At 46.1% G+C, this 63,564-nt stretch overlaps 1 protein-coding gene across 3 annotated transcripts; it reads right to left on the bottom strand.

Moving 5' to 3' along the window:
* Nucleotides 1–12,744: 12,744 nt before the first annotated feature.
* On the bottom strand, nt 12,745–62,406 carry Dusp22 (dual specificity phosphatase 22). Of its 3 annotated transcripts, XM_032884642.1 has the most exons (8): nt 62,211–62,347; nt 54,328–54,361; nt 50,870–50,952; nt 27,861–27,910; nt 19,185–19,259; nt 15,963–16,134; nt 15,144–15,216; nt 12,745–13,271 (listed from the first exon to the last, which is right to left on the bottom strand). In XM_032884642.1, exons 1-8 carry the CDS (start codon nt 62,229–62,231, stop codon nt 13,225–13,227), a joined length of 555 nt encoding a protein of 184 aa, XP_032740533.1. In that variant the 5' UTR covers nt 62,232–62,347; the 3' UTR covers nt 12,745–13,224. The 3 variants fall into 3 exon arrangements, with proteins under 3 accessions (XP_032740533.1, XP_032740534.1, XP_032740532.1); XM_032884643.1 differs by lacking the exon at nt 12,745–13,271 and having other exon boundaries at nt 14,487–15,216; nt 62,211–62,406; XM_032884641.1 differs by lacking the exons at nt 12,745–13,271; nt 62,211–62,347 and adding an exon at nt 62,115–62,175 and having other exon boundaries at nt 14,487–15,216.
* Nucleotides 62,407–63,564: the final 1,158 nt, after the last annotated feature.

Below are 63,564 nucleotides of genomic sequence, written 5' to 3'. Positions count from 1 at the left end.
TTTTGTACCATTGATGTGTGTGTGTGTATGTGTGTGTGTGTGTGTGTGTGTGTGTGTGTATGTATATATTTTACATGTGTATACATGATGTGTATATGATATGCACATTTACATATACTTATAATATATAAACACATTCATATTTATATATGTGTGTATCTCTCTCTCTGGTGTGTGTGCATGCACACACATGTGTAGGTGTCCTGAAATTCTTTAACTGGAGTTACAAGCGGGTGGGAGCCACCTTGCATGATTGCTGGAACAAAGCTCAGGTCCTCATCCTCTGCCTTCGTTCAGAGTCGTCTCTTCCGGCAAGAGTTTCTTCCGAGCTGCCCTTCCGGGCTGCCTGTGTTTTCTTGTCGCCACGGAGCCTCACGGGTGGAGATAGAGCTGCCCACTGGAGCAAAGGAGGGGTCAGATGGAGGAGAAGCTGCCCTGGGTAGCCGAAACGCTGCTGTTTACTGGACAAATTCCCAAAGGCCCCTCTCTGCATCAGTCTCCTCTTACGTTAGTGAGCGCCACACAGGGCACTTTGTTGCTAATTCATCCTTGCACAAAACCACAGAGAACTGGGAGATAGAATTCCACCTCTTGGCATCCCAGCCACCCTAGAGAGAAGATTTAAGCAGCCAGCAAGTCCCTGGTCTCAGATAAAAGAAATATTTTAACTCTGGCTGCTATCTTCTTGCTAACACAGGGTTTAATGCTGTGCCAAAGGCTGGGTGATAAGGGTTTTAGTTTTGTTTTCTTAGATCTGTTTGCTTTCCAACTCTACCCCTGTGCAGACGTGATCATTTCTCATTAAGAACAACACAGATCCAAAATCCTGATTGTTCCATGTCACCTTGGGATTTTATCTGTGCCAGCAAGTACTTCCTATTTTTAACATTTCTAAATGTTTTAAGCCGATATATATTAGATATCAACCAGGAGACAAGAATCACCTATCCCCTCCCCCATGTCTCCCTCTGGTGAAAAGTACATACAAGTCAATTATATCTCCGTGGATTCCAGAACTTACTCAAACGGTTAAAAGAGGTCAATTTCACAAGCATCTGTGTTTTGGATATACATCAAAACTGGACAAAACATCAATGCAAGTTGACCTGCAAGTCACTCAATGGGAAGATTAGTACCAAGTCCCTTTATTTTACAGAAGAAGCCCCAAGGACGAGTAGAGTCTCAGGGAAGCAGCCCTAGCCAGTGAAGCTCAGTTGAGAGGCTGTTCTTTGTGTTTCTGCCATCAGCAGCAATCTGGCCTCTGAAACAGGTGCCAGTAGCATCCTCTAGCCTGGGTGGGACAAGCAGACAGACCTCCACATATTACCACATGTTCCCCAAAAAGGGCACAGCCAGCTCCAGCAGAGAGCCAATGGTTGTCTCCTGCCCTGCTCAGTATAAGTTCTTGAGTCCAGTAAAAACCACCACAACAAAAAACAAACAAACAAACAAAAAACTACCACCACCACCACCACCAAAACCCAAAACCAGACTAGTTAAGTAAGGAGGAAAGACTTGCTGCTACAGGCCATAGCAGGATAAATCTGAACTTCCTTGCGCAGGAGACAAGATGCCAGACAGGGAATACTGCACACTGTATGCTGTGTGACTCTGGGCCAATGCAATGTCTTTGAATGGCAACTCTACAGGCACAGAAGGGAGTTGGAGCTGGGCAGAGCTGACAATCGGACTAAGAACTAAGTGCAGAGGGCAGGCCAGCCCCAGTAGGTGATGAACCAGACTCTGAAGACGGCAAGCAGCTTGGTGGATTTACTGCAGTCATTGAATTCACACTTTAGATGGTCGGGTCTTATGGTATTTAAAATCCTCTAAACAGTATTTCTCTTTTAAGTATGCAAAATTGGTGGTTGGCAATGTAGAAAAGGAGGAGCGTGCCAAAACAGGGACATCTCATGGTGAGCTGTTTCCTTTAAACAGAGGTCAGATTCCCAGTGCTCTGTCTGCCCAAAAGACGGTTACGAGAAGCTCACAATATTTTTACTGGTCAGACAGCTGCAGAGTCTGTTAGCACCTGATGCAACCCAACGGGCTGTTTAATTAGCCCTGGCCTATATCTTTCTATGGAAAATAGTGTGTATGCATGGTCACTCATGTTCAACATGGCCAGGAAGGTGGCAAGCCGCCAGCCTGGGTGTGTCTTATAGGCAGTCTGCATTGTTAGAATATGAATTAATTCAAACCCATGATCTAGTGTATCTGGTAAAACATGACGTCTAAAGGGGAAAAATGTTAGAAACCATGCAGAATTCCCCATTCTCCATTCAAACCTCTGCCACAGCAAGACAAAAACAAAAACAAATGCGCTAAACACAGTTTTCTCTTTCTCTGTCCTTTGGTTTAAATGGCACCTGCTGACATTATTCTAAGAAATTCCAGGGACTCCCCTTATAAATGGTATAGCAGCAGTCTTCTCGGAGAACATTAGCTGCTGTCAAGATCACTACAAAAACACTCAGGGTGGGAGAGTGACAGTGTGTGTGTGTGTGTGTGTGTGTGTGTGTGTGTGTGTGTGTGTGTGTGTGTGTGTTTTCCTAGCCTGGTTCTAGACACTGCCCTGACTGAAGATGCAGCCCCATGAGAGAAAACACGAAGTGTTTTTAACACCTTCAGTCCAATCCCTAAACAAATCGAGAAACCGGTCAGAAACTGGGGCTTGGGGAAAATTTTCCCAAGACCTCATTTTGGTAAAGTCTGGGGTTAAAAAAAGGTTACTAGGGCAAATTCATTTCATCCCTTTAGTTGGAAACTGTGGTCAATGAAGAGAAGAGGTAAGTTAGGACGTTCAGACTCCTAACAGTCACAGAGAAAAGACACTTCCTTCTCTTGTGGATTACCCATCTGATGGTACTGAAACTGAGGAAGGCTGGCCCCATTCCCTGGCTCAGTAAACTGAGGTCTACTGCTCTGGGTCTGTTTGAGGAGTGGCTGGAGGTAGCTAGTGAGGCGAAGGGCCTACGTAGTGCCTGGTATCACTTTAGAAAAAGCTGATGAAGTAAACATTTCTGATTAGGCCTGGCGTGGAAATCTGGAGTTGAGGACATGAGTTAACTCGCCGGGTCACTTCAGCTTTCTGGGGAATGCCACAAAGACATCTTTTTGATTTCCAGTGATCAACAGGGGATTCAAATGGTTTAGAAGCAAACGTTTCATAAAACACAGAAACAGGGTTCATGTTCCTGCCTCTCCTGGTCAGCCTTATAACTGTAAGCTGCAGAGGCCATGTTGGAAAGATTTTCACAGTTGTGAAATGCCATATTCCCTCTGTGGATTCCCGCCTTCTGGCCTATGAGTGGACACGTACACGGGGCAGAGGTGTACATGGGTTCCTTTCCTACCCAAGAAGTGATGTCACCTCTGAGGTTGGAAGACATCCACTGTGGTTTTACAATTATTTTCAGTTAGGTTGAAGGCTTTAGTTAGATTGGATAGCTTTAATTTCTTAAAACACAGTCAGGGCATTGTTCTCCCTGGCAGTGGTGTGTGGGCAGTCCAAGCATCCTGTCCCTGGGGTACCTGGCTGACACAAGTCACATTCCAATGGCCCTGTCTGAGTAGTTCTTGAGCCTCAGATCTCACCCACACTACACGTATGACTTAACATTGGTTTCTTCTACTGTTTGTGTTTACTAATTGTAAACCATAGGTATAACTGCGCGGCACTCACAGCCTTGGTGGGAAAAAGGGCCAGTATATGTGGGTGTGCTCCCCAAATGGAAAACAGTTACAAAAGCATACAGAAGTGACTAAATTAAACTAGGTTTCACAGTCTCAAAATGGAATTCTTTTATTCTAGAGAATAAAAATTTATAGATTCACAAAGAAGTTCAAGTCAGAAAACTCCCAGGCTAGTTATTCTCCCCCGACCCCTAAAGTACCCTGGTGAAAGACACTGTGAACAGCTCTGTACCCGGGGGTCACCCTGCTATGTGAACAGGTACTTGAAGGAGCCCGTCTGGTCCTAGCTGTCAGTGTGTTGGCTTTGGGGTGAAGTACAGGTTCTTCAGTGTCTGTTCAGACCCTCTACAGAGCAGAACTCTGGGTGTTCCTAAAGGAAACACTGATTCAAGGAACCCTGGGAACTGCCACAGTGAACTTTGTTAACAGCCACCTTCATAGCAAACAGTAGCAGGTTCTTCTGAGAAGCTCGAGCAGATCGTGAGAAAGGTGTGAGTGGAAGAGTGGGAGGCAGAGGTCCTTCATAAGTGCATGTATCTGAGTGAATGGTGACAAGAATAAAGTCAAAGGTCTGGGTCAAAGGTCCCAGCCGGAAGTGGAGAAGCCAGAGAGTGGGTGTTAAAATGGAGCCGATGGCACCAGGCTTTTTCTCCAAGACCTTCCCAGGAGTACAAAAACAAACAAATTAACAAAACAAAACAAACAAAACTCCAAATAACAACAATAAACAACCCCTAGCCATCCAACCAACCAATCACCAGCCAGCCAGCCAGCCAGCCAACCAGCCAGCCAGCCAGCCAGCCAGCCAGCCAGCCAGCCAACCAACCAACCAACCAACCAACCAGCCAGCCAACCAACCAGCCAGCCAACCAACCAACCAACCAGCAAGCCAACCAACCAGCCAACCAACTAACAAACCAAATAAACAAAAACAGCCCACGGGATCTTGTGCTTCCACCATTGGGACCACCATTAACCTTAACTGACAATAGGTGAAGGGGGCAGGGCATAGAGCCGTGGGGATTCCTTGTCCAATTCTTCTCTCGACCTAGGCCACTCTAAGTCGTGATTAAGACCAAGGCCCTGCCCTCAAGGGGCTGAAGCTTTCGGGAAGGCTGGAGCCCTACCCTACAGGCGTTTGCACAGCAATTCCCAGAGCTGGAGGGAATGTTAATGACCGGGAATCATAAGCCAGTTCCTTCTGTGATGGTCTCAGTAAATTGTATCCACACAGAAGTATTCTAAATATGACTCTGAAATATTCAAGAGAATAGAACACTTTTCAGCCACATCAATAGGAATTCTTTGCAAAAGAGAATGGGCTAAGGGGCCAGCATTCCTTCCTGTGACAGGCAGACTTTGCTGCGTTGGCTCTTTTTACAGAGGGGAAGCCACAGGAGCCTCCACTCAGGGCAACAGCAGCACTCTCACAAGGTCTCCAAAATAACCAAAGTAATATTCAGTTACTCTGAGGATGGCTCAGAAACATGAAAAGGATGAGTGGAAAGACAGAGGCTTTTCATTTTCTCTCTGTAGAAACAACGAAATGGAGCCAGCTGGACAGGTCAGAAGTATTGGAGAGCTCTAATAAAAGTAAATAAAGAAAACAGGGAGGTGGGCATCCCAGGAAATCACTCATCAGCCGGATTCCCACGAAAGGGGGCTTAACAGGAAAGTAACGCACAAGGGCAAGCTTCTCGTTTGTCCTAAAGGAGCCGGTGAACAGAGAGCTGTGGCAGGTACATCTGACATTCTGCTCTCTCAATGATCACAATGAAGGACGGTGAGGGGCGCAGGAGAAATGCCCTTCGGTTGCCTCTCCTCCTGCCTGTGGATCATAGTCGCTTCCTGTTGGGTCCAAAGGCAGTCCAAGGATGCAGAGCTCACCCTTTGCTTGCAGGATCCACACCCAGGATCCATGTGCTTGACCCTGCTTCCACGTTCTCCCCTTTCATGTTCAGCACCAGTTCTAAGGGACCTGGCCTTGTGCTCACATACTGAGCTTAGTGTATGCTCATGTAATAATTCTCTCCAGTCAGACTGATAAAAAGTCTGTCCACTGTGGCTTAGAGAGTGATGGAGACACAGCAGACTGCTGTCTCCCCTACTCAGTAGAGGGGTGGACTCTTGAGGAAGATGCAGCTCACCTCACAGCAAATGGCTTCCCCTGGAGAAGAGCGTCACCTCTCCAAACAGGCTATTAGAAGACACAGGTTGGGAGAGGGGGGCAGCTGAGGATGTTCTAGAATGCTTTCTAAAGCTGAAAGCAGTGACAAGAACAGCTCTGACTGGCATGTTATAGGGCAGACCCGAGCCCTGCTCCCCCCAGATCACTTTTAGCCTAATGGTTGGTTGTCTCTAAAGCTGTTTCTTGGAAGCTCACAGCAATTAAGGCTGTTATCAAACCTTGGCTAATCACACCCAGACCACAGACAGTGAGCTTCCCATTAGCAAACCTGGATCCCTGGGACACCTCTACATGGGACCATATCTTACTGTGGACATCATCTCTGAGCTCCTCCCCTTGGACATCATCTCTGAGCTCCTCCTCTTGGACACAGGGGTGGAAGGAATTCTTGGCAGACTCTGGCTGCTAGAGCAAACAGCTCCTACTTCTTTTGGCTCTGTCTTTGGTAATCATCCCTTCATCTGAGGGGATCTGTCTCCTGCTAGGAGTCTCCAAGTTTCTGCAAGCCATTCCTTACTTTGTAGAAATATTGGAGCATGTGTCACAGAAAGCCTTCTGTTGATGGTCTGAAGATAATTTCCCCAACCCTCTCCCTCCCACAGACCCGCACCCCCCCCACACACACATATACACACATACACACAGGCGGCTGTCTTCCTGCAGGGCCATCCTCTGCAATGGACATTGCTGGTAAGAATCAGCTCCCCCTCCCCCATGATGTTAGCATTTTAAATGGACTAGGAGTTTGGGACACTTCTAGCCAGCAACTATGACTTTACTGTTTTTTGGCTGTGACATTAGAATTCAATTTCATTTGTTAAACGAGGATGTTAGTAAGGCCCTTCTCTCAAGACTGCCATGATGATTTTTCAAAAGAAAAATGTCTCAGCCACTGCCCCGAGGGCACACATTTGATGTTCAGTGACAGCTGGCCATTACACAGTGACTGTCCTGCCATCTGGGGGAGGTGCTTAGAGATGACAGAATTCACAAACACAAATGATACCCAGGAAGGTGGCTCCGGCCACATCATTGTCCCGTAGACAGGGTACTGTCTGGGCCCTCTCTTGTCTTATAAGGAATTTCTGTTGTAGCAGGCTGTGGTAGAATTTCCTCACATGAATGGGTGGCCTGCCCTGGGACTCCCCCAGGTGTTCCAGAGAACTGGATCAAACTGGGCCTCATCCAAGCTGGTGTGTGACTGCCAAGCCTATCTGGTCAAACACCAAGGAACCTCAGACCATCTGCTGAGGAAGCACTTTGCTGTATTACTTGGACCCATGCCTCTCATTCCTGAGGAACGTAGATGACTGGACAAGGCTCTGAATGCACAGAACAGGGCGTTTGGTGGGAGGGAAGTGACTATAAAGCTGTGATGTCATTTCACCACACCATGCCATGCTGTCAGACAGAGCCCAATTTTCAAGCGGTCAACATCCACAGCTGGGCAAAGTTCCCCTCTCCTGACACCTATCTTCCCTCTTCCACCTCAGGATGGCATCACACAAGGCTTGGGGCCCAGGCATATGATAGGTTTCCTCCTAAACTTGAGGTCTGAGGGAAATGTGTACCCTTTGGGCTTGGAGCCATGAAGGACACGCCCTTCCCAAAGCAGAATGTAGAATTTCTCTGATGCACATAGAAAGCTTTCTGATTTTTATTTTCCAACATAGCTTCCAATCGGAGCTCTGGGTTTCCCCAGGGTGCAGCATCTTTATGAGGAAAGCCCGGTCCCTGTTTGTCCCTTAGCAGCTCCTTGGGAGAAGAATTAGGGCTGAGAGCAGGGAAGACCATGAGAGGACTCAGAGGAGAGATAGTGAGCTGTCCTGCTCTGACATGTTCCATGCACACAGAGTTTATGATTGAATGTGTGCTGAGCAGCAAGTCGCAGGCCTTCTACATCTTTTTCTGGTTCCCTGGGCCAGTCAGCGTGGCCAACTGGAACAGTTCCAGAGGGCATTATTCCTCAAAGGGATTACTCCAGAAAGACCCTTCCCCAGGTCCTGACACCATTTTAAATTACAGGCCTTTACACATGGGTCTCTACAAAGAACAATCCATTCCAAACACTTCCTGTAACCCAGCGTCTAAGTCAACAGCCACCACCACATGCAATTAGAATATTGAACTGCCCACACTTTCAGACACCTGCTAAGTAGCCCTTTTGGCGACCAGAGTCTAATACCCGAACTAAAACCTTCAGGAAAATTAACTGTGAGCTACTAACTCTTATGATTGATAGTTTGCATAGAGACCTGGAGCCAAAATAAACCTCAACTTGCAGATGTTCAAGCATGTGCAGGCAAGTCTTCCCCATGATGGAAAGATGCGGGCTCAGTGCTCAGAGTACCGTCAGATGTTTCCTGCAGCCCCTTGAGCCCAAGCTGCCCAGAGAAATGACACTACTTTGTGATACTGGCAGATGTGACATGGACATAATCTCACCCGGTTTCTTGGCATCACAGGTCTCAAGGTCTTGAGCTGTGACAGGGAAACAAGAAAGTGCCCAGCCTTCAGAGCATGAGATGGTGGCCATCTATAACACTGGCTTTGGTTTCGTTCTGCTGCACCTGATGACCAAGGGATGCCACTGGGTGGAAAAAAGGAAAGAAGTTTCCAAGTAAGGAGCAAAGGGCAGTTCTTGTTTCTCCCTTTCTCTAGCAATAAGGGAAGCGGAACCGCCCTTTGCATCTTGGTGATTTCTTGCTAAGTACATATATATACAAGAGTGTTGAAAGCACATTCTTAATAAAATTATTAATAACTCAGGGTCAGGATGGGAGGAGCCATGTGATGTGGGATGGCAAGGGTGTGACTCTCTGTGTGTTCCCTATTTCTATGTCAGAGGCTGGCATGCAAAATGACAGTTGGTAACCAGCTCTGGCTGTGGAATATGGGCTCGTCTGCCTCCCAAGCCACTGCCAGGTGCCAAGGAACGGAGGGCCTCAACATCCAGGTATTTGAGCTTGACACGTCGTAGACATGCATGGCACATGTTACTCCTCTGGAGGCTAAAAATTTCCTTGAAAATAAACAAGAAGTACTGATAAAAACAAATACCTTGAGTGCACACATGTTCTCCTCCAACCCCATCACCTGAGTTCATCTGTGGATAACTGAGAGGTCTCCTGGCAAGACAGAAACAAGCAAGGATCATTCACGGTGCACTAAACTAAACCACAAGCAGGATCTTTTCCTCAGGGAAAAGTGCAAATGCCCAAGTTTAAGGTTAGTACTCTGAAAAGCACAACTTACTGTCGACTCAGCTTGGGTAGAGCATGTGGTGTGAACACGGGTGATCGATCTGCCGGCAACTCATCGAAGATGTCTACCTGGAGCCAGCAGCCTCGCCTAGCAAGGGGAGATGGAGCCCTCAGGAAACACGCAGGTCTTCCCTGTGCACAGTATTGACGGTGTCCACAGCACTCTCGTCAGGGTATACAGCCAGATCAGGCAGGGCAAGGGCTGCCTCTCCCAAGCTCACATTCTGATTCTCCAGGCTTGCTCTACAGCCTTGCCCTACTTTGTCTTCTACTGTCATGATAAATGCCATGACCAAAAGCAACTTGGAGAGGAAAGGGTTTATATCATCTTAAGGCTTGTAGTGTAGTCCACCATCCTAAGAAGTTGGGGCAGGAACTGAAGCAGAGCCAATGGAGGAGTGTTGCTCGCTCACTGGCTTGCTCGCCATGGCTTCCTCAGTTTATTTTCTTATACTACCCAGGACCATGTCCAGGGCATAGTGAGTCAGGCCCTCCCACATCAATCGTTAATCAAGAAAATGCCCCACAGAGTTACAGGATGATCGGATGGAGGAATTTTCTCAAATGAGGTGTTTTCTTCCCAGATGACCTCATCTTGTGTGAAGGGAGCTTAAGGACTACGTTGATCTCCCAGAAGTTGACAATGAGACGGATAATCTGGCCAGGAGGAAGCAAGTGCCTCCCTCTCAACGACGAGGAAATTGGAAACTGACTTGTTCATTAGGCTTCACGAGCCTGGTTGCTGGGACTGAGTCCTAGATGAGTGGACAGGCTCCAGAGCTTTGCAAAGATGTTTGCACACAGCAATGAGCTTCCTTGGAGATCTGCCAGTTTCTTCTTTAGCATTTCCCTTACATCTAACCTTAACATGGCAGAAGCTCACACAACTGTGTAGCATAGACTACTAAAGAACAGGTTTTGGCAATAAGTTCCTAGACAGCAGGCAGGACCCTAACCCTCACTTCCCCAACAGTCACTGAATTCCTGTTCCTCCTAGTTTCTCCAACTCCAGTCTACTCCAGCCCTCTTGTTCTCGTCACCACTAGTAGGACTTGGCCCAGGGAACTACTGTTTCTCACCCAGATGGTGGGGTGGTCACAGCTGTCTCCTTCACGGGCCTCCAATCCATCCTCAACGATACACAGGTGTGAAACAAAATTCTCGGAACATTTTTGTTTAAAATTCTGTAGATGCAGGGACAGAGGGCAGAGAGATGGGAGACTGTAGATTGAGAGCCAAATCATCTCGGGCTTTTTAGTTCCCCAGAAGCCAAGTTATCATCTCCTTATCTGACTTAACATCATCCTATCAGGCAAAACATTGGATTAAGTTAATTTAGCAGATTAATAGCTTCCGCCAAACTCCAAGCTAAGATCTAAAAGCTTAGATACCATCTGAGGCCTATAAGGGAGATCTTCCCACTTTACTGAAACCTGCCCATTTGATGTCTGGGCTAATAGGTCTGGTATATGTTCTAATTTGACTTTCATTTTTTTTAAATATAAAAAACAGCATTCATATCACTGACTTCATGGTGGAGCACATCATGTAGGACATTCTGATTTAGTTCAGAATAAACTATTTCACATTTCATTTGTGTGGGGCAAGAGCTTTTTGTGTTGTGTGCACAGATCACACACCAGCTCATTCCCCACTATCCAGGGAACTCACCTATAGCACTTAGCTCCTTGTAAAGCTCCCGGGATTAAGCCACAGGAGATGAGAACAGGCCAGTGAGAAGCACTGGGCTTAGAAGTAAATGAGTACACATGTACTGGGGTCTCTGTGAGTGACAACTGGCTGTCACTATAGGTAGACTGCTTTTAATCTGACATGAGCAATCCACAATGATTCCAAACCCAACTTTTTTGAGCGCTGGTATTTTCCACAAGTGGAAAATCCCATACCTGATATCTCAAGTGACAAGCAAAAGTCAAAACACAGATGTGCTGACAATAATGTATGAGACAATGACTCCAGGCTCTGTGTACACCATATGCATGTGTGCCTAAGGTTCATCAAGGTTAGATTTATGGAGGCTCCTGTTCCTGGTCCAGTCCCTAGTGTTTCCAGTAAGGGATCCTAGTATGTACCAGTACTGGACTGGCCAGACCAGGCCTTTTCCAGCCTGGTCTGCAGCTCACCACTGCCTATGCAGTGCAGCTTAGTCACTGTGGATGGCTTGGGACTCCCAGTGCCAAGCTCTGCACCTTCAGGCTTCCCCACGTGCAGCCTCAGGCTGGGTTCTCATTCCTTCGCGCCACACGGACTTACATGCCAGGTCTCAAATGAGGCTTCGCTGATTTCAAGATGCCCTCCCTTAACACCCCTGTCTCCTAAAGCTCCCTTCCACACTGCACCAGGGTGGCTGCACTGGTTCTTGCCCACTCCTTTGCTGTCACCACTGCAGCTTACTGTCCTAGGGCTCAGCTGTGATAAAGACAGATGCATCATTTGAATCAAGGAACGAGACGAATCCTTTTTCCCTTTCTGGACACTGACTCTACGTTGTTACAGGCAGGTCTGTGTTTGAAGAGAACCAACTAGAAAACCATTCCACTGGAACACAACCTTACAAGCCCCAGTGCCCACACAGGTGTGCAGTCCCAGGTGCCATCTTCAGCATGGCCTACAAGTACCTGGTTTGGTTGTGAAGACGATGTCCCCAGGCTTCTAGTCTAAAGAGGTCAAGGCTGTACCCAGGGAGCGCCGACCAAAGCACAGCTACTGTTATGGAGGGACTTAAGCAGGGTAGGCACAGGCTCCAGGCTTGAGCCTTCAGTAAGTGAAACATTCCCTAATCTAAGTTTACAAATTGTAGGGGTAGTGAGAAACAGGCAGAGAGGGACATCAGGCTACAAGCAGTATTGGCTCAGAAGGACTGGGTTTGTGCCCAAGGAACCTGTTCTGCTCAGCTTTCTTACCCCTATGTAGGCATGACGGCTCTCCTAGGACTGCCATGTGCCTGGCTTATGTGGCCTCAGTGTCCCCAAAGCTTAAAGCTGGTTTGAGAGATATGCCCAAGCTCTTTGCCTGGCACAACAGGAGCTTCCAGGCACAAGAGGTCAAGGTCAAGTACATTACCTCAAATATTACTTGCCTCATCTGAAGCTCAACTTTACCAGATGTAGACAGAAAAATTTGGTAGCTGGCCTTAAATTGCTCTTCAAGTGAGTTTTGTCTTAGTTCTTCATATTAAGAACTGAAAAATGGATTTGGTATGAGTCTGTGGATTGCCTGGTCAGTGTGCATCCCTGTGGTATACACTAACCCCAGAGAGACCAAATAATCAAAGTGTTCATTCTGCAGGGACAGTGTCACTCTGTGTCTCACTTCTTTTCACCCACAGAGGATCAGTGTTTCTTTTTGGTGCAAGGATGAAAGACACAAGGGAAGGGCATTACTCTGAGCTACACCTCCTGTCCCAACAGCCCCAGGCCAATTTTATCTTTTAGTCATCGTGTGTTACGTACCTTCCTAGTGAGTGCTGTCCTGCCTGGTGGAGAGAAGCATGTCTTCTGAGCGAAGACCAGGCTCAGTGGGCTCCTCCAGAGAAACGCGGGACTGTCGTAGGCCACAAAAGAACACTGCGCTTGATATCAGACTTGGTTAACTTGCCCTTTATTAAGAAATCTGAATAGCGTTTGGTAATTCTACCGTATAGAATAACAACAGTGGGTAAAACACACATCAAGAGACATGTCTGGAGCTGGAGAACTTAACTGGAGGGCAGAGTTCACGCTGCACATTTCCCAGGTGCAGGCTTCCTTCTTGGGTAGCGTCATGAGAAGCAGGTAATATTTGGAAACAGACAGAGCTCTTGAGATTATTGTTTGAGCCTTGGTCAGGTGGAAGGAACAACCACAGCAGTGGAGTTAAGGCAAAGATACTTTCTCTTGCTACAGACGCTCCATAGTTCTTAACATATTCCAACATGATTATACATGCATTCCGTTTAAAATGAAAAATAAACAAGTATACAAATCACCATTGCATTCTTAAAAATAAACTCTACGTCACTTTTCTTTTTGGCAGCACCAGCCTGAGCTTTGTAATATTTCAGAAACTTCAGGTACATTACAGTCTTCTGAGAAAGGCCCAGTACTTCAGAATTCCCGGGGCAGCTGTGGAGAAAGAACATGACTGGCAACAAAAACTAAGACAGTTGAGAACCTACGGAAACATATGTCGCTGTTCACACGGGCACCACATTCAAGCTTCACTCCCTATGCTATTCCTTGGCTTACGGTAATTCAGTTTAGCTAACAATGCCGAGTTATTGGACAATCTTTCCTTTTCTCACTACCTATGCAGGGACTGCACACATGGAGAGTTCAACCTCACTTCCCTGGCCCCAAAAGGCTCCCTGCACACAGGAAGACTGCTGCTTCTTACTCAGAGTCTTCTTACAGTTCAGAGAGACCTGGGTGCAGTGTCTTTAGGGAGAGGGTGAGTGTATTTTTCATTTGCATGGTTCTACATGCTGAAGACATGTGAATTGGCATAAAGAACTGGACCCCGGACTGTGCAGAGCTTCTTGGGGTGCCTGCTGCCACAAACTTCGAGCTAAGGAGCTACCATGGCCAGAATGTGGGGATTGACCCACTAGAAAGCCTTATGGAAGCCAAACTGCAAATATTAAATTGCTCAATGACACAAGTATGCTCTTCTCTTTGGTTTCAAAAACAAAAGCCACATGACAAACATTCTCAACTATGAAGCAGGGTTGATTGGGGTACCAAAGAAACCCCAACCTTAAAGAAGGAAGGAAGAAGGGAAGAAGGATGGAAAGAAGGAAAGAAGGATGGACAGATGGGTGAAGGAAGGAGGGAAGGAAGAAAGGAAGGACGGAAGGAAGGAACCTCATGAGGTAGCTGAGTCAAAGGTCGAGTCCACAGCATACAACAATGAGCTCCGTGAAGGCTTAGGCATTTTAAATCACAAACTGCTATGGTGTTTAATGATTGTTCTTTCTTTCCAGTTCCTCCAGGTACATGCAGACCTGAGATGAGACCCCTGCAACAAGAGGCTGGCCAGAGGTTTGAGTGTGTAAAAGCAGACAGAAGGTGGGCCAGACCTCTGGTATAGGGTTTCTGTGTCTCAGGTCCTCCCTGTCACCATACCGTATCACCATGGAAGTCAAATGATGCTGGACCCACACACAGCAGGCACCAAGTGGAACTCAGGGACATGATGAGTGGAGCGTGACCTGAGCCAGCAGGGAGGCTGAGGTCTGATGTACTTATCAAGTCTAAGACAATGCTCACCAGCCCCTCCCTTATTCCTATACACATAAAACTTTCTGGGATTATGCCACCCTTCCTCTGGGGAGGTCCTCTATACCATCAGGATCTGGAACACCACTGTTTCCAGCTGCTCACACCCTGAGCTCTCACTCACCACAGGAATGGGCTATTACTTGGCGAGTAGCTTTTCAGGGGCCAAGTTCAAATGACTTCCATGAGGATTGAACAATATGCCCATCACAGTTCTAACAGCAGGGGCTTATAACTTTCAGCACCATAAACACTCAGTTCCCACATGCAGAGACACATTTACATGTATACTGGTTCACATTGCATACATTGGTAGGTATATATGCACACTCTTACACACACACACATGCTCTTGCACACATATGAGAAATACACAGTGGCCGGGTAGCATCCCAGGCTGGGCAAGTTCAGGTGAGGAAAAGAGTGGGCCAAGGCGGGAGACTGAAAAGGCCTGAGTGGGGCGGGGTCCTGGGGAGGAGCCCCGAGTGCTCCACCTCGCTGCGACCTCCTCTTGTAGTCCTCAGAGGCGGGAGCCAGCACACCAGGCACACCAGCACACGGTAGGCAACCCAGAAGACCCGCAGCAGGAGACAGACACAGGCTCTCTGTGTTAGGTCTCTGTTGTGTAGTTATTGTAGGCGAGAGGGGGCAGGGCTGAAAAGCTGCTCCACCGCCTGCTGCTAGGCCGGGGCTCCATGCGCCCTTGCTCTTTATATTTACCCAGAATGCTTTTGGCTTCTTCTGCATCCCGCAAGGGGTTCTCTCCATATTCTTCTCTCAGCCATTGCCGATACTGGAGAAGTTGGAGAGAAATCCCAAATGTTACACACATGTGAATCCCCAGTGACTCTCACCTCTTAAGCAATGGTGAAGTTTCCACATAGAAACATGGAATAAAAGGTCACTGGGCATCAACCACAGCTTTGTGGTCGACAGCCAATGGCAAGGAAGAGAAATAGCTGTTCCTTTAACTATCTGATATCTGAGCTCATGACTTGGAAATCTGCTGACTACGCATCTACTTGGCAGACTTGGAACAGTTATGCTCTTGTGCCATCTGCCTGTGATAACCAGGACTGATTGAAAGAATCCACGGAGAGAACAGGAAGAGATAAAGTCTGCAAGTCAGAATCATCTTGTAGAAAGGTGACCTTGTTTCACTCCAGCAAAGAAGATAACACCTGGGTTACCACGGTTAGTACTGAAAAATAACCCCTTCCACTCTCATCTGGTTGATCATAACTTTGAAAGCTCGAAGGTTGAGGTGAATTCAAAACAAAAAAGAAAAATAAGAAAGCAGGCCAAACCAGGAAGATTAACTACACCCACAGAGAGAGACAAGCTGATGTGGGCACCAGGTACTACACAACAGATCTTGCGGCTGCAGTGCAGGAGCCCAAAGGATGCAGGACAACTCTGAGGTGCAGGGAGACCTCGGCCCCAAGGGCTTCTGCGGCCTTGCAGTCCCAAGGACCACAATTCTCTAAGTGCAAGTACAGCCCAGCGTGGTTGCCTGCATCTGAACAGTGCCCCACTCACCTGCCGCACTTCGTGTTTCTCAAACTCCTGCAGCTGCCTTTGGAAGCCCAGGTTGGGGTTGGCACAGGACCTCCCCGCACGAACGGTGTGTAAGGCCTCTTCCCAGCCAAAGTCGGTGACAGTCATGATGTATGCGATCACCAGTGTCACACTCCTGGAGACCCCAGCCAGGCTGCAGGACCGAGACAGCCACATGTTGCCAGGGCAGTTTGGGAACTGCAGATCCATCTCCAGCCATCTAAAGGGCCTCATTTTAAAGAGCCTGTCTGCCTTCAGGGTTTCATGGAGCAGGCAAGGCTTGCTAGGGAACCATTCAGGATCACAGAAGAACTGTCCTCTGGGGCACATGCTGGGGCTCAAGCACTCCAGGACTTTCAGACTCATCTCCACACTTTCCCCGTAGGATGTGGTCTGGACATTTTCTATTTCCTTGGGCAATAATGTAACCGAGGCACAGAGAGGGCTTGGGACTTCCAACCTCTGCACCAATTCCACCCAAAACCTACGAGGTTCAGAAGGCTTCATGGCTTCCTCAGTTACCACAGAGGAAGTCTAATCTGTGCTTTTTAAGGGATATGAAGATCAGGTCTACACTATTCTAATGACAACAATAGTATCGCCCTCTTCAGCACTGGCTTGCCACCACAGCTCTTCATTAGGAACTTGCAAGGGAGTTTTAAACAAATATATCCTCTTAGGCTGAAATTCTTTATATGAATTCACCAGGAGGAGCCTGGAGAGACCCAGGGATTGGGGTTTCAGAACCTTTATCAACCGCCCGCAACTGCACTCCAAGGCACTTTAATCCAAATGGAGGGAGGTTGAAACAACTGCCATTGTAGGGACTATACCACAGTCTTTAAAAACAAAACAGTATAGCAAAAAATAAACTGTATTATTTAATATATATAAGCGTAAATGTATGTAAATCTGCAAAACATCGTTCTTAAAGCTACTGAAATATCTCCTGTCCTTTTCTGCTTTTATAGGTTACTTGCTCATGGCTTTTGAGTATGGCTTTTCTGTCTTTTCTGTCAGGGGCTGTCACCAGCATAGCACCAAGAGAAGCACTTCATACAGCTTGTGCTGCAAGGGTGGGTGCTTTTACTCAGTCAAAAGACTTATACTTTCAGTTAATTAATGTCGCACATCATTGTAGACAGAGGAGAGATGATCAGTCTCCATTCAAACGATGGCAGAGCCCTGGCTCCAGAATGCTGCAAGCTATTATCACTGCCGGTGCGAACACTTGTCTAGAACTCCCAGGCGGAGAGCAGAGCACTGTACAGCACTGCACTTACTACGTGTGCTGGCTTGTCTTTCTTGTCACTGTGTGTGCTGCTGTGCATGTACAGTTGTCCTTTCTGCCCATGGGTCACTGTCCCCAGAGCTCGCTGTGATGTCCACAGTCTCACAGGACGGGCATGGTACTCGGTGCTATCAGACATCCTACTACATTGTCATGCATCTGTGACAGTGTGGTGCACCACAGTCAGATGCCAGCACTACGGCTGCTATTCTACATTGTATGAGAAGGGAGGACAAGGAAAACACGTACATGTTTGGTGCAGAGACACTTTTCCTGGATACTTCCAATTTATGGATGAAATAATGGAGTTGGAACCCATGGATATGGGACACTGACCTTCCATTTATGACAAAAAGTATAGGAGACTACAGGTGGGTCACTGTCAATAAAATGTTTACTTCTAAGTATGCTTGGATCATTTAAAGTAAATGATTGGAATCAAACACACCCAACAAAAGCGGCAAATGGGAAGGAGTTGGTTTGATATTATAGAAATGTACGTCTAAGCGCCCACAGTATATTATAGAAATGTACGTCTAAGCGCCCACAGTATATTATAGAAATGTACGTCTAAGCGCCCACAGTATATTATAGAAATGTACGTCTAAGCGCCCACAGTATATTATAGAAATGTACGTCTAAGCGCCCACAGTATATTATAGAAATGTACGTCTAAGCACCCACAGTATATTATAGAAATGTACGTTTAAGTCCCCACAGTATATTATAGAAATGTACGTCTAAGCGCCCACAGTATATTATAGAAATGTACGTCTAAGCGCCCACAGTATATTATAGAAATGTACGTCTAAGCGCCCACAGTATATTATAGAAATGTACGTCTAAGCGCCCACAGTATATTATAGAAATGTACGTCTAAGCTCCACAGTGTATTATAGAAATGTACGTCTAAGCGCCCACAGTGTATTATAGAAATGAATGTCTAAGCTCCACAGTGTATTATAGAAATGTACATCTAAGTCCCCACAGTATATTATAGAAATGTACGTCTAAGCGCCCACAGTATATTATAGAAATGTACGTCTAAGCCCCACAGTATATTATAGAAATGTACGTCTAAGCGCCCACAGTATATTATAGAAATGTACGTCTAAGCCCCACAGTATATTATAGAAATGTACGTCTAAGCGCCCACAGTATATTATAGAAATGTACGTCTAAGCGCCCACAGTATATTATAGAAATGTACGTCTAAGCGCCCACAGTATATTATAGAAATGTACGTCTAAGTACCCACAGTATATTATAGAAATGTACGTCTAAGCCCCACAGTATATTATAGAAATGTACGTCTAAGCGCCCACAGTACCCACAGTATATTATAGAAATGTACGTCTAAGTACCCACAGTATATTATAGAAATGTACGTCTAAGTACCCACAGTATATTATAGAAATGTACGTCTAAGCGCCCACAGTTTCTGGCAGAGTGGGTAGGAGGAAGCAGGGCTTTGGAATGACCACGTGGGGTCTGGTATGAGCTTTCCAGGACCAGCTGACACGTGACAGGCTGTCCTAGTGAAATGCCACGCTAGAAATGACAGTCTTTTGTGCCACCAACCTTGACACCATAACAATCTCTAGACATCCTAGCAGTGACTGAAGCAAAGACAAAAGCAAAGCCAGTTCGCTTTCCTCCAGAGAAAGGAGAAGGGGCTCCACGGAGCAGGGCCGCAGTGCAGCATGCGTGTGAGATACTGCTCCAGCATCCTGCCTCCTTGCCTGCCCGCCTGCTCCTCATGACGGCTATAAACTCTAACTCTCTGGAACCCCCAATTAAATGATTTATTTTATACGCTGTGTTGGTCTTGGCATTTTATCAGAGCATTAGATAGAAAGACATCAACTAGAAATCAAACTTATGACAATATATTAAGCAAGAGTCATACATACCAATGTACAAGACAGCCCTCACCCTGGAGTCGGCACTCATGAATGAATTTAATACTTTCTTTGAAATGTCTTGTCCTATGCAGGAAAAAAAAGTAACAAGTAACATTTACTACTTAACATCTGTTAGACGGAAACAACTGCTGCCATTTCCTAAGATGTCTTTGAGTCTGCCGGTGTAGAGCCAGGCCGTGCTGGGGCCAGTGCTGTCTCAGCTTTTCCACGCTCACAGGCACGCTGAGGCTTAGGTTCCCATCAGAGTGCTATCTTCAAGCCATCCCTGAGTCACATGGCTACTGCTGACGGGCACAAGAACTGGAGTTCTTCCTTAGCCTGCTCTGTTCACCCTGCCTGTCACCCTGGCTGCGAACCCTGTACAGCTGCCGTGGCTCAGATGAGGAAGGTTTCCCTGTTGTGTGGATGGCCAAGCCTGAGAAGCCAGCTTACTTCTGACTGCCCTGATCCTGAGCGCTCCCCGCTCAGTCTCCTCGCTGCTGCACTACATGCCCCTGGAGCTGTGTGGAAAGCAACCTTGAGTTTCAACCCTCTTCTGTGTGGCACTGGAAGCATGGCTTAGAAGGCAAGGATGATGGCTCCCAGAGGAGACGTGACACGGTATCAGTACGCTTTGTGAACTGTGGAGTTTGCGATGACTGTTAATGTCACAGTTCACTACTCTGACCCTTATCCTTCTTTTCTGGGCACTTGTTCGGCACACAACTACTCAGGAGAGCCACTATAGGTTCCCAGGCTATGTGTGTGCTCTGCACCATATGGACAGAGGTCTGCACTGTGGCACGGAGCAAGTGAAGGCTGTGAGGGGTAGGCACAGAACCTTTCCCCAGGTATGTTCTCCCTTCAGATGGCTTCCAAAGCACTGAAACCTCCAGAGCTGCCTACGCGCCCAATGCACTTCTCTACAAGCGCTGAGTACTGGCCATTTGTCAGGGGCTATGATAGGCTGAGGGACAAGTGGGAAGGCATAATTCTCCTTGAAGAAGAAAGAGGCCCCCCCCCCCAAAAAAAGAATCAGAATAGAAGCTCAGTGGGGCAAGAGGTAGGAAGCGTTTTCATTGATGAATGCATGTGCATATACAACATATACATCCATGCCTGCAGCAAGTGTCACCGCAAGTGGAGATTCCAAGTGTACCAACCTAAGGACACCAGACAGCTACAGACATCACTACACAGCACAGCGCAGCACAGCACAGCTCAGAGCAGCTCAGAGCAGCACAGCGCAGCACAGCACAGCAGTTTCTGGTGATTTTTCCAGGAAAAAGACTCCTACATGTGAACACAGGACTCAGAGAACTGAAGCATTGCTTCCAAATGTCCTTGCCAAACCCTCCACCTGGTAGCACTTGTACCCAGGAGACGGGCACATGAACAGGTGGGTGGGGCAAGTGCCGGAGCAGAGGAACGGCTGACGGGAGCATGGCATAGTTGCATGTGTTGGATGCCTGCAGCAGCAGAGCAGAGCCTCTCATGCTACAAGCCAAACCGCCCTCTGCAGTTGGCCAGGATGCCTCTGACCAAGCTCTGACACTAGCTATCCTGGCCAGGACACTTAGTCAGCTGTCGGCAGCAAAGCTCTCCGGCTCTGGGAGAGGAGTTCTGCAAAGCTCAAAGTGCTGCCATCTAGCCGCTAGTCTCCAGCAGACAGCTACAGAGTCTAAACGATGTTTTAGAAGCACAGAACTCCAGGATAAAGTGTTGCAGGATGGGCAGCCACGTTCCCACAGGATACCAGCACCTTGCTGGCAGCCCTGGGAGAACCAGTCACAGCTTCTCGGCAACACCTCTCCCTGAGACACCTTCAAAGAGAAAGTCCACTCACAGCCAATGCCCTCTTCCTCATACCAGCACCCAGGTGAGGGACTAAAGGCCCAACCCACCTCACCTAGGTACAAAGTGTCCTGTGGTGGCTGTGTTTATGTTAACCTGACATAGGCCAGAGTCGTGTTTGGAAGAGGGAACCTCAATTGAGAAAATGTCCTCAGCAGACTGGCCTGTGGGCAATCCTGTACTGCATTTTCTTAATTAATGATTGATGTGGGAGCATCCAGCTCACGGAGGGCAGTGGCACTCCTGGGCAGGTGGTCCTGTGTTAGTCAAAAGCAGGTTAGCAAGCCATGAAGAGCAAGCCAGTAAGCTGCACTCCTCCATGGCCTCTGCATCAGCTCCTGTCCTGACTTTGCAGGATGATGGATTGCAAGCTGTAAGATGACTGAACTCTTTCCTCCCCAAGGTGCTGTTGGGCATGGTATGTTGTTGTTTTTACAATAGACTCCAATCTGCCTCATGGCTGGACTCCAGACCTCAGACGTGACAGACTCTGAGGCCACTTCAGACCAGTCGAACAACACAGGATGGCCAGATGGCACATTCCCTTTTAAACCTAAGTCTGTCCACACTGCAGTTGTCAAGAGAGTGCTGGGGTCCCTCTCCCACTGCAGGGCCTACCTTTTGGTAGGTTTCTTCTGGTTGGGAAATCACTAGTCTATAAGCATGGACAAGGAAAAGAGCACCAGAGCCACAAAAGCGAAGCCAGAAAGCAATGAATGAGAGCACCCAGGTGAAGGAAGACGCCACAGACTGCCTCAGAGCATTGTGCAATGAGCACGGCGGTGCAGAAGCCAGCTGAGCCCCTCAGTGCACACAGGACTCAGCCTTCAGGAAGTCACTGGGTCTGGAGGCTCATTCAGAGCTTGCTGAGAAGTCAGGCCAATTCCGCTACTGAGGCCTCCCTGGGAGCAACTCCTTATATCTGGGCTTCAGAGCTGCATGTCCCAAACTCACACACTATGAAATCAGGCTTCCTATGGACTATGAGGCAGAGCCTGGGTTCAAGAGCCGGCTTTGCTGCACCCGGGTTGAGTAACGCCCAAAGCTGTTCTGAGCCCACAACAGTGTGTAGAAGGGACACTTGTGTGCCTCCCCTCCCTATTCTGAGCCCACAACACTGTGTAGAAGGGATACTTGTGTGCCTCCCCTCCCCCTTAGCCTTTTCATCCTTTGGTTTGCGTGTCTGTGTGAGATAGAGACTAGATCAACAATGACACACAGGATGCTGTTTCTGGCCACCAGTGTGCTGGGGGCAAGGACTGTAGAGCCCCAGGGCAGGCAACTGTCTCAGTCTAAGACACAGTGATGCCTCAGACACAAAAGTCAGGCACAAAGCCAAGCCAGGCAGACATTCCTAGAAATGTCTTTTACAAGAAAGGCCAGGAGGTGGGCTGGCCTGATGCTGCTCTGGTTTAAAACTGGGTGTTGCAGAGAGAGGTATGTGTGGGTTATTTCCAGGGAAAAAAATGACATAGTCCAAGCCCTGGTCACTAAACTCCCTCCTCCACAGTGGGAAATACCCACAGTCTGGGTTCTTTTATTTTCAACTCTAGTCTGAAGCAGAAGCACAGATCTGCAGCCGCATCCCACCACACGGTGTTTACATGAACGCCAGTTCCCTCTTTGTGTTCTTCGCTTGCTTGGCAGTTACCCTTCCTTCCACACAAAGGCATGTGTGATGGGCCTGCCTGCCTCAGGAGCGTGCTCACAGGCCCACCATGCTCACCCGGCAGTGCACAGATGTGATCATATGAGCTGCTGCTATCAGCCCTCAGAGAGCACCTCAGTGGTGGTGGGCAGCTCTGGTGGCGAGATTGTCCTCTTGCTTTTCAGTGACTAGTAGGTACCTCAACCACCCATTCTCCATATAAGAGGCTAAGAGTGACCCCATGTTCTTGCTGATCTTCTGAGAGTTCAATAAAGGATGGTGGATGGAGAGTGTAAGTCATACCACATGACACTATGACACTCTCATGTGGAGACTTCTTGCTCTAACAGTCATGGTCTTAGATGCTGATCCCTAGTGTGATGTGACAGAGTCATTAGGTTAGGGCTTTGCTTGTTACAGTAGGAACCCAATGACCTGGCCACTTGGAATGGTGGTGTGTCTTCAGAGCCAGTGGTATCAGACAAGGTTGCGCTGATAGCAAATGACACAGAAATACAAGATGTTTTCCTCTCTGACTGCATCCAAGTGCATATAGAGAAAATCCCAGCAAAGGCAATCAGCAATGGTCCTTTTTAAAACAAATGGGCTGAGTGTTCTGTGTTGGGAGAGCCCTCTTAGGACTGAATTGGCCCAGATATTCCAGGCTCCCCTGCCTGTCTCACAGCTAGAGTTCTGAAAGCAACCGCAGCATCAATCACATACAATCTACACGCTAACAATGACTCCCCAACGTTAGGCCTCAGGAACTGTCACCATTAGAAAAGAACTGGAGGGGGTTCTTGTGTTACCATACTTTTTATTGTGCTAGGTACATTCATTTAAAAAGATAGCTTAAAAAAAAGAAAACAAAAGCCCTTTAACGTGGCATCATTTCACAGAAGAATAATTTAACTCAAGAGTAACGAGGGCAGCCTGAGATGAGGGGGCTCTCGCTTGAGTGGAATGACTGCTGTTATAAAAAACACCCATCCCAGAGTTCTCATTTATCCTACAACCAGGAGAGCAACACTGAGGGATGCAAAGACTTCAAGAACCATCTGAAGCACAGTCACAGTGGTGACAAAGCTCACGTACCTCTGATCTTGAAAAACTGCTCACCAATAAAAGAAGTAGAAAAAAGACAATGAAAGGAAAGCGGAAGACAGACACCACCAGCTCTACTAAGACAACACCGGCAAACAACAGGGCGGTCAGACCAGGGTGCTCAGTGTACTGCTGACACTCGACTCTCCACAAGACCTCCAAAAACAGAGACCTGCTTGCCTCTGAAACCACAGACCACCACAGATACCGCCATTACAATGCAATGCTACAGACCCCAGAGCCTGAGCCAGCTCCCTCAGAATTCAGAGAACAGAAAGAAAACTTATCCACTACGTGCTGCTTGGCTACAAACACCAACTTACTATGTAATAAAAGCAAAAACCAAATGCAAGTGAATATGTATCTAAACATCTACTTTCAAAACACTAGCATTCCTTACTTGAAAAGAGAGAAAACACAGTCTTATTCTATAGATACTAAAGACTTGACAGAATTACCAATTCCATGCATCATCTCCGATGAGATGGGCAGATTATTAACTGTGAAGGCTAAAGTGACCTGCTTCAGAGAACCCACAGAGAAAACAAATGCAAGTTGGCTCCATGTACTAAGCTCCAGCACGGGCTACCCGACACACTTAACACACACTCTAGCGTATCTCTTATTACGACAACATCATGCAAAACACACCACACTAGGGTTGTGAGGTTATCGGGAGACGGAGAACTTGAACTTTTCTATTTCCTGACTTGGGCAGGCTGGGTGGCTGGGGGAACTGAGCTAAAATTCTGTGCTTGTGTTATCTCAAACCAGCTTTCTACATTTCAAGTTCATAGAAGATCAGATGGGGGAAGATTCTCTAGGATTAAGGCCAAGACAGAAAACCAACTTTTCTGCAGTTCAGAGCAACACACTATCAGGTGACTGAAGTGTCAAAGGTCACACACCTCTTAATAAGCATAATCAGCTGATATACCTGCTGGTTCAAGGCTTTGCCGAGAAAGAAATATTCAGTGTTTATCTTACCACATGGCAGTAAGCATTCTACCACTGAGTTATGTTCCTAGTCTACGATTTATGAAATAAAGCGCTTCACCCAAACTTAGAAATCATCTTAAAAGTTACTATCTATGTTGAAACAGTAAACAGCACAGATTTCTAGGAGCTGTTTGTCACTGAAGAGAGGGAACGGGGCATCAGGAGCTCAGTGTGGTCGGACGAGAGGTCGCCTGTTGATAAGCATCAGGGTCACTGAGAGCAAGTGTAACAAGCTATTGTCTTTTCTCTTGCCTTAGTTACCCGGAGCATTAAGAATTTATCTTGGAGTTGGAGTGATGGCTTGGTCCCAGCAGCTGGAGCACTGGCAGATCTTCTAGAGGACCTCGGTTCAGTTCCTGGTGTACACATGCCAGCTAAAACTGGCTTTAACTCTAGTTCCAGGGGACTCAAAGCCAATCTTTGTGGGCTTGCATGTTTGTGGTACACATATACAGGCAAAAACCCCATATATGTAAAAGTAAACAAACCTTGTCTTTAGAAGATCTAGGTTAAAAATAAATACATTTACATAAAAAGGAACACTGATCTCCCGACCACCTGCATTAGTTGACACAGAAAGTGAAGGGTCACTGAGAATTCCTAGTGTGCTGTGAGTAGTGAATGCAGGAGACCCTAAATAAGTCATATCAGACAGAGGCAAGCATTTGATTAGATCATGGAGTCACATTCACTGTTATAGTCTGAATGCCCCTTCCCCCAATTTGTTTATTGGGACCTTAACTCCTAAATCTGACAGTACTGGGAAACAGGGCCTGGTATGACATGTCTGGTCATGGAGGTAGTGTCTCCATGGCCATCTCAAGCACTTGGCTTTCCTTCCATGCAGTATTATGAAACAGTAATGAGTCTCTCAACAGATATGGCAGCCTAATCTTGGGCATCAAGCGTCCTGAACTGTGGGATAAAACTTATTTCCTTTCTGTATTAATCACACAGTCTCAAATATTCTATTATAGAAAGAGAAAGTGATGAAGACACTCAGCCATCTTCACTGGCAACAGATAAATAAATCAAACCTAAGCTGTCACCAGAACGTCTCAAGAATCGTTCCTATAACTCTGAAGACACTACCATATAGAGTAGAAATAGATTTATACTTTGAAAGTGCCTAGAGCTCACAGAAATATGCTCATATAGATCTAGCTGTGCCATTCCAAATCCTAAAAATGGGCATTTTCAGATGAGAATTGAATGTAACTAGTTAAAACCTGAAACAGTAGACGAGACTGGGATTTTCTGACACTTGGTTGTTCATTGGTCAAATGCAGGACTGTCAGTACTCATATGTGATCACTGTTATGGAACACGAAGGTAGCACTTAGCTCTTAGGGCAGTCTTATAGCAGGTCAAAGACCTTGTGTCCTGACTGCACATCCCCAGGACACATTCCAGCTTGATTCCTGACAGTCAGGTACTGACATTCAATAGCATGGTTGAATCTTGGTTGTAGATGCGAGCAAAGCAATCATTCCAAAAATAGTCACCAAAACAAGGGTAGAAGATTGCTGTGGTCTTCGGAGAAAGGCAGCGCCTCACTTCCTTCCGCAGGGACCATGCCCTTCCAACCACTTCTGTTTCTTGACACGACTAGTAACCAAGGAAGTTCTCCAATGTTGCTGCTTCTCCTTCCAGATGAGGCTACTACTTTGTTTTCCTAGTAAAATTTCCTCTGCCCCTTTCTCAGTCTTAAAGTCTCCTCTCTGTGAAAGACCAAGAGTCAGGGTAGAGACAGATCCTGGCCTGGGCAGAACATGTCTGTACCAACTTTCCCCTTGGTCAGTGCTTTCCTGGTCTAACTCTATACCCTCTGTCCCCTGTCTGGCTATCCACTGACTGACAGACCACTGACTGACAGACTTACCCCACCCCTCCAGCAACAAGTCTATAAAGTCACAGCCTAATCCAGGACCTCCCTGCTCTCTGGCAGCAGAGACTTAAGGATGGCTGACATTCCAGTATCTTTTGGAGAAGCTGAGCAGTTGGGTCAGAAAACACGTCTACAGTCTGCCTTACTGACAGAAAATCTGTATCACAGTACACAGTAGAGGGAGGGGTGAACCCTGTGGTCTTCCAGACACAAAAACAACATTTGAATCTGGAGTGCCTCTGACTGAGGAAACACATGGATCCAGGAGGGCTGCTGTGCTGGTCCCCAGTATCCAGGCCAAGACAGCCAGAAAATCCGAGGCCAGGTTTTAAGAAGTGTGGGATTCACAAAGAGATGGAACTCTTAGCATCTCAGCCTGCAAGGCTCAAATGCAGGTCTGGGAAAAATATCACCTATCCATGCTGGGCCTAACTGAGACCAATGGTGCTTGTTATAACTGGGTCTTCAATGCTCCCTCCCACCCTATCAAGACTCATTGTGGACACTGAGCTTTTTAGGTGAGCTGCAATTGTGAATCCATCTTAACTTGTTAAAATGACAAAGAAGACCCAGTGAGACAGGTTGGTGGATAAAGGTGCTTTCTGCACAAGCCTGAACCTGAAACAGATCCTTGGAACCCAGAGTGAAGAATAGAACTGACTCCTGTAAGTTGTCCTTTGATCCCCAAGTATATATATCATGACACACATGCCCACACATTCATGCATATATGATCTTCAAGTACTCCCACTTCTTTGTTAAGACAGTCTGTCATTAGTCTAGGATTTTACTATGCAGACCAGAAAACTCTCCTATGAGTTTCCAGAGATCCTCCAACACCTCTCATTTTTGTAGGCTCTGGGGATCTGAACTCAGGTCCTCTGGCTTGCAAGAAAGGCACTTTATTGACCAAACCCTCTCCCTAGACTTAAAGACCCTTCCTATGGACATCCCAGCCTCCACGAGTCACAGCAGGACTGGAAATCCATAGTTTGACATTGGCTTCTCTAGCTTTGATTTCTGTAGACCCTCTTCCCCCACTCAGGATAGCAGCTCTCCTCAGGCTCTCACAGTGCTTCCTTATTTGCCTTGAGAGGCTTGTATCTGCTTTTCATTTAGCTCAAGAATGGCTGGGACACACACTGTACTTGTTTTTAACTTTGCCAAAAAAATACAGGAAAAAAAAACTTACAGGTTTTGAGACGGTGAGTCTGCTGCTGGAATACACAGGTATTTAACTCCCTGTAGAAAGACAAAAAATATATACATAAATAAAGCTAAGGAAGATCATACACAGTGGAAGTAAAGTATTAAAAGGAACCATTTATTCAGGTCCAAAAACAAAAAAAAGTTGAAGTTTTTTTTTTTTTTTTTAATTTGTCTTTTGTTGTGTAGGAGCTGAGGAAAAGCTCTGACTCGGGTCCCTGATTCTTTTCCATAGGTTCGTCAATCTTCATGCTTTGGTTTGCAAGGAGCATATATAAAAAATTTAGATAAAATTTGAAGGATCCAAAAGAAAGAAAGAAAGAAAAAAAGAAAGAAAGGAGGGAGGGAGGGAGGGAGGGAGGGAGGGAAGGAAAACAAACCCAAACAACAACAAGAAGAAACAGAGCTGGGCACTTCAGTGTCAGGCTTCACAACTGTCACCTTGGCACTTGCTTATATTATACTTTCTACGTTCCTTTTGGATCCTGAATATCCCAAAAGGAGACAGTGCTGGTCAACACCTTCAAAGAGACTTGAAAATGGAGATGTTATGCCATAGCTTTCTATGCCATTTCAGTGTTAAAGAATTATAGTTCTGAGGCTGTTGAAGCCTGGAAACAATGTTGCTTGCTCTGCAGAACAGTAAAAATCCGAGTGATTAAGTAATGTATTTCTTTATTTCCCTCTAATTTGAGGAAAAAATTCTTTACCCAAGGTAATAATTCAAAATTATGCCGAACTTAAGTTTTATAGAAAGAAACAAAGCTGGTTTACTTCTGTACAGAAAAGACAGACAATGTAGTTCTAAAATCCTCAGTGTCAGTCAACAAAGGGCCCAGAAATCTCAACGACCTTGGCAGTGGACTATGGTAAAGGACAGATGAGTCACTCATAAGTCTCCTCCTGGATTTGCCAACTGTCACAGAATTTTGTCACCACATCTTGGACAGCCAGAGAGAAGAACTAACTAGTGTGAGAGGCCAGCTTGATCACCAATAGTGATGCAGATATAGCCAAGTCCCTTGGGAAAGGAAGTTACGAAGCCACCTGCTTTTAGGTTTACTTGTCTTTCTGTAATTTTTACTGCTGATCTCGTCACTCTGGAAGGTCATTGGAGCTACAGCTGGACAGCTACAATACGGGCACCATGCCTATCGGCCCCGATGCTTGGGTGCAGGCTCAGGACCAGGCCTTCTATTTCTGGTAAGCTTACAGAAGGCAAACTGTGACCTAGCGGTATAGAAGAAGGCCGAACACAGTAGACTGCTGTGTAATGAGAACTGTGAGCTGGTTCTGGGACTTCAGCATGGGTCCCATTTCTCCAGCTTTCCGAGCCTCTACCTCTTAATCTCCTTTCTGCTGAAATTGACCTGTTGTTAGCAAACAACCACCTGAACAGTATAATCCCATCCCTTCCCGTCTGCCATTATGGTGGGAGAGGGGTTTCATGCGGAAAACCCCTCAAAAATAAAAACCAACTTCCCCTCATTCCTGTTTACCTTTCCAAGCTTTGAAAAAGCTATTCGCTCATAACTTGAAAGAGAACCATTACACACAGTGGTTATTGCAGTTTCTGCATCTGCGAGAAGATGCTTTTTACCTCTGTTTATCCCAACAGGATCATCTCACCCAAGAGCAAATGGACTGTGCCAGCAGGGAAGGGAAAGGAAGCCGTGGGCTCTCTCTTGTATGGCTTGGACTTGCCAGTCCCACTGTCCCCTTCTCCCCTGGTCTTCGTGTTTCCTGGGCCCAGGAGCTGTGTTACGCTGAGAACACTGACCAGTTATTTTAAACATTTAAAGCCCTTCCAAACCTGGTAGCATATTACAGTTTAATTTGAAGGGTAAGGCACTAGAAAAGAAAGCACTCCTGCCCCAAACCGTCCCTTCCCTCCTCTCTTCCACTCCGATCCACGTGCACGTTGTCTAACACACACACCCACTGCTTTTTCCAGTTGTCAGGAGGGCCTCGTTCTTTCCTTGGCTCCTGAGTGAGAGCTGGTGTTAGCTGGTCAGGCCCAGGAGCTTGTGAAATCCTTCCCCTCCCACATACTTCCTCCATCTTCATGGCAGGCCACACTTCCAAAGGGGCAGGATCCTCCAGTGTGCTACTGCCATCTCAGCCTGGCAAGCCCCAGCAGGCAGAAGGCTACGGACTCCTCTAGGACAGCACAGAAATGCCTATCTCTCCCTCGTGCTGATGGACGGCTGTTAGCAGAATCTAAAGTCAGCCCAGTCTATATACTGGGAAGATACATCCAAAGAGAGAAAGGAAGAGAATGGACAGGTTAGGCTGCAGCATTGTGCCTGTGCATACGCCTTAGCCTGTTAGCAGGGGAGGTGGGAACCACTGTTTCCTTTAGGCTGTGCCAGCCAGGGCCACAGTTACTTGTGCTACCTGATGCACAGAAGCAACGGAGCTTGGGCCCAGAAAGTAGAATCTGCCCAGTGTGCAGGAGTCTACCAGCCACAGGAAACAGGTGGAAGCCACAGGATAAGGACGTAAACTGTGGCCATTCCAGGTCTCTTGCCCCTGCAGTGGAGAAGGGCATGCGGCTCCTTCAGCTTCCTACTCCTGCAACTTGTAAAGATGAATGTGTGCCTCTCAGTTACATTTGGGTACCCTGTGCTGTTAAATCCAAACAGAGAAAAAGACAAGACAGTGTAGCATCAACGATCATTTACCACAAGAACACTTAACTCCCTGGAATGGTGCCTGGCCCCTGGTTGGCACTCTGGCAAAGTCCTAGTGCTGCGGGCAGGTGCTAATCAACTCCATAGAGGTCACAGCATGAGAAGGGTCTGGTGTGTGCGTGCGTGTGCATGCGTGTGTGTTCGTGTGCGCCCACATGCGCCTGTATGCGCGTGTGTCTGTTAAGGACCACTGGGAAAGGAAGACAGCTGGTGTTTGGGCCATGCAAAGGGCATGCTGTCTATAATGCTCTAGTGACACTCGAACAGAACATAAACCACTTCACTGTGACCTACAATAAGAAATATGCAAATCAAGTCATTGAAGGAGTCAAAACTGTCAAAAAGGCTTAGCTGCTCACCCCCAAAAGCATCTATTTATCATGACTTAGTCATTAACAAAGCACAGATATCTTTGAGGCTACGGAAGGCAGAACTGCAGCTACCTAAAAAAGGCGTCAGATGCCTGCACATGTGTACAGCTTTTAACAGTTAGTTACTAATTCAGAAAGCAGCTCTGAGCCCCCTGTGCCACCAGAAAGCTGGGCTGACTTAAAATCACCCTGTTCTAATGAGTGAAATGGACATTTCCTATCTGTGAGCTATACAGGGGATTGCTCTCTGGAGAGCTTTGCAGAGTGACGAATGAAGGGGGTGGGGGGTATGTTTAGTACATTGTGTAAAAGATAGCAAGAAAGAAGGTTAAAATAAAGAACTTAGAAAAAAAAATCCAACAATCTGAAAATCTACTAAAAATACAATGTTTCCAGTAGTATATATAGTGTTTGCTATATATTTTCTGCCTCGTGTTCTCTATATTTTGAAACATGTAAAAATAAAATTTGTTTTAGTCCTCCTTGAGATAAAATTCTTACAAAATAAAGAATAAATATGAGTACTTTCTATGATGTCTCAGAACAGCAGGCTGGTGTGAACCCAGTTAACATTTATGGAGTTATTAACTATCAAGTCACAACTTTTCAAACTGCAGAATAGTTTCATGCTGCACTGAAGCAGGAAAGCTAGATCAGTTAGTGATTCCTCCAGGGCTTTGAAAGAGTTTGTATGGGACACTTCTTTGTCCTCTGTGGCTTCCTGAGGAGCCAAAATAACCAGGAAACAGCAGCAACACGGATGAGCTTGGCACCAGAGTCAAGAAACAAGGGTATGTGTAAACACTCTGCCCGCAGTGAGGACTGACATGCTGACATTCACCACTCCAAGAGCCACATGGTCCACACGCTAGAAAACACAAGACAGAAGTAAAGGAAGTTACAAGGGATCGCCTGCCCTGAGAAGCTTCCTGCTGAAATTCTTGTGTTTAGGTTTTGAAATTACGTCAATAGCCATCACTGGGTCACAAAGAAAGTTAGAAAGAAATTACATATCACTGAGGAAGAAGAAAGTTCAGAAAGCTTACCAAAGGCTTGATCTGAACAAACCAGAACTGTCGTAGTCTCAAAAGTTCCACCATTTTTCAGTTTTCTGTTTCAGCAAGTATAATAACCACTAACAGGTAGGGTTTTGCCTTTCTTTGGACTGAAACTAAAGATTACACTTCAAACGATATGCACATACCTGAAAAGCAGAGCCAAGCTTCTGATCACAAAACCAGGAAAGAGGCCAAACTCTTGCTTGTTTCAAGTGTAATTTCTAAAGCTACTCCCACCCCCAGACATAGTAAGAGTCTTCTGAGAGTCCAGGTGACCTGCTGTGCAAAAGACCCAGCTGTGCACAACCATTCTTCCTCACAAGGAAGCAAGGGTGAAGCATGTACAAACAGAACTCTTTACAGCCACATGGCTGGACCCTGGGGGCCTTACGGCCTGTACACACAATCCTCCCTACACATAGGAGCTAAAGCTGCTCTCCTCATACAAGTGGCCTAGTGGAGTAGATATCAGAACCTGGGCAGGCTCAGGGAGGTAGGGATTGGAGGTTAGCGATGGCCAGGAGGATGCTGTCAGAGACAACTATTCCAGAATGCGGCCAGGACACACAGGGGACAACAGCAGAGGATGGAGGTTGTGAGCATTGCTCTGATCCAATCATCACACACGGTATGATGCCTGTGGGAAATAAGTACAAAACCAGCCATCTTAAAAAAAAAAAAAAAGAACTCAACTGCATCCTTGTAGAAATACTAAAAGCAAACAGAAGAGCGTAAATTCTGGAAGTGAGTGGAAATCCACACGATGGGAATGCTATTTTAGCTGCCGGAGAAGATGTCGCTATTAGAGTTGAGCACTAGAGACGGATGGGTGAACCAGGGCCTTCCTCCTACAAACAGGGTATCTTTTCTTTGACAAACAAGCCCATTCAGATTTCCAGGAGGCCTGCTAAGCAGGTCTCTCCAGTTCTAATGACACAAGGACAGACTACGATTGTACCAAGAGCACTAAGTTTCACAGTCCCTAACTACACTCCCAGAAAGAAAAATTACAATTAAAAGCCAAATTAAAATTTGGACTGGCCTCATTTGCTCAGAACCTAGACCATGACTTCATGCACCTCTACAAAACTCCAAAGTCACAGCCCTGGCACAGTCCTTGGGAGGCAGAAGCAGAGTTCAAGTCCATTTTCAGCTACATAGCCAGTATGAGGCTAGCCTGAGCTACATGAGACCTGCCTCAAAACAGAAACAATCAAAACTCCAAAATCACACAGTGAAAGCATGTTTCATTGGTGACGACGACTCACAGCACTGAGGAAGCAAAGACATCAGTAAGTGACCTGGGACCCAACCTGGTTTGGGCTATGCACACTCTCACCCAGTGGTCAGACACTAGGCAGCCTAGATCCTTTTCCTGTACGCACTATGCACACATAGCCTCTCTGAACAAAGCACCTAGCAACATTAGATCCCTGCCTGCACTGGGCTACATGTGCACCCCTCTCTAAAAAAAAATAGGGTACATTTCTTTACCCCTAATAAATCAAATGTAGATTTTCTATTCTAATCCCAATGTATCTAATATGAAAAATAGACAAACTGTTGCAGTTTGAACTGGTTTTGGGTACATTCACGGTAAAGCAAAACTGTATGCTCAAGTAATCTTTCAGGGAAAATCCCTTACTTACTATCCTGTGCCTATGCATAATTGGGCATGCATATAATTAAAGTCAGATGCATTGTGGGAACATGCACAGTAGGAAAATGATTAGATAATCTATCACTCAAAATAGAGAGCGACTCAAACGACACCCATCAGTAACCAAAGTTTTTCTCCTCTTGGGTCCATCAAAGGAAGCACAGCACAATAAATGGAGCCTAGATTCTTTCTTTACCCATGTGGCCTTCTCGCAATGTATTCTGATCTTTTCTACTGTTTGCTCTGAATAATTTCCTTGCTACTTGGCAAATCTCTGTCAGCACTCACCTTCAGTTCTCTGGATTAGAAGCCAAAAGCCTAAAAAACACTCAACACGCACGCATACTGACCACTAACTAGTACTCATTCTATTATGGTAAGGTAAATATACACAATGTAAATCTACTATCTTAAATTCATCCCCCCACCCCCTTTCTTTGGTAGAACTAGGGACTGAGCCAAGCCCTGCACAAGTTAGACAAATGCTCCAGTACCACACCATTATTCCAAGCCCTCCTTTCATTTTCTATGTTGGCACATGGTCCTACTAAGTTGCCAAGATTGGCCTTGAACTTGTACCTCTGCCTCAGCCTCCTTAGTAGCTGTAGTTACAGGCCTGTGCCACCAGGTTTGTTTGTTTGTTTGTTTGTTTGTTTGTTTGTTTCAATCAGAGACTCTCTGTGCTACCCAGGCTGATCCTGAACTTCTGAATCCCCATCTGGCCTTTTAAATACCCATAACTATATAGATAGCCACTATACCAGGCACCATACTGGCCTTGCCTAAGTGAACACTTCCATGACTGTAAATCATCACCATCATCCATATCTGGAACTTACTCTTCTTCCCAAATCAGATTCTGTACCCACTACACACTAACTCCCTCATTCCCTATTCATTACCCCTGGAGATAACCATTCTCATCTCTGTCTCTGTAGACACTAGTATTTCTGCACCTCATATAAACCTAAAGGAAGTAAACTTTGAAAAGCTAGATTCTTAGAGGTCACAGGCCCAAGGGATGACAACTGTTGACTTGAAAGTTCCTTGAGATTTCCATTCCAGACGAGACTATGTCAGTCTCCTTCATGAGGGCCTTCTTTGCACGGGTGTCTATCCCAGAGTTGCTGGAGCCTGGTATGTCTATCATGTGTATGCAAGCTCAGCTCAGTGCCTGGTCCAGGAGTTTGGATCGAAGTCTTTCTTCAATCTAAGACTTTACATACAGCCTAGAACAGTTGAAAAAACTACATTGTATTAAAGGGAAAAGTGTGAGTCAAGGTTAATCCCCAAGAGTAATAATCTAGAAACAGTCTAAGCACCATATGACTGGGAGTTGGAATTTGTTATAGAAAATAAAGAATAGGTGAGGTCTAGATTCTTATGAGGTTCTTGGTCATTTCCTTTTAATGTTTCTGGTATGGCAAGAACGTCAATGTCAGTGCCAATTACTAAAGAAGACCACAGCTGAGAATAAATCACAGCGATAATACGTGCCTTCGGTCTAGATGCTGAGCTGAGCAGGCACTCTCTGAAAGCACCCATGTGCCACTGATTTTCCTGCGCGCTAAATTTAGGCAAACACTACAAATAACAACTTCCAAGAACACTGTGGTCCTTCACGAGGTTTGGGGCGGGTGGGGGAGTGGGACGGTCAGAGTGGAGAGGTAAGATTTAGCCCGAGGTTTGATTTTGTGAGCCAAGATGCAAATCCAAGCCTCTACACCTGCTGCTGCTTTCAGTTTAGTCAAAAAAGACAAACGTTTGACTCGTCCGAGTGACAGAAGAGGATTCTGATGTTTATTTTTGTTCAAGGTTTCAAAGAAAGACCAAAGCGGCCTCAGAACAAGGGGTTTCCTCTGGCCCACATGGGATAGGTTATAGGAAGGCAATGGGGGAGATCGGGGCTGCTCTGCCTCCTGTCTCTTCTGGATTTGGTTCAGTGTGAGGGTTAGCTGATGTGCTAACTGCGACTCATAAATCTGAGGCCAGTTTAACATTGCTCAAAACCTGGGCATTCTGCAGTCTGCCTTCGTCAGAGTAGTGCCATCTAAGCAGTCAAGGAAACGGCTGTGAATGAAAGTGCTGCTTAGAGACCAATAGGAGAACAGCATTAAGGAAATTTACATTCATTCTGTAAAAGATACATTTTATCTGACCATGTGTGCGCCTAAAACATATTCACTAGTGCCCCTGCATCTGAAAAGTAAAGAAGACCCAACTTCAGGTCCTGTAGTGTGTTCCACACCCTCCTATGGAAATCTGCCCTGTACTCTGAGTGGCCTGCTCAGGACCACTGGCCTGCCTATGAGTCAGTCCCTGCAGGTCTCGTCCTTCCCTGGACTCCTCCCCTGAGCTCTTGCTTTATGGTCTGTGATTCCTTCTCTGTAGGCTCCTCCCAACAGCCGTTCCTCAGCAGAACTTCAACACAGTGCAGCAGCTCTTTTCAAAGCTTCTCTTGACAACTTGGCTCACAAAGACTCTGTGTTCTGAGTTCCTCCCAGCCCCCAGAATGCAGGTGCCTTAGCCAGCATGCAAGCTTGGACTGCTTGATCCCAGACTCTTACAGTGATCACTGTGTTCCCAGTCTCTCAGCTCTGGCTCCTTAAAAATCAGCAGCAAATGTGTTTAAAGAAAAGGATGCTTCAAAAAGTAGATGCATCTTCTAAAATTCAAACCTGTATATCCTAAAGGCACAGCCCATAAGCTGGCCATGACACGTGGAGCTGGCTCTAGTCACGGTTCCCTGCAGGGACACTAGTGCCACATCTCAGAAGGCTTGAACCTCAACTTCCACTGCCTGTTGTTCCTGATCTTGACAGGACATGTGGTGATCGTGTTCATGAAGAATGAAAAATTTAGGCAGCCATTATGATGAGACTTCGTGGATCTAGAATGTCTCTGACATTTTTATGAAACAAAATCTCATACAAACTTCCGGTTTCTCCTGCTCTTATAATCCTCCCATTCTCTTTCTGCTATGGTCCCTGAACTTTAGGTATGCTGTAGAAATATCAGTTAGGGTTAGGTACCGTATGGTCACTTAATTTCTACATGTTTATGGGCTGTGGTTCTCTGTAAGGGTCACCATCCATTGCAATGGCTGCCCAGAGAAGACATGAACATGGATGACTCCACAGAAATGACAACATGGAAGGCTGGGGTATCAACTCCAGACAAAGAACTACAGATAACTAGGAATGCTAAGAGCAGGACAAATAGGTTCTTCCAGGGAAAAGCCCACTAACTGGTCATCCAATGCTGAAATCTTCTATATACAAGTAATGTTATATACACTGAACAGGTTACAATGTATATATTAAAGAATACACACACACACACACACACACACACACACACACAATCTCACAACAATTCATGGTTTCTTTTTTTAATTGTGAGACTTAATTTTTTTTTTAATTGGTGAGAGATCTTCTCTGGGTCAAACTTAGGGCATGTTTGGGAAGGAGGTAAATATTGACTCAGAACTGAGTATTGATCTTAAGGGCTAGCTAAGTCCTTGAAGTAGGGTTCAGGCCCCCAGCAGCAGAGGCTCAAGTGTTTTAGCTATGTGAGCAAAGCAAGGAGCTCCGAGAGTAGCAAGAGTTCTGGAGTTGGGCAGTTAGGGAGAAGTAAGGCAAGGGTGGCATTTTGCCATTTCTCTTCCACACAAGGAGCAGCATCCTTCTGCAATGTGGTCAACTGTGAATGCTGCAATGGTTGCCATGGTACTGCCTGAGGTTTACAACATGGCAGGTGCAGCTGGAAGGGTGTTTTCCTCTCTCAGCTTAGGCACCAGTGTCCTGGGGCCTCCCTTTGATGGGGAGGGCTTTACCACACCCCTCCCCCTTCCACTGTGAACATTTTGATGGCTATTTTTATTTCCACAGCTGTTTGCTCTAGCACCGGACACAGATGGAGGCCCCAGGGCAGAAAGCACTGTGGCCACCAAGGAGACAGAGGATCACCAGGATCTCAGAATGGCCAGGAAGAGCCACACAGTTATGATCTCGTTGTTCATTATGGAAGCAGGAAGAACGGTTGTTCTTCAGAAGAGGCAGGAAACCTCAGTTTCACGGGAACAACAAAGCAAGAGATGTTTAGGCTATGCTAGTTAGCCATGGACGTTTGCTCTGGAGGGTAGAACACCACATGCAGTGGAAGCTCATCATCCCCAGTGACCGCCTTTCCCTGTGACCATGGAGCTGGCTCCTCAGAAGAGAAGCTCTAACTTAGGACAATTAGGTTGCATTTGTCAGCTCATACCAGCAATTTCTCACGAGTGAAGTCTCAACGCCTGGGCGTGGTTCTGTCCATCCAAGCTGCCTCATCCCAGAATTACCAAATGACAAGGAGATGGCTGGTTCTTACCTACAGCCCCGGCTCCTCTCATTTTAACAGCAAGAAAATTGGGGAAAGAAAAAAAAAATCCAAGCTAAACCTGATGGTGTAATCCGAATTACAATCCTGCAAGGCTGAGGCAGGATAGCAAGTTCCAGGCCTGACTGGGCTAGAATGCATTCAAAAGCAGCGTGAACTATTTAATGAGACCCTGCCTCAAAACAGTTGGAAAAGGGGTTGGAGATGGAATTTAGTGGGAGAGCGCTTGCAGAAACCCCTGGATCAAATCCTTAGTAAGAGGGAGTGGGGGAGAGGAATGAAGGGAAGGAAGGAGAGAAAGGAAAGAGAAAGAAAAGAGAGGGTCTTAAGATACTGGGAACAATGAACTCAGTACTGCATTATGAAACTCCTAGTTTGGCTTGTTGTAATTTTCATCCTGCACTGTTTTCTTTCCCATCAAAAGGGTCAAGATGTGGCCAATGATTCACCCGCTCTGTGATCAAAGGTGGAAATTGAAATCTGCTGTGGTTGTGGCAACAGCTGAAAGGAGACAAGTGATATGTCAATGCATGTCCAGGGGTGGATGCCATCCTCCCGACACACGCGTGTCTCCAGAACATCTCAGGGAGCTGGGTTGCAGGGAGGGAAGCATGTTCTAAACGCATTCTGGGCACAGCCTGTTTGTCTGCACGAAAGAGCCAGCTATGCACTTGCTTCACACTCAACCCTAAATAGGATTGCATCACTTCCCTTGCAGGTGTGGACAGGCACTGATCCACCTGTGTCACTACCTAGCAATGCATTATTAAGAGCACCCGAAAACAGCAGATTTGTTTAAGCTAATCTTAAATAACCCTGGATGCATTTAAAGAATCATTTTTCCTATGGTGAAAACGAAGAATGGTGTTCATAGCATGCTTGAGCCCTGACTTAGCTCTTTACCACTGAGCGCTTTTCGCTGGCCATTCGAACTTCTGACTAGACTCTGAGGCCTCTTCCTAAAGAGCCTGCAACACAGGGCCCCCTGGGATAGACACAGTACCTGTTCCTCACAGTGCTCAGGGTGCCTGTGTCTGCCAGTCACTGCCCTGTCCCAACCAGAGCCAGAGACACACTTTCCCTCTGTAGATTCTCTCTGGTTACTCCCACCAAACTAAGCCAAATTACCCTTTAAACACCTTAAAAGTCATTACATGCCCACTAAATCCTGTCCCATTTGCTTTATAGGTAACATAACTCCCTCTCTTGTGGTTGCCTATAACAGCCAGGCAGGTAAGGGTCTCCAAAGGTGAGGGTCCATCACCAAGGAACGTAGGATGCTTGCCTGAGGTAAAACAAAATGTAAACATGCACATGGTCAAAGCTCAGAGCACCCTGTGCCTCTGCAGAGAACCCCAAGGACTGCAGCCAGAAGCCTGGAGGTAAACTAGAATGTACAAGGGATTAGCAGGAACAACACATATACAGCTATGTCACAATGCGGGGTTGGTGACTGATGACCTCTCCCACTATGCTGCAAACAACGTAGTATAACAAACACAACTCCCTGGTCACCCTATCTTCCCACTTTCTTGTTTGGCTTTATTCAGACCCAATGAAGTGGTCACACATTTTACAGAGAAGATGCTCAAGTATTTTTGTCCAACCTATACTCTATCTGGAGCACTGAGTGAACCTGCACTTCTAACAAACTCTGGAATATGGCAGGGACATCTCACCCAGATCTCTGGGGTATGCATAGCCAACAACTGTGTCTGCACCATGAAGCTTGCCCCACCCCACAACTAAACACTAGATTAGTCCTTCCCACTCTACCCAAGAAATGGCTATTTTTAAAGTAGTTTCTGAGGTGCCTGGAAGTTAATGGTTGTTACATCTTTTTGATGGCTTATTCCCTCCGTCACTAAAGTAGCTGACCTCTTTGTTTTTGGGCATGTTTGTCTATTAAGACTACTGCTGTCCCTCCTTCCTTTGGCTCATTTTGCTTCAGAATCTTTCCCCCATTCTTTCAACATTGCTGAATTTCAATCATTTTGTGTGACAGTCCCAGATCCAATCTGATCTTTTATTTCTAGAAAACAAATATCCCTCCTTTAGCTCCAGGTCAAACCCTTATTTCTAACTAGGAATAAGGGCAAGAGCTTCTAAGATGTGTATCTCCTCCCTCCATCTATCCCTGCACTGATAACTGCTGGAGAAGCAGTCTGACTGCGTCACTTGATTAGTGAGCAAACCTTGGGTGAATCTAATTCCCACCGGATGATTCAGTCTGACAAAAAAACCGATCCTCCTCGCTGAGGCTGCCTTTCCAGCCTGGCCACTCATCTCCTCTGCTGAGCCTTTCATACAGGCTGGACACACCCTGCTGCACTCCTATGTCACCACATGTGTTGTTCTTTACTAGGAATCACACACAACTGTCCTCACCCACCAGCTAGCAAGCTCCCATTGTCTTGGAGAACCAAACAGAATTCTCATCCTTTGGTTCAATGGCTGCCATATCCTCCTGGGTGTCTTGGGGACCCTTATACCTGATACATATTTGCCACTCTGCAACACTGTGAGTATTTATGTGCCTATATCATGTGGAACCCCTTCTTACTTCTCTTTGTATCATCCAGTAATCCAAGGTAGGCTAGGGAGCAGGAGCATTCCAGGAAGTCTAATGAGGAGGGACAAGGTGTTTGTGGAAAGCCTGGCTCTGCTACCAGGAGGCACACATCGAGCCCTTCTTACTGGAGGTTTAAGAAATAGCATATTTCCTCCAGAGTGAGTCTGGTATGAAAGGCTCCAGCCTTCCTCCTGCCCCATGCAGCCTTGTCACGCATGTGCTCCATTTGCACATAGGATGCTGGCAGAGAGGCAGCAAGCAGATAGAGCCAAGCTCTTCTGCACTTGGCTGCCCCACACAAGGAACTCTGACAGCTGAGTCAAGAAAAGCAATTACTAGACAGTTTTCGATCCCTACAGTAATTATTTCTATTTGAGTCATATCTATTTAAGTCTGGGGTTGGCTTCAAACAAATTTGCTTTAACACACAAGAGGTACTGCAATCCGAAGCAGAGTAGGTACTACTGATTTTCAGATGACATCTAGACATTTTCCTAGAGAAGCGAGACCCAGCTAAAGTTGCAAGAAACAACCATCAACTAGAAACTAACCCCAGGGCAAATAGTTGCTTATCTGTAAAGGCACTGGGCTTCACTACCACTGGGTAGTTTGGTGCTTGTGCAATGCTGGTAAAAACAAAATCAGCCAGGTTGGAGGAGACAGGAACCAGTGCCCAGTGCTTCAAGCTGCAGCACTAGGTGAATCTGTGAATCCTGAAAGAAGGGCATAAACACGTTCCTATGCCCACTCATAGAAACAGACTGTTTTGATGTTGAAAACAAAGCCTCTATTACTACAGACATGTCCTGGGCTAGTTTCTGCCTTGAAGATTAAGGCAACTTGAAGTGGATGATGTTCTTTCTTTGTATTTGCTGACCACAGACCACAAAAGATGCTTGATGCCACATATCACACATGAATCCATGGCACATGGTGATAACACACACACACACACACACACACACACACACATACACACACACACACACACACACACACACACACACACACATACACACAGAGAATATTTTGACTGACTATGCACATGCAATCTACCTATTGTTATTACAGGCACTAAGAATAGGACTCACCAACCTCTCTTTCCCATCACAGAGATACTCGTGTTGCACTGGTTCTCAACCGATAGGTTCTCAACTTCCTTGAGGGTCAAACAACCCTTCCACAGGGGTCGCCTAAGACTACCTGCCTATCAGATGTTTACATTATGATTCACAACAGTAGCAAAGTTACAGCTATGAAGAAGAAACAATTTTATGGTTAGGGTATGAGAAACGACATAAAGGGTCACAGTATCAGGGAAGTTGAGAACCACGGCTCTTACTGGAACAAGTAAATTACAGATTAAAAGAACATAAAGAAAACAAGACTCTTCCATTCCTAGGAGTCTGTTATGATCCTTCCAGACTCTATTTGTAATATGTAATAGAAATATAATCATGATTTTACATTTTATATAGATCATATTATAGGTATCTTCTATGATTTGTTTCTGTTTCTTATTGAGCTCCTTTCTTTAAATACACAGGCACCCCCTCTTTGGGGACTGCTTCAAGTACTTTTGCGTATGTATGAACTGAGACTGGTTCCACTGCTGTGCCATTACTAACACCGTGGTCCATGAACGCCAGTGTACCCCAAATCTGCACATCTCTGTGTTTGAAATGGCTTGGGGGGGGGTCTATTCTCCTTGTGCTAGAAGAAATGTGGCTTACAGTTTCCACAACTTGGGTACACCTGCACGCTCACATACACTCTGCCTGTTGGGTCTCTGTGTCCAAGGCACAGGGGAACACAGTGGCATCAGAGAAGACAGGCAGAGGAGAAGGCGGCACCCAAGTGTACGCCTGGGGGGCTACCCCTTCCTACACCACGACAGCAAATTCTGCCCTGAATGTAACCTCAGTTTCTATGACTAAACTCCATGAAGTCCAAGGGGCCATCTCCTTCAACCCCACATGCATGCCTCAAGTATGACAAAGCTTCTGTTGACTGTTATGAAGTTGTGTGATCTTTTTAATGGGTCCGATCTCCCATTGCCAACCAAAGGCACCTGACAGACCATTTAGAGTTCAATGAGAAAGTCATTGACCCTTCTGAGGGGATTATAGGTTAGTAATTCGACAATAGAGGCTTTCGCAGCACCACAAAACTAGACACCATGTATGCCTCACTTCCTGGCAAGTGAGAGGCTGTGGCAGCAGCCCATGCACTGGAAGCTATAACATGCTAATCAGACGCTGGCACCACGGACTCGTCACATGACGCCATTTTTGATACAGCTCTGCTTTCCTACACCAATGAGTCACATGTGACCAAAGATATGCTTTCTCATTTTGGGATGGGATTAAAATGTAAGCAGTTCTTTGTTCTTTGGCAAGCATCTATATCCCTGTGTGCCAGACTGAACTATACTATACCATCAGAACCAAAGAAACGCCACAAAGGAGTGGAGTGCACAGAGGTTGTCATAGACTGACAAAACTCACGTCTCATGACTCCAAGAGCATAGTGCAGACACTACAGAAACGAAAGAAGCCTAAAGCCTCTCTTGCCCTGCGAGCACAGCAGAGGACAGACAGGCTAGACTGCATCAGTACTGGCTACACGCGTGAGTTACTGTCCTGAACCATACCGGGAAGAAGAGGAGCAACAGAAGCATTTCCTTCCTTAAACTTTAAACGCTCCCGGACTCTGGCTCTGGCTTGAAGGAGATGGCCTCTTCATATTTCAAAAGCCAACAAAACTGCTCAAGTGAATTCAGAGGGACACAGAGCAGGAGGACCAAGGTTCCTGCAAGGGTCCTTCTATCAGCCTGAGTCTAGCCCCATGGTCACAGTACAGGACTGTCCGAGCAGATGAGCATCTCATCCTGGTGAGTAAGTCCTTATTAAGGGGTATGGGAATGTAGACAGTGTAGAGACACAAAGATAACAGCCTGTGTCAGAATAAAAGCCATAGTCAAGTAGAGCAATACCACAAAATTAGATACTGGACAAAGGATAGCTCAAAAAGTATCTTTAATGTTAAAGGAAATAAAAGCAGGATTGTTAAGAATGTACAAGGCGTGGTGGCACATGCCTGTAATCCCAGCGCTTGGGAGACTGAGAGGGAATGGGAATGTTAACCAGCCTAGGTTTCACTGTGAGAGCCTATCACATAATGAAGGAATACACAAATGCCTACCTGTGAAGACAAGCTAGTCATTATCTAATCCATATTTACTAAAAGAGTTCAAAATACAAAACCAAAAACAGTCAAAGCAAATTCCAACTCACACAGTCTACCCACTAAATACATAACATACATGCACGTAGATTCCGTTTCTCTGTTGAGTTCATCAATGCGTAATTAGAACCTTTGATGTGAAGAAGCTGTGTGATGGGATGAGGGCACTTTTCAAGCATTTCTATTAATAGTGAAAAGTAGTTGTTTCCTGCAGGTGCTCTGTCAAATACATAGAACGAAAAATGAAACAAACTCTGAAATTTTTACATCAGAAAGACAGGGCTGTTTCTTTTCTCAGGGGAAGAGAGAAACCTTTCCTTGTTCAATATTACTTCCTCAGCACCTACAAGCAATATTGGGTTTCTGATTGGAAAAAAAATCCCCTCTTCTCGATGCCGAAGACACCATGCTCACACTAGTCTGTCAAATGAGGAAACACTTCTTGTGTGTTTGCGTGGGCATGTGCTTGTATATATGCTGGTCTGCATGTATGTGAAAGTCAGAGGACAACCTCAGGTACTGCTCCTCAGGTGATGTTCACCATTTTTTGAGGTCTCTCTTTGGCTTGGAGCTTGCCAACCAGACTAGACGGGCTGGCCAGTGTGCTCTAGGGATGTCCGTCTCCCCAGTACTGGGATCCACCATGCTTGGTTTTAACATCAGTTTGGGGGAATCAAACTCAAGTCCTTTGGCAAGCATTTTATTGACTATAAGCACTTCCTATCCCTGCAACCCGGTAAGGAAACACTTCCTAGTAAACATAAGCATGTCCCAGCCACAGCCAGAGCATAGAATCAGGTGAAGGACTGTTATATCGTGAATACTGTGACCACAGGTCTACAGAGTTTTTACTTGAATTGATATATGTATTGACAGGACATGTATTTCAATGACTGACATCCAGGAGAAAGACCCTTGACTTTGTGATGAGAAGACCTCAGAATGTAACCTGGCCAGGTTTGGAGTCACCAGAATCAGTCATGTCACAAAAGTGTAAGAATAACTCGGACTGCTTGCCAGGCTTGAAGTCTTGAAGAACCAGATCACAGTGAGTGTCTGGACCATGAAAGGAGGTTTCATTCTGGTTGTCTGTGCCAGCTTCCTTCTGGACATAATACTGTAAGCTGATTACATATGAATTCCTAGTCACTGCTTAGGGCCCATTGAGATGCATGCTCAGTGCAAACAACTCCAGATTTATGAATGGAAGACAGAGCTCACTCTTGGGTCTTCCAGTATACTGTTCTATTTGATTTTCTCACATATCTTCTTTCATTAGGCTGTAATGAATGAGAATAGAAATTAACCAGATTATGATCCTGTCTATGCATTAAAGGTTCTACCAAGGCAGATGGGGGTGGTGAGCACACTTTCCATATCTTTAGTGCCTGTCCCTGTCCTGGCACATACTAGGTGCTCAAGGAACAAATATACCATTAGTTCCCAGCCTCCATGTGGAGGGGCTGTCATGGAAAGGAATACAACTTGTATCAAAAATAAAACAAAACAAAGCAGAAATTTTGCTAAGTGAAAAGGATAAAAGAGAGGGTAGTGAATATTGCCAAAGTATATTATAATCAGGCATGGAAATATCATAATGAAATCCATTAGTTTGTATAATTAATACATGTTTAAAAATAAAACTGTGCTGGTACTGAGAACAGGCACACTTCCACAATTGCTAGGGAGAGCTCAATAGGCACACCCTGTCTAATGTAGAAATATCTATAGACACTGACAACAGAAGCATCAGCCACGGCAGCAAAGAACTGAAGACACCGAGCATGCTGGGAAAAAATTCTCTGACCTAGGACGGAAGGACTAGCTTCTCATCAAACTATCTAAAGCAGCCATGGGAACTTTGGACTTTTTATTTTTACAATAATGGAGTCAGGAGAGATCACCTGTAAGAACCCAATTCTGCTGGGATTTGTCAGGTAAAAGGTAGTAGTAGCTGGGCTGGGGGTGTGGCTCAGTGTGAGAGAACCTGCCTAGCTTGTGTGGAGAGAGAGTGGGGGGGAGGGGCAGGCAAGCAGTGGGAATAGAAAGGGGATTATAGTTCTTTAGAATCTCAGAGGGAGTTGGGAGAGTTAGGGTTCCTAGTGAGTGAGGTCCCTAAACTTATGTGTTGCTTTATTTCTGTGTGTGAATTGTGTGTCCATGTTTGTGCATGAATATGTGTGTGCAAGTAGAGCCCAGAGATCAATGTTAGGTGTCTTAATGACTTTTCGTCTTACTTTTTGAGACAGGGTCTCTAGGGGACCTGGAGCTTAATGGTTCAGCTAAACTGGCTGGTCAACAAGCCATCCTCCTGCCTCTACCTCCCCAGTGCTGGGGTTAAACACATGCACTGAGGTAACTGGTATTTTTTAGGAGAATCCAAATTCAAGTCTTCCCGCTTCCAAAGCAAGCACTTTGCTGACCAAACCATCTCTTCGCCCCCTTTTATGATGTTTTTGAGGGTCTTCATTCTGCTGCGAGTCTGACTTGGTTCCTAAATTATTTTAAGGTTACCTCCTCAGAGATGCAGGACAGGGCGGGGGTGGGGGATGTTAGAGCAGCAGTGAAGGCCCCGTTACAGGAAAACAGAACAGAGAACAGAATCTCTGGCCTAGGTAGATCTAACCATCCGACTGGTCCTGGCCAATTCCTTAGCAAAGAAACCACTCCAGGACGGCAGGTTTACTTTAGAGACAAGCAGAAGAACCAGTCCTTTGATGACATACTATTCCTTCCCGGAGTTCCTGTCCATATTACAGGGCCGCAGTTGTACAGTTTTGGGCGTTTTCTGAATTATTCAGAAGTCAAAGTCTCCTTGTCTTTTCACCGTGAGTCAAAGCCTCTTTCCCTGACACTGGGCTTCCTTACTCCTCCTCTAAGGCTGTGGCTGCATGTCTGCCTCGGGTCTCACTTCCACTCCAGTGCACCCACGGCGGTGCAGCCTCCTCCTCCGCTCTACATTCTCCTCCTCTAGGTGATTACTGAGATTTGAAGCTTGCCCGTACTGGGTGATTTTTTTCTTAAACACTAATAGAATTGTTCTTGAATTTCAACAAGCAAGCAAGCCAAGTGTCTTTACTCTGGAAGATCCACGCAGACAGTCTTCTGAAGGACCGCACTTGCAGCTGCAGGCTTTTTCCCCTGGACTGACTGTCTTATTCCAAGTACGAGAGGCCACACGAACCCTGAGTCATCAGAGACACCTGACCAAAGACAGGGGCTCAGCCGCTTTGGAGGCCAGAGATCAGTGGCTTCCAGTCTTTCCCTTCAGGCATGTTGGTCTTAGACACTTCAAGTGTCATTCTGGTAACTTCCTCCAAAATTAACCAAATAATGGTGTGTTATATGTAGTCAAACTAAAATCTAATAAAGCCTAAGGTTCTTATTTAGTTGACAAATAAAATCCGTATTGCATGATGAAGACCAACTAAGCAAGTTTCAACTGACCTGTGTGGTGGATGCAGTTTAGGACATTGTGCTGGTCGGGAATTGTGACAGAAAACAGATTGCTACACCCAGAAAGGATATATGACCAATAAGACTAAAACTACAGAGTCTTCCTTTTACCTATAGCAGACTCTCGCAATCATGAAAGTAAATCAATATGGAGAGGTGCAACCTGCACAAAGGCAGTCTTCTAGGGGGCAGGGTCTGGGTACTGTCTCCTCTTAGCATGGCAGATGCTTGAGTATCCTTTGGTCACTCAGGTAATAGTTACACAAGGCCGGAGCAGACCATATAGCACATCAACAAGCATGCTCACTACATCCTTGTTCAGAGAGACTGAAAATGTGTCTATAGGCAACTTGTAAAGGCTTATCCTCTCAGCCACATCAAGATTTTCTCGGGAGCCTATGACATACTAAATTCCCCAAACTTGTTTTCCCAAAGCATGACATCACATACACATAGCAGCTCATCCTCAGAGAATCCCTCACCAGTTCTTGAGCATGTTCAATGATGTGACCACATGCTCTCACTTGCCCTCTCTTTCATTAAAAGCTGGTCTGAGGACCCTAAAGGCCTTGTTGGCGAGAACCTCAATGCTTTAAAACCCTGAGATTTGCTGACATGACCCAAGACGTGCTCATACCATAGAGCCCCGTATATGACTCCGGGGCAGCCTTGCTTCTAGAAATCCTGCATGAACGTTATTTGAACCCAAATCCCCTCATTTGGGGAAGAGACCACCTTCTTACCCCCTATCCACCACAGAGAAAGGCTTCCCAGATTAAGTGAGGGGAGTTTCATAAATATGTCTGGCTCTGAAGTTCCCAGAAAGTTCCTTCTCCATTCCTTCCCTTCAAGGATCAGAGCCAGCAGAGCACAGTGCTGAGGAGGACCCCACACTGACAACCTCTCTGCCTGCTTTCCAGATTGGCTAGGCCATGGATTGAATTTGGAAGGTGGAACTGAATTTGGGAATTTCAGAGGAGAAGGCTAAACAAAGCGCCCAAACATCTGGAATTCCAGTAACTTAATTACTGTGCACACGACACTCTACAACACTCCCCACACACAGCTGGAGAGGCTGTTAAGCAGCCGTGTAGAACCACACGAATGAACCACCTGTGACATAACGAACGAATGCAGTAAGATGGGCAGTGTTAAACTACGTTCCGCTGTAAACTGCAGTGGAACGTTAGCAGACACGCACGTAACCTTTAGTAAACACGAGCACTTGCTATCAAGTTGAGTAAGGACAGTACCCAGTGGCTACGACAACATCATGAGGACTCTGAAAGCGCAGGCTGGGAATCTGTAGGTGCAGGAGGAGGATGCTGGGGAAAATGTAGGCGCTGTAAGAAGGGGCCTGGTGACCTCCCCTCTTCTCTTCGTAAAGGCATTTGTCCCCATAGACAAGATACACAGCCTAGGATGGACTGTGCTCAGAATGGAGGCCCACAGTCTGCCCTGAGCTCCGGGGGTCACTCACACAGTAGCTTCCTTATACCTGGGTTGCAATCCCACCGGCTTTACTTTCCAGGCCAGCCAGAGTTTCTGTGTGTGACAGAATGGCAGCTGTCCCACTTCTAACACCTCAAGACCTTGTGCATAGCTGGAAGTCAAGGGCTTGAGCAGTGTGCATAGGACAGTGTGCTCCATTAAAATTAGTATACAATGGTAAGGAGGATTTGGTGGGGGAGGGTGGGAAGGACTGCTATGCAATTTATTAAAATAAAGGAAACCTCAAGCCTCATCTTGTGATTTAAGAGGAAGTCAGCCATGACCACTTTGCAGTTGAAAATGTCTATATTTTAAACACAAACTATCATGAACAGATTAAACAATTAATATTGTTTTACTAATTAATTAAAACAGCAATAACTATTTTCAAAGTAACTCTTGGACTAAAAACAAACAAACAAACAAACAAACAAACAAAAGCTGTCATTCCCGTGGAGACTAACACAGCGCCCTAGCAAACACCCATGGAAACTGCAGAAGGAGGTGCGAGCTTCCAGCCGGGAAGACAGCACTGGGGAGAGCTGGGCAGTGGTGACTGTCGGCTGCAGGCTTACAAACTGCTTCTCAGCCTCGCTCTCATCTACGCACTTTAGTTGTTTTGTACTGGCTAAAACCTGAAAGCTCCAAAGCCAAGGAAAATACATACATACATACATACATACATACATACATACATACATACATACAAACATACATACATACATAGGTACATACATACATACTACCTATTCTTGCATGATATGACTTTCATTGAAAACAGCTTGAACCAGGATTCTTTGTTTCAGAACAAGTACCCCTCCCTTCCTAACACCCCACCCTAAAATAGAAAAAAAACGGGTATCACAACCACACAGGCATTGTTTTCTAAAACGAGGTTAACCTGGGCTGTGTCACGGCAGAAACAGAAATAGACTTTGCTCCTGATCAACAGTTCAAACCGTCCATCAGGGTAAAATTGAAGATGTTTTTGGAATTAGTGTACAAGCAGACACACCCTGTTTACCCCCAAACCTAAAACACAACAGCTCTCTACTGATGTTGTCCGTTCAAACCAGGCCTCGGAAAATCACAGGGGTGGCTTGCTTCCTGTCCTTTACTCCTTAAAACAAATGCTATTAGAACTTTTGTGGCAAATATCATCAGGAAATGAGTAGCTTGAATTTGTTAGGATCCTACTACAGCAGAAATGATTTTGAAACAGCAATAGGTTTTATTTATTTAGCTGTGTTTCCCTGTAGTTCTAGAGATGCAATCTTCATGTGTGCTAGATTACCCCACCACCAAGATGCCCTCAGCCTAAATTTTAATTAATTGATTAGTTAGTTAGTTAGTTAGTTAGTTAGTTATTAGCACAGGGTCTCACTCTGTAACCTAAGCCCAGCTGGAATTCACTATGTAGCCCAGGTTAGTCTTGAACTCAAAACCATCTTCTTGCCTGAGTTCTGGAAGTACAGGTATGACCTACCACTGGGCTATAAGTTGTGTTTTAAATATTCTTATTACTCAAAAGGAAATGCAATGCCATTTTATTTGGGGCATCTAGAAAAAAAGAGTCAAGCAAGCAACTCAGCAGGAGAACAATAAGTGCCCTCTCCGTCAGGCCACAGCGTGTCCTCAAGGGGGTCCAGGCACATAACGTGAATGGAAAAGTAATCTGTCCAGTGACGACGGGAATATACTAGTGTCAGAACACGGCTGCCTTCACTAATGTCATGTGCACTTCCACAGAGCATAAACACAACACACACACACACACACACACACACACACACACTCACAGAGACAGACAGACAGACACACAGAGAGACAGACAGACACACACACTCAGAGACACAGACAGACAGATGCGCACACGCACACACACAGATAGATAGACAGACGCACACAGAGAGACAGACACACACACTCATAGAGACAGACAGACACAGAGACAGACAGACAGATGCACACACACAGATACAGACAGACAGACAGACGGACGGACGGGCACACACACACAGAGAGACAGACAGACAGACACACACACACACACATGGTTCTTTCTTACCTCCAGCATGGGCCTGGCAGTGTCGTGCACAGAAAGAATGTGTGTCACCTTGTTCCTGCTCAATTGCTCTGCATCTCTTGCATCTGCTCAAAGATAAGAGATGGACACAGTCTCTGAGTCACCAGTCTCACAGTCTAGGCGGAAAGCAGCACACACTTGCAGATTGTTTTCTTGACTCTTTATAACTGATTGTATCCAGAATAATCTAGACTGGTGAAATAGGATGTTTGCTCTCATGTATTTTGTCTTAAATTTGTTTTTGACTTATATAACTTTTGAACTCAAGTACTGTACTCAGATTAAAAGACATTTTAATTAGGAAAGCTGTTAAAAGAAATATGAGACGTTGAGGTAGAGTACAGTAGTATGTTTTCAGATGAGACACATATGTTAAGCATGTTTATTTTAAAACAGTTACCTCTTACTGGTTACTTAAGTAGACAGTAAAATCCAAGAGCCCATTACTGAAGAAGACAGAGAAGTATAATGGAGAGCCCTTACCCTGAGAGAGGTAAAGCTTGAGACAGGTCTATGGTTTATAATGCTATATCCATATTACAGCAAAATCAAACCAATAAAAATCCAGAACGTTTTCTAGAAATTCCACACAGAATTATCAACTAGCTATTAAATTATCTTCATAGGAAACTATGGCACCAAAATTACATTCCCTTCTAATGTTCCCACCTGTAGGAAAAGACTAATTTTCAGATACTCTGAGTTTAAAACCTTGGCTAATCCACAAAACAGTTCACCAAGAAAGAAGGCCCAGTCTTCTGAGTGCTTGGCCCTGGCCCAACCTTTTCAAAGGGATAAAAAGGAGGAAAAAAAGGAGCAAAAATTAAGTAGTATTCCATGATGATGTTCCTTGAGAATGTCTGATGACATGAGAAAATGCCCAGAGCCTACACCAAATTTAAGTACACTAGAAACTCTGTACAAATATATGTATAGCCAGAAATGCATATGGTGGGATATGCAGTAAACAGGCTTACGGAGATGTGGAATGAGAGAATCTCTACTCTCCATGGGTGCATGTGGGTGTGTGTCTAAGGGTTTATTACACACAACCTCTCTGGGAGGCACATCAGAAAGGCTAGTTCTTCGGTTCCAGGCTAGTCTAGGTCTACAGTCAAATGAGGGCATGTACACTCCCAAAAAGCCCTGGAACAGAGCAAAAGCTAAGGACCAATGTTCTAACTATTCTGCAAGGTCAGGAAAGATCTTTAGATGTAATGTTAGTTTGTTTTTAATTTAAGATTCTCCTCATTGATTCAACCACTGGAGCTTCAAATTCCATCTTGAAAAGTGGCTTTACACTGCACACACAGTGATCCCAACCACCGCCCTGCAGCACGGTAATAAATTAGGGTAACCCAGCTCTGAGTCACATCGTCCTGCAGAATGTAGTGCTGAACACCTTCCAAAGGCTCATGCCTTAACAGCTTGATCCTCAGGCTAGTGCCATTTGGGCCGTGTCCTTGAAGGAGATAAAAGGACACTAGTCTCTTCGTCTCTGTCTTACTTTTCTGCTACCATGAGGTAAACAGAATCTTCTTTCCGGACACTCCCAACATTCTGTGCTGCCAGTTCCAAAGGCAATGGGTCAACTGACTGTGGACTGAAACCTCCTCACCACAAAGTAAAGCGAACCTTTCCTCTTCTCCAGTTGCTTACTCCAGATGTTTGTTATAGGAACAAAAAGATGACCAAGACAAACAGGAGAAAGAACTGTGTAGGGGGCTGGCTAAGTGGCTCATCAGATACAGTCATGGCTTTGAAGGCCTGACAGTTTGAGTTTAATCCCTGGAGCCCTTGCGAAGGGAAGAGAGAGCCAAAGCCTCAACGGTGACCTCCGACCTCCACATTGGCAGCATAGCACGAATGTCCACACATGCCTCCCCCACCCCCTCAAACCTATTAATAAAGAATAAGATTAAAATAAAAGGGGTGATTCAAGAACCCAGTCATCCACCCACACAGTCACATCCACGTAGGATGTCACGATTTCCTCCTTACATGCAGACAAAGCTGAAGATGCCAGAGCCTGACGGAGCAGACTCCTGACACTGTGGTTCTTCAGGGCTCTTCTAGATCCCGAGTCCATCAGAATTTACATTTTAATCATATTCCACCCACCCCTGCTTCGTGCTTCATCTCCCTCGTCTTTACTAAGCCCCCTTCTCCTTGCATCTCACTTCCCTGTGAGAGGATACACTTGTATTCCTGAGTCTGGCTGTTTCACCTAACACGATGATCTACCACCTTGACAAGATCTACATTTTAGTGATCGTTATTTGACCTCATACAAAGTTGCCTCCCTGTATCCAGGAGATCTATATCCAGAGGTTCAACCAATATTAGATCAAAGATATTTGAAAAAATTGCATTTGGACTGAACATATACAAACATTTGTTCTTGTCGCTGTTGCGTAAACAATACATACAACTCTCACACAACGAGCAGCCTGTACTAGGTAATCCTCTAGGTGCAGAGGAGACACGCTGGGGTTCTATGTGGATGCCACATCACTTAAGCAAAGAACTTGATTTTGGTTTTGTGGTTCTGTGGGGGGTCCTGAAGCTAACCCCTAGCAGATATTGAAGGACAATATACTTAATGGACTATTTCTAACTGTTGTTTAATTTTATTGTGCTGTAATACCTTTCAGCCTTTCGATGATGGTCAAGTAAAAGCATGACTCCCATGAGACTCACCCTGGCGAGAGCATACGGACATGCCAGTGGTTTCTAGCACATGTAGAGTTGTGCAACTATGACCACAATTAACTTCAAATGTTTCATTACCCATAAAATGCATTTTGTAACAGCTTACCATTTTAAACTGTGGTTTGGAGATAAAGCTGTAAATCTGTGAATAAAGAGGCCCACTCTACATGTGTGACCCCATGGGCTGCTGGGTCCCTGAAGACAGGGAAGAGCAAGACCTGGCCAGAGTCGGTCGCACCTGCCTGCCCTCTGCTGTACCTCAGTACGTCTGCATGGCTGCACTACTTTGGGGTGACTCTCTCATGAAGCTCAGCTGTCGACTTGAGCATGTATGAAATCCTTCGTCAGACTGGATGGATGACGACAGTGGACATTCAAAATGGAAACCCACAACCACAGCCACTGTGGCAAAGAGCTATGCACACAGCACAAAGTCCTTAAGTTTGAAATCGGATCTTCTGGGGTCCTTCAGAAGGGTATTGCCAGGGTAGTGTCAGACACTCAAATCTAGCGTCACATGTGGGCAACCCACTGAGCTCTGGAGGGCCAGGGGCTCAGATTTTCAATATGGGATGAGGGGAGAGTTCTGGAACTAGATGGTAATGATGGTTACACAACCAAGTGAAGATTCTTTGGGCTCTTGACCCATACGTGGATAGCCAGAACAGTACATTTTGTGATTCATAATGTATTTATCATCATTAAAGGAACGGAGAGTAATAACTCACCTTTGAAGTTGCCAATGTACAGGCCCGGCAGGATCTGGAAGAGAGACACAGGCATGATTGTCACAGGATACCAAGTGGACAGTGCTGCTGCTCGCAAGATGACCCAGCCAAGCCCAGGACCCCTCACCTACCGTACCCAATTTCCAGCACCTCTCTGACCACAGCTACTAAGGGAATTTGCTCAAAAGGTTACACTGTAACCTTTCAAGTCCCTGCACTTAGGAGCAGGATGGCAAGCTGCTCTGGGCACTCGGGGAGAACACCACCCCCTCCCCTGCAACTTCCCTCACTGCCTTGGCAAACATGCCCTCTGATGCTCAAGATCGTTGTCCACAGTGTCCACTGCCAAGGGCCACTAACAGCACCACAGTGTTCTGTGACCCCATTCAGAGACACTGTGGCCGGCCTCCTTCTCTGCTTCACTGCAAAGTCCCCCATCCCCTATGGAGGCCTTCAGCAGAGCTAAGATGCAATGCTTCACAAACACCCCATGGCTTTCAAAGTACCAAGCAAATCTTTGTTGGCCTTTTGCAAACATAACGAAGTCCAATTTCAGAAATGCTCTGGAAACTAAAACAATGTCCAGTGACTTCCCTGCCACAATTTCCAGTTGCACTTTGTCTGCTGGTTCTGCACATACCCAGATGCTGTAACCACAACTGTCCTCCTGTCTCTGCCCCCCTGTACCGTCCCCTCAGTGCTACCCTCTCGAGTTTTATGCCTCTATTTTTATGAAGCAGAGAGAAACAGGCACCAAAGCACTCCTCTTTGAAAACAACAGTGCATGCCCATCTTGCAGGTGGACCAAGCTGGGGTTCTCCAGCAGCATGGTTACCTGGAGCTTTTCTACCTTCATCTCCCATGCCCCAGGGTCTCCTGTCTTTACTAAGATGTGACATCAAAATACTAAAGGGGCATTCAGAACAAGGCTCTTCTGGCTGATTTATATAATCTGGCGATACTGGAAAGAACAAATGATCACAGGTCCATTGCAATCCAACCATATGGAAATGGAGACGTTTACAATCAATGCTGAGAAGGAAGCTATGCTGGCACTTGTTCAAATGGCAAGGGAAGGGCTAGAGAGATGGTTCAGCGGTTATTCCAGAGGACTCGAGTTCAGACTTCAGCACCACGGTGCTCACACTGTCCAACAGGACCAGCCTCCATGGGCACCTGTACTCAGAATCATATACTGGCATGGAGATACGCATGCCTACCCATTATTAAAAATAGTGTTTTAAAGGCAAGGAAGATTCTGTTGAAGACAAGGGAAAGATTAACTCAACTCCTCATAAAAGAGGGACAGAATGAGGGAGTGGTTAGGAAAAAAATCACTAAGAGGAGGCTCACTGGTGGATACAAGGATTGGAGAGTCCATGAACTGGCTTAGCTAGCTCTTGGGTTATACTGTTCTCTGTGGACTCAGAACAAGTCTAGTCAAGAAGAGAATGCATGGATCCCATGCAGGAATGAGGCAGAGGGCAGGCAGTGGAGGTCAGTTAGGAGAGTTGGTCCTGCACTGAGGACACTCCACATTTTCAGGGTTCTAGGTTAAGTGCTATGAAATGCTACCAAGAAATTTAGGATAGGTGTTTAATGTACCTTGGAAATGTCATTGCACAAAAAGAAAGCTAACATCATGTGGGAAATATAGGGTTTCTCTACCACAGCAACTCTGACAATGGGATCGGTAGACATGGGGAGGGCAGGTTTTACATTCTCATCTTCCTCTGGAGTTCTAAAGAGCTCGACTCTTCCTGCATAGGCCGCAAGGGGCCAGATACCACCCCCACGGGACTTTACAGCTCTAGTATGAGCATGTGATCTCAGCATGGACAATAATTCAGAAGCCGCTCAGCATATCCCTGGACAACACAGACAGTGGGCTGGCAGAACACAAGCACTTCGGCCCTGCTATTGCCACCTTGGATTCCCAATGGAAATTCTCTCAACTGACTCCTTGTGGAGTCTGCTCCAGGTAAGGTAACTCTTGAGTTTTGTCCCCCAGCCATCCAGCCATTTGTCCTGTTCTACTAAAGTGGCTCTATTTGGATGTCACAGCTTACAGCTGAGGTCCTTTATGACATTTCAACAGCATAACAAGGGGCAGACTGTGTGGAAAGACAAGTTTCTGTCCCAATCCTACTCCTAGACATTACTAGATCCTCCTAGGAGCCAGTCTTCGCACACAGCTTTCAGCATAGATGTAAGTAGGGTCTGCACCCAGGCACTGAGAACTTCCAAGACTGGCTTTCCTGTATTTTCAGCCTCAGTCCTACCTTTAGAGTGTCCCCCAGCCTCACCTGCACCTCTAACTTGACCACATGGACACAGGCAGGGCTCCTAAGCGCTGGTATCCAGATTTTACATAAAATAGCCATTTTTATCTTATTTTTTTAAAATTCCTTAACTGTAAGATACATTAAGAAGGTCCATCTGTGGTCTGACTGTAGCCAATGAACACAGTCTGTGACCTCTATGTACCACTGCATCAGAGTCTCTCAAGGACGCAGGTACATCGAATGATACATGGTCTGTTATGAAAACGGCATGGTATTCGTAAGCATGTATGTTCAGCCATCAAGAGATGATGATAGTAGCTGGCATACTGTATGTGCTGTGCCAGCAGTTGTGCACTGTCTTGCTTAGAGAATAAAGCCAACAAGGAACGTCATAGGTCCTTGGGATAGAAGCAGCCGTTGCAGGCTTAACTATACAGTACAGGAATGAAACACAGGTGAACGGTGCTTAAGCAATGGATACTACAAAAACACCATGGATCTAGCAAAAGGTAGGCTATGACGACACTAGTGGACTCAGCCATGTCCCTACAGCTGAGTGTACAGGCCCACCAGGTCACCTTCTGGGATGTGGATGAGAATGAAGAAGCTATCTATCTGTCAGTTCAGGGCTGAGGAATTAGTCATGGGATAGCCCAGTCCTGGTAGGTCTTCCCGACAGGGCACAAGACTTACACTTCTTGCTGAAAGCTATGTGAAACTAAGCAGGCCATCAAGAGAGCCTCGGGAAAGAGTCTGGATAAAGAAGCTGTTTACTGACAGTCATGGAGGATGAGGACTTGGCATGCATTTAAAAGCTGCCAGGAAAGGACAGGGCTGTGCAGGTCATCTTCTAAGTTGGTTTTCTAGACAAGACAGAGAGCTACAGTGTCATGGGCTGGGCTAGTAAGCAAATTGCTCCCACCCATTTCTGTAGTTAGATTCTGGCTCTCTTCCATATAGAATTACAAAACAATCAAGGAAGGCTGGTTTCTGACAGATTAAGTAGTACCCGGGAAGGCTTCTCGACTAGTCGGTCAGCTTTGTGATTTAAAGATGACACAGTCTGACTCACCACTTGGCTGCTGCTGTTACTCTTGGTAACCTTTAGGCACAGAGAAAAGGAGAAGGAAGCAAACCAACTGGAATGGCTTTCCAGCAGAAACATGGTTTGTAGAGCAGCCTGCGGGGCAGTGTTCACTGGAAGAGCGAGGCTGAACTACAACAGTTAACCCATTCCTGAGAGGAAAGCGTCAGTCCATTCATGAGAGCACTGCCTCAAGTCTCCAATGCCTCCATGGGACCTACCCCCTCTCTGCACTGATATACTGAGGATTAAGACTCAATGTACCTTTGTGTGGGCACAAACCACGTTCAAACCAAGGCAGAAGATACATAGCCCTTTCCACCATGTGGCATGCTAACAGGGGGACGGTGAGATAGCAATACAAACCAAAGAAGAACTGGCTCTCCGGAAGCCCCTGGTCAGAAAGATGCCTGTCTGTCAGCAGACAACGTAACAAAAGCAGAGCCTTGGAAGGCAGAAGAGCTTTGGGATCATATTAAAGCGCCCAGGGGTTCGTAGCCCCTTTTGATCAATACCCTTCACAGGGACATATTATTCAACTCTAACATCAGCCTCACAAAAGTGCAATCAACTCAAACCCTTTGCTTATGTCTGAATTCAATTCTGCTTTCTGAGGCAGGGGATGTTTGGATTTGCTTTTAAACTTTTCTTAGTACTTCGGGATGCCACAAAATCTGAGATTCCCCACCCAAAAAGATGTGAGAAACTCCTGATCAAGCAGCTGGCATGAAGCAGTATGTGGAGTGTGTGTGGAATTTTGATTCGCCCTAGGTCACGAAGGACTTTCTGGGTTTTAAACCCAAGGACATTTGGAAAAACTTTGGTGGATTCCCTGAAAGGTGAAATATCACAGTTTTCAATATCCTTTGGCCACAAATTTACCTGGTGTGCACTCATCTAAAAGGCTCATCTAAGTGTCCTGTGTATTCTGACATTACTGCCTTAAGCATCTGTCCTGGGGAATATGAAATAAGATTGTAATGCTAAAGGAGAAAAGAGTGGGCACCAAAGCACATGCTGCAACTCCCACTACCTGGGAGTCTAGGGCAGGAGGATCCCAAGTTCAAGGCCAGCCCAAGCCATAAGAGCAATGTCTTGAATCAAAATAAATCAAAAAGGGTTGGAGATGCAGGCCAGTGTAGAGCACCTGCCTACTATAAATGAGGACCTATGTCCAATTTAAAAAAAATTTTTTTAAAAAAAGAAGATTCAGAGGGTATAGGAAAGATAGCATCATTATGGTGCAGTATCCGTCCATCAGCGCTGAACACGGTCACTTTCAAAGTGAGTGCTCCATGACTAGAAAAAATGCCCGGGAGAGAGACTTCGTGTTTCCCTATTTCTCCCCAGTATAGGAACTAGCAGCAGTAGGTATGGAGTAGTACAACTTGAATGAATGGATGGACGATGGAGGGATGGATGGACGGATGGGCAGGCCAACAGACAGACGGATGGATAACAAAGCCAGGTTAGCTGGTGACAATGGAAACAGTGTTTATGGGACAAAAATGTGAGACTTCCAGCTCCTCCCATACTGAAAGAGTAGTTCCCACAGGATTAAAGCCCACTCCTTGATAGCTACTCAGCTCCAGGACAAGTAAGTCTCAGCGGATTCTGAGACAAAAGGTACAGGACCAGAGTAGGCAGCTGGGAACAACCCCTGCCCGGGGCAGGTTGGGAGGGGGGGACGTGCAAGGGCCAGAGATTTGGGGTTGACCCAGTGTAGGAGAACACATAGTGGCATCCACTCAGTAGAGGCCTCTCTAGCTCCCTATGATACACAAAGGCCTCCACAGCAAACAAATGCCATCCCCAGTGTCAAGTGGGCAGTCGCTGAGGACCCTGCTCCCTGCCAGGAGCACGCATCTCCTTCAGATGACTCCTTTCCTCACTCCTTTCCTGTCTCACAGACAAAGTGTGAGACAAGCACAGGCCAGCCACATCCAGGCCTGCCACACCACTGCTCTCAGCAGTGGACGAAACCAAGAGCTCTAATCACACAGCCCGTATACTACAGTTCTACAGTTTGTAAAAATTCACCTTAGCTTTTCCTAAGAATCCGAGGAGTAACTGGGAGAGGCAATGTTCTACACGTCTGAGAGAGAAACAGAGACTGGATTATGTTAACCACTGAAGGTCTTTTAGTTTTCAGCATCTATGAATCCAGGAAGCGAAAATCGGGCTTTTTGATATCCCTGCCCTCTTAGCAACAGAAGGCTTCCCGTGGAAAATCCCGAGGGGAGACAGGCTTCCCACTAAATGCCAGGACAGGCACAGGGAGGAAGAGGCCACCAGACCAGTCAGGACAAAGTTGTGAGCTAAACAATACTGGCAGTGCTGGAGGCCAAGATGTCAGAGCCTGAGGGTCCTCATTTCCAGCCCCCAAATGACACTCTTAAATTCTAAAGTACCACACATTTTGCTTGTATTCTTAGAATTGCAACTCCACCATTAGCCCTTTTTTCTGATTCTGTAAATAATTTTTTTTTCTTTTCCCAACTGGGGAAAAAACCTGAAACCCTGTTCCAGGTTAGACAATAATACATGGAAGACCTCTGGGTAAGGCTCTTGGGTAAGGCTCTTGGTTACCAGCATCCAGTAATTTACCTCGCTACTACCTTGTCTTGTAATTCCGGTGATTCTCTCTGATCTCAGATTAAGATGTCTACTCTACCAGGGCTCTTTTGCCTGGACTGAAGATACACTCCTTTAGGTTGATATCAACTTTCCTCACTCCCTGGAAATTTCCCCACCCCCACCCATCCCATAGGCAGATATGGAGATACAGTAGTCTGGGGTGGGCAGTGCTCATTAGCCAATGGTGGGTTTTTAAGCATTTAAAACGTAGCATATACCTAATGAGCATTTAAGACTCCACGGGAGTTACAGAAATAATTTTACTTATTGATTACGTGTTGAAATATTTTAAATATACTCAGTTTAATAATAATGTCCTCTACATGATTATCATCTGTTCTAACTTTTCAAAGAAAATTTCACTAGAAAAACTTAAATGATATACTGGCTCACATTGCATTTGTACTGAACAGCACTACCCTATATTGAAGAGGTCTGCAATGGATTTCTCGGTCCTTCGTGCTGGCTTCCTCCCTCTGTCCCCAAAAGCACCACGCCTGACAAATATTCAGAGCAGTCAGTAAGGATTGAACCACTGAAGCATCTGAATTTCTCTGTACATATAGTTTTCCATTTCTACACTAGAAATTGTGTCAGTACAAGATAGTTATGATAATAAAATAGGCAAGGAACCTACTATAAAAGGTAAATAGCACAGTGTGTATATGAATACTTCCAGCTTCTCTGAGAAGTGTGAAAAGAACAGCCCTTGGGTAATCAATCATTTTTATACATAAACCTAGGTATACCTAAACCTGTTCATTCAATTATAATATAAAATACCAGAAACCAAGTGCAGTGGAACCAACTAGAAATATCAAAGAAAGCTAAGGCGTAACCAGTGGGAAAGCAAACAGAGCCCCCAGCCTGGGGCAGACATCTTCACTGGTCTAATTTTAAAAGCAGAAAGCTCAGAGTGATGACGGATCCCTGTGCTAATGAGAACATAATACAAGCATGTATGTATCCAAGAGAGTGAGTTTGTTTCAAATTTGAACACTGGCAAAATAAAAAATAAAGTAAAATAAAAAATAAAATCCCTAGTCACCAATGCACAAAGTCACAACACACAAAAACATGGAGACTGTGCAGGGAGCATGAAGGCTTCCATCGAAGGCATGCCGGTTTCCTCCCCTGGTCTTGGATCGCTGCCTCAATACTCATTCCCCATGGGAATAACTAAACCACTGCAGAACCCCTCACCACAAAGCAGAGACAAATGGGAGAAAGGGAGCCGCACCAGTAGATCCCATAAACGTGATGGATAAAGTGAGTGGAGTGTAATGCCGGAAGCTAACCAAACCCAGCACTATTCAAAATACTTGTAGAAGTACTTGGCTTAGTCCTAGGCATCCAAAACCTTAGTAAGAGTCCTCTTGGAACCAGCAAGCTCCTTAACCTTGAGGCAGACACAAATAGAACCCAGACTGTCACCGCCAGACCATCCTCAGTCTGTGGGGTAGGAGGAAGAAACTGGCCCAGAGGGTTTGGGCCACCACAGGGGCAAGGAAAGAGTTTCTAAAAGGCCTTGCGGCCACAACAGCCAGCCAACAGGTTGCCCTACGGAAGCCCGACAACCCAGGGTCAACCAGCTCCCGACACCGAAAGCCTTGTCAGTTCTAGGGTTTCCGTGAACTTCCCCACCAGAGCGGGCTTATCTGTGCACGCGCACACAAATCTGGGGAAAAGAGGAAATTACAGAAGCCGCCCATCTGGTCTGGTTCACCAATGCTGTGGGTGGTAGACGTCAAGGGGCCCGGTCTCAAGGGAGGGAAACAGACCATATCCAGCATGGGTCCCAGCTCTCAAAGGGCACGCAGTGAGGGTCAGGGCTGCGGAAGCTGCAGAAAGAGGGTGCGGCCGGGACCGGACGTTACCTGGCTCATCCCACTCCCCATGGCCGCGCCGGGCTCGCCGCTCCGCGCTCGCGGGAGGAGAGGGCGCGCAGCCGGACGGGCGGGCGGGGCAGCGGGAGGCGGCGCCAGGGCGGCGCTCGCAGCGCGCTCCACCCGGGACGCGACATTACTGTCCGGCGCTGCGCACGTCGGGGAGAGCGGCCCTCGCCCCCGCGGCCGGACGCCCAGCGCGCACGCGCTCGTGCACGAGCACAAGCCGCCAAACCTGCGGTTTGCGCACGCGCGCCGGGGGTGGAGGCGGTCACAGCTGTAGGGGGTCCCCACGTCCCTAAAGGCGTTTTCCCCTGGGGCTCCCTGGTGCCAGTTACCGGCAGAGTCTCAGGCCTTGACTCCCTGGGTGAATCAGGTGTTAGAGCCTGGGCTCGGGGCTCCCCTGTCTGGGTTTTCTGAGCCAACAGTTTTAGGCGGGGGATTCCTGTGGCCCTGCCCCACCCGAACCAGACCGAGAAGGAGCACGCTCTGGGAAAGGTGGGCTAGGTGACTCACTTCTGCTGAGACGTGACCCTGGTTTAGGAGAGAAATGCAACTGACTGGCAGCTCTAAATGTTCTTCTTCAGGGGAGTGCGTTGCAATGACTGCCCTCAGAAAGCTCCTCTCCCAACCTGCATTGCGGTTTTGTCTAGAGTGTACATGCATTCTAGCATGTAATAAAATTATTTGAGGGCCATCTATCATCCTTCGTAAATTTTTAATTTCCTTTATAGGCACAAAAATCCTTCAGTTAGATCTGGGGGTTCAAATGACCCTTTCACGGGGGTCACCTAAAGCCATCAGAAAACACAGATACCTACATTATTGTTCATAACTAGTAAAATCTGCCCTCAGACCACCTTTCTCTTTCCTGGAAACTGCCTCAGGGGCTGCTCTGTTCTTTTTTAGACATCCTAGGCTTGATCTCGAACAGGGTCCTGTGCTAGCAATACCCCCAAGTCTTTGCATAGCTTTTTTGAGGTCTCAGTGCAAAGGTCATCTTCCCCATAGAGTATTCTCTCAACTAAGCCATCCAATTTATAAGAGATATTCCAGGTACTTATAGCATTCCTGCGTCATACTTTTTCATACACTTAGGATCAGAAATTATACTTAATTGCTTAATACTGACCTATCTCATAAACTAGTAACTTCCTGAAAGAGGCCTTTCTGTCTTAATCACCACTTAGCCGTATGACTGGGGCAGCAACTAGCATAAAATAGACTGAAGATATGTCACAAAAAAAAATTGAATGGGTTCTTGGCTGAGAAACCAGTGGAGAGGCTCTAAAAACAAACAAAAACAAACAAACAAACAAGAAAAAAGGAAATGCTGTTGAGCTGG

The sequence above is a fragment of the Rattus rattus genome, chromosome 14 (assembly GCF_011064425.1).
Source record: "Rattus rattus isolate New Zealand chromosome 14, Rrattus_CSIRO_v1, whole genome shotgun sequence".
Taxonomy (NCBI): domain Eukaryota; kingdom Metazoa; phylum Chordata; class Mammalia; order Rodentia; family Muridae; genus Rattus; species Rattus rattus.
This window is presented reverse-complemented; position numbering and strand designations above follow the sequence as displayed.

Excerpts from the sequence above, each read along its gene's own strand:
- Dusp22 (XM_032884643.1), bottom strand. The coding sequence starts at position 62,231 with ATGGGGAGTGGGATGAGCCAG. Across the intron at positions 27,911-50,869 it reads CTGCCAGGCCCATGCTGGAG|GGAGTTAAATACCTGTGTAT; the intron begins GTAAGAAAGAAC and ends GTCTTTCTACAG. Across the intron at positions 15,217-15,962 it reads AGAAACACGAAGTGCGGCAG|TATCGGCAATGGCTGAGAGA; the intron begins GTGAGTGGGGCA and ends CAACTTCTCCAG.